The 72089-nt window shown below is 36.4% G+C and overlaps 1 pseudogene; it reads left to right on the top strand.

Moving 5' to 3' along the window:
• Positions 1-34446: 34446 nt before the first annotated feature.
• On the top strand, positions 34447-48422 carry LOC103289692 (nuclear transcription factor Y subunit alpha-like; annotated as a pseudogene).
• Positions 48423-72089: the final 23667 nt, after the last annotated feature.

Genomic DNA, 72089 nt, shown 5'->3' with positions numbered 1-72089 from the left:
ACTTATATCTGTATAATAAAGAAATAGCTATACAATTAGATGCCTCTTTGCTGGTATAGGTCTACATGAAATAAGAGTAGGTCAATATGAATAAAAATAGAGAATAGGTTTGTATAAATAAGACATGGAACATTTCTTTGGTCCTAGAACTTATGTTTGTTTTTCTTTCGTTTTTTATAATCCACTGCATAAGAACATCCTAAATAATTTAATGATGTTCTTTTTGAATTATTTTACTATATAAATAGATGAGTACAACTAAGACTATGCTCATGTCTATACATTTATATGTTCTTTTAGATAAATAAGGTACTATTTTAAGTGATATCATAATTACTTCTAGTGAGTTCTTACTATTTTTTAATATACTAGCAGCTCAATTTTGATACTAAAATAATTAAAACTCAAGGAATACATTTTACCCACAATTCCAAATGCACAGCTTGCCTGTATATTAGTCAATATCATATACTGTTAGCATTTATAATCATTTGTCGTTATAAAATACAAATGAATGAACTCTTTTGAAAGGATTTTAAAACAGTGTTCATTAATGAGAAAGAGTAGAGAAAAGAATTATTGACATTAGGTGAAATATATAATTCAGGTGTTTCATTTGTTGTCATTAAACAAATAGATAATGTTTTTATATATTTTACATTCACAAAACTACTATATAAAGTGTGATAAAGAAATTCATTAATAACTTCTTCCCACATAATTATTAAAGGTGACTACTCTAAGCTTTTAAAAATATTACTTATTTTAGTATAATGCATTCATTATCTGATACATTGATACAAATACAGTTTTACCTGTTTCAAGAATTTTCTGGACTCCCCATTTTATTTCTCATGCAATTTAAGCTTCTTTGATTTATCTTTAAGTGTGAATATAGATTATTCCTTTAGTTATAATTTTTAAATGAGTTTGTCTTGTGCTCAAGGTGTGAGATTACAAGAAACAAAACAGAAAAGAGTGTATGAAGAAATATACAATATATAACAAAAAATTGTTACTCTAGAATATCAAGCAAAATTTCCAGACACTGGGAGCTATGTCGTCATTGAGTATATGACACAAAAATGCCCTGGGACAAATTATTGTAATGCAAGCTATATATAATTAATTATTTGCTATCAAATAGATGGGGACAACTTCTTTTTTTTGTATTATATAATAACATCCTAATTGCAATATTTTGAAAATATATATATTTAATAATTGCATCCAAAGTAATACTAATTCTTGCTATATGTGGAAACACACTGGATGACACAGAAGTATATTGGCCTATATAGAACAACTTTCATAATTGTGTTTTTAAACAAGGCTTTCAACTTGTGTGCAAACTAGAGACGTGGAGAGTGCTAGTACACTTTATAAATTTGCTGTTTTATTTTATTCAGCCCTAATGATTTTCATTATCTCCTTAGTTGATAGAATCCATTTCCAAAACCAATAATCTCTTGAAATCCACTGAGCCACAAATTACTCATTAGAGACAATTTTCAAAGATCATTACCTTTACCATAGATTTTCACTTTTCATCTCCTGCCTACTCGCTTGTAATGCTCCTCACACTAAGGGGAGAGGGGATTAGGTAGTTACAAAGAATGGTTCCAATATAATACAGACCAATGACGTGTTTAGCATTAGAATCACTGCATTTTATCAAAAGTTAATATTTCATCGTTTAACCTTATTTTATATTTTCAGATCTAATATATTATTATTAAAATAAAAATGGTTCATAATAATATTGTTCTGATAGTTTCTGAGGTATTTTATGATTGTATTATAATTATAGGAGAGGGGCCAATATGTATGAATATTTGATGAACTTCCTTTTAGAGGAGAACAGTAATAGTAAAATAATTATTTAACATGTTTAACTTAGAGCATTTCTAATATAAGAACATGGTTTTACAAGTATAAAGCTTTTGTACTTATAGTAAAATAAATATATCATTTTTTAAGAAATCATGTCTATTGATGTGACTCATTGAGAGAAAAGCAAAAATTCCATCTTAACATGAACTTAATCACTTTGAATTAAATGAATATTGCCCTCAAAATCGCTGTGTACATATTCAAATGATCAAAATGAATGTAGAAATGATTGGAAGATCAATAAAATCTGAGTAATTTTGTCAAATGAATATTGCCACTAAGAAAAATTCCATGCCACTTAATGATGTCTTTGTTTTTTAAAACATTGCTATAGAGAGATTTTACAACCTGTTTTAGGAAATCTTGGTTTGAATATTGATGGTGTTATTTATTAACCTTGTAATCTGACAAATTATTTAGCTTCTCTCTTCCTCCTTTTTTTTTTCCAGTTTCAAAACAGTCACAAAGCTCTGAGTACAGTACCTGGCACATGGACATCTAATAGATGTTTGATTTTTTGCTTCCTGAACAACTAAGCCTACATTTTCTGTTTTGGGCATTTTCTCTGTTATGATTGTTAACTGGCAGCAAATGCCTCCTCTAACACAGGGGTTGACAGTGTTATTTGTTTACTTCTCAAGTCTCTGTGTCAAACAGGACACAAGCATGTGACCCAGGCTCCTGCAATCAGAGACATCATGCCAACGTGGGCTCAGCAGCATGAACAGATAAAGGTCAGAAACAAGAAGTGCTGTTTTGTTAGTTAATAGAAGGAACTGGAACAAAGGTCAGATCCATTACCAAAATAATTTTGGGGTATTTTCATGGGAAAGTCTGGTGTTAGGCAATATGTTTGTACTGGTCATTAAAATAAGGTTTGGGGCACTTTTCTTACTGCTTAGCATCTGACCTAGTTCCCAGCTTTTCTGATGATTCTGTGAAATGCCCACTATCCTCTTAATAAACCCCCTTTCTGCTTCACCCAGAAATACCTGCCTTTAATGCTTACAAATACGAGCATCCTCTGCTGCAGAAAGTGGTCACTGAATGTTAATTACTATTTTCTTATAAAGTGGAGCAAGTAGTTCACAGGATTTATTCAATAGACAAGCAAAATATTTAACTTGTAAAGGAGTGGGATGCACTAGATGACCTTAACTTTACAATCTAAAGTAATTCTTGTGATTCTGTCATATCACACTAGAGGCCCAGTGCACAAAATTCATGCCCTTGGAGGCGGGGTCCCTCAGCGTGGACTGCACCATCTTGCAATCTGGGAGCCCTCAGGGGATGTCCAACTGATGGCTTAGGGGAGCGGGCCTAAGCCATCAATGGGACATACTTAGCGCTGCAGCGGAGGTGGGAGAGGCTCCCACCACCGCGGCTGCAATAGCCAGCCATGAGCCTGGCTTCTGGCTGAGCGGCGCTTCCTCTGTGGGAGCACACTGACCACCAGGGGACAGCTCCTGCATTGAGCATCTGTCCCCTGGTAGTCAGTGCATGTCATAGCGACCGATCATTCTACTCTTCAGTCAATTTGCATATTAGCCTTTTATTGTATAGGACAGTGATGGGCAACCTTTTGAGCTTGGTGTGTCAAACTTCGCCAAAAAACTGAGCATAACTCGGGTAGTGTGTCACTTTGAGGAAAAAACATTATTTCGCAAATGTTTCATCCTCAGGAGCAGCAAATGTTTCATCCTCAGCGGCCGCGTGTCATCAGAAATGGCTACGCGTGTCAGTGCTGACACGCGTGTCATAGGTTCACCATCACTGGACTATAGGATAATGTGTTATTATGGGCAAGGCCTCTAATTCAATTTTTTTTAGGTAGTTAAAGGGAGGGGCAGAATTTTCACTTGAGCCTGAAACTAAAATTGCCCTTAGCTCAAAAATCTGCATACCACTGAGACACATGCTGATGAGGCTCATTCTGAACCCCCACACTGTTCTATTGTGTATAAGCATTGGGAACCATCTTATCTCTTTAGTGAAAGGAACCTTTTGTATGTTACAATGACTAACTTTATCTCATGAGTTGTGTTTTGGCTTCAGGCCTGTATCCAGTATTCATACAGCAACTTCTGCTCTTCTGTTCAATATTTACCTGGCATATATTTTATTTTATTTTTTCTAAATCTTTTTTATGTATTAGATAGGGATAGCCCATGGACACAGACAATAGTCTGGCGAAGGCCTGGAAGGGGCAGGTGCAGGGTGGAGGGGATCAATGGGGGAAAAAAAAAAACTAAAACAAAGAGACAGCTGTAATACTTTCAACAATAAGATACATTTTAAATAAAGGAAAATATCTTAGTTGAAAAGAGTTTTATGTGAAATAATATAAGTAATTGCTCTACACTGTACTTTATATTCTCAACTCCTCTCAAAGAGATATTAATTGACCCTATGTTCACTTAATATTAATTAATCCGGTGCCAGGCGACCTGGCAGGTGTCAGCGGCTTGACCGTCTGAGCCCCAGGAGCGGGGAGACGGCTCTGACGTCACCGTGCAGAGGATTTGATGGCATCTGCAGAGGCTTCAGAGCTTGCTGCTATTTTGTTTTATTTTTATCTCCTTTTCCCTTTAAACCTCTCCAGGTTGCGTTAGTTCGAGAGAGGAGCAGCCTTTGCAGCCTCCTGGGCAGAGAGCAGGCCTTCCATCTGGGTCCCATGCAGCCACAGAGTCCTGTTTGGAAACACGTGTGGGTCTTGCAGGATTTGCTCTATTACCGATAAAGAGGGTTTTAGATTCTGGCCCCTAAATGTGTTTCCTGCTTATTCACGAGGGAGGAGGCCGAGCAGCCACAGGCACAGCCGCAGTTCTTCACTCCTTCACAGGCCTCTGTCCAGGGCCGGCGATGCAGGCGCTTCACACATGGAGGGGCAGGGTGGGGCAGCCCTGCTCTTCCCCGACCTTCTGTCTCAGCCCCTCTTCCCGCTCCGGGTCTGTAGGGTCTGTAGTGTCTTCCTTTTGAGGCGGATTCAGGCCTCTGGGGGACATGATGTCTATCACACGCTGTTTTCCGTGTGGGTGGTCAGCACGGGGTGCTCCTGAATCAGGCTTCCTTCGGCATTGAGGGGGGGGGGGGGGGACAGCATGAAGGTGCAAACACAACCTGTGGGGACTCCTCGCTGAGCGCCTTCTGTGTACCTTCTGTGTACCTTCTGTGTACCTGGTGGGCATCTCCCCTCAGAAGGGGTGCTCCCTGTGTCTGCGACCAGGTGGTGGGGGGGCTATGGGGGAGGTGCAGATCAGGCTGGTTGGCTGCCATGTCAGCGGGTGGGGCAGAGTACCTGGGACCCCGGATTTCCTCTGGGGTTTGCAGAATCGCCCCCTCCCTTTGTTCTCTCACTCTCAGGGCTGTTGGCAGACGGCAGGACGGATGGATCTGGATCAGACTTACTGCCAGACTCCAGGGAGTTTTCCTGACCCCTCTTCGTCCCCCGCTCACCTGAAGCCCCTAAAATAGTTGGGGTGCCCAGTGCTCAGAGGTTCCTGTGAGCTCGTGGAGGCGGGCCCTTGGTCATCGGTTTTTATTGTTTTACTACATTTCTTCCACGTGCAGTGATCACACTTCCCCTGGAGCCGGGCGGACTCAAGTGACCTTGTGGAGCATCTAGGGAGGGGAAGCAGCCGCAGTGCCCGAGGCCAAGTTCCAGGAGGCCGGCAGCGCTGGTCCGTGGGTGCCTGGCCTGTCCTCTTGAGATTGAACCTGGAGGCCTACTAAGGGAGCCAGTCCCCAGTTCTGCCCCGCCTCCGCCACCGATTGATTGGAGTCTGAGGGCCGGGAGGAGGGACCAAGAGGTCTGCCTTTCAGCCACTTGCCAGTCACTACTCTTCAGTCACCGCTGCCACTGATTGATCAGCTCCCGCTCCCTCAGCTCCCTAGCCTGGCGTTAGGTCAAGCCTTTGGTAGTTGTGGATGTTACAACCCTGGCTCTTTATTATATAAACTAGAGGCCCAATGCAAGAAGATTCGTGCAAGAATGTGCCTTCACTCTGGCCTGGAGCTGCCTTTCCGCCTTCCCACGCTGCCCAGAGGCCTGGAGCATCTGGGGCTGTGCGGAATGCCTGCGTCATTGCCTCCAACCGCTTGGCACCCTAATATGCATATTAACCCACCATTTTGATTTGGGTTAATTTGCATACTCACTCCTGATTGGCTGGTGGGTGTTGCGAAGGTATGGTCAATTTGCATCTTACTCTTTTATTAGTGTAGATAGGCCTGATGGATTTTGGAATATTGCTGTTAGCATAGAAGAGTATATATATATATATATATATATATATATATATACTCTATATATATACTCTTCTATGGTAACAGCAATATTATATATGAGGATCTAGTGCTCCCTTTATCTTACATATGGATTAGATATTTAAAAGCTCCCAATTCTAGGAATGATTAGATTAGAATCTAAGAAATATATACTAATCATACCTAGAATTGGGAGCTTTTAAATATCTTATCCATATGCAAGATAAAGGGGGCACTAGATCCTCATAGAAACACAGAAAGAAGCAGAAGGACAAAATATACTTAATTCTGAACTTTGAAAAATAAATGTGACATACAAAGGTTCAGGAATGTGTGTTAATGATACCTTGTACTTTGCTGCTATATTTTCTTTCAAAATAGAAACAATAACATTCAAAAACATTCAATAAATGACTATCCTAATTATTTTATGTCATGCTTACTTACATTAGATAAAACAGAGTTTTTTTATGCCATTTCCCTACATAGTCCTTGTGCTAATTAATCCGGCCATACAAAGCCGTAAAATGAACACTAAAAAGACATAAAAAATAATTGACCTCCTGAAGGCAACTTTCTTGGCTTTTCCTGGTAGGATATGGATTCATTAAAGTACTCGCCATTACTTGTGTTCATTAAAGGAAGAAACAATCTATTTTGTCCCCCACAAACCAAACAAACTTTCTAACCTCTTCTTAGTTCCATGATGAAATTATTTTTTTAATTGGCCTGACCCTGACTTCCTCAGGCTTTTCAAAGAAAAAAGTAGGTAGATCCATGTGCAGTGAAATTAAGTGGGCCTGGCACAATCTCCTGAAGTGGCCCTGGTAACTATGGATCCAGAACATACAAAATATTCAGAGTTCAAGTGAATATGAATTATATGTGACTGCTGAACTGCTAGAGGCCACAGCTAATCATTGAGGTTCTAAAGAATATTAATATATGTTTTATACATTTTGGCTAATGACAAAAACTTTTCTATTAGTGGCAAAATTTGTAAAGTGTCACAGTATAGAATATTTGTAAAAATATACAGGTAATAAAATGACTAGCATAGGCTTAATATATAATTGTCATTATATAAGGGGTGATGATTAAAATGAAAACACTAATATAGTAATTAAAGAACTTAAAGGAAGAAACACAAATAGATGATAAAAATATGTTCAAATGTTTAAGCATTAAAAGACATATGCATATTTACATTGTAACATATTGTTTTTTTCCATATATGCAAACTTGAAAAAACAAACCAACCGATATTTAGTGCGGAAAAGCTGCAGTGGAAGAATGAGTCTTATATACTGCTAGGCACGATATAAAACTTTCAGCTGGAAAGCAAGCACCAGAAGCCTTTAAACATATATATTCCCTTTGACAGTGTGATTCTGCTGCAAGAATCTTCCCTAATTGAATAATCAAAACTTTTGGCCCCAGCCCAGCCTGCATAACTCAGTGCTTGAGCATTGACCTATGAACCAGGAGGTCACAGTTCAATTCCTAGTTGGGGCATATACCCAGATATGGGCTTGATCCCCAGTGTGGGGTGTGCAAAAGGCAGCCAGTCGATGATTCCCTCTCATCATTGATGTTTCTATCTCTCTCTCTCTTTCCCTTCCTCTCTGAAATAAATAAAATATATATTAAAAAAAAAAACACAACTTTTGGCAGCCTTCTTATGACATTGCTTTAGGCTTCTGACTTCAATTCTTGACCCAATTAAAATTAATCTCAAGACTCCTGACCCTATGCAATGTTCTGTCCTGACTTTTGTGACATATTTCTGATGGGCTATGGTATCTGGCTTCTGGGAGGATTTGCTCGCGTTTCTTCTCCTTAGGGCCTAGGGATGGTAATAGCATGCTACTATCAGCCTGAGTTACTGTAGTATCACTGCAGTTCTTCTAAAACTACACCTTCGTAAATATAAAAATTATAATTAGCTCTCTCACATTATCTAATTTTGAGTGTGCCACTCTTTTCCTGTTAGAGTCTTTATAGAAGTATGCATGCACATGTACAAATAGTATATGATATATTCATCATTTTGAATTATTTTCTCTTCTTTCTCTATATTTGGTTCAAATCTTATGTAAATGTGTCTTCCTTTATCATCTTACATTATATATCATCTAAAATTGAATTTATGCATGTAAATTGTATATGTCTATGATTTTTCTCATACAGTTTTAAACAACTGTAAACACATTTAAGTAATATGCATTAAAATAACTTTTTCTTGTATCAATATTTTTAATCTAATTATAGCCATGTCATTTTTATACTTATACATTAAGGACAGACTCCTGCTAAATTATATTTCTGTAGTCATACCGTAGCTATCACTATTCCTTTTAGATACTGCTTAATTTGAAGAACATTGATCTCCGAGGACATGTGCTCCCTTTCAGTTTATCCTGTACAGTTGCTGTGGTTGCCATTTTTTTTTTTTTCTGGGAGTTTTCATATTGCATCTCTGAGGCTATGTGAGCTACATTTAGAAACTTGTCGTTTATGTCCCAAAAAAGGAAGAGTTTTCATAGTTTGTTCTGTCTGATGATATAGAGGAAAAACTAGACCAATTTGTATAAAATTTGAAAAAAATCTTCCAATAGGGAAAATTCTCTGCAATAAGAAGTAACTAGAAATAGTTGTTTAAACCTTTCAAGCTTTCCTTATGTGAGGGTTAAAAATGTATGTTTTTTGATTCATGAGGTCTTTTCAGGCATCTACAAATATGTAGATTTTTGTTTTATATTTTAGAGTTCAATTATGCATAATAAAAATTACATATTGCATTAAGTAGTCTCTAAATACGACCTTAAACTATTATTTAATTTTATTAATTCATTCAATATCTTATTATCTGGGAAAAACTTTGACCTAGGTAATCAGCATATATTTATTGAACACCTAATATGTGTTAAGCATATATTTGCTCAATAAAAACATTTACTCAACCTTATAGGGAGTTTTACAAAACCTTGAATATATTCATTTAATCTTCAAACATGTATTTATACAGGCACTAAAAGACAAAGAAAGACATTCTTTACAACTTCTCTATCATTAATAAATTAAATGTATTATTATTTTTCATTAATCTACTTTGTTTGTTTTATCTATGTTCCCCGATACAACATATCTTGGGAAATTTTCTATGGTAATTTCCTTTGTATAAAGAACTCTTGTCATAGTTCCCATCCTATACATAGGACTTGTTTCATTATCTTCTTACTTAATGCTCTAGCAGTTCTAATCTATTTCAGGGTATGAAATGTGCTGCCACTATGCCTTTCCCAAGCCAGAAAGGGTGACGCCTAAAGAAAGATTTCCTAAACAAATACACATAAAAAATACATTCTTAAACATTGCTTGAAATTTTAGGCTTTTAAGGGTCTTATGAATAATAGAAAACTTTAAAAGTAATTAAATGTTTTTAGTATTCCTTCTCCAAAAAAGGATATCTCTATCTTTACTTTATGCCATATTATCAACATACACCAGGGCAAAACCCTTCAAATCATTCACTTAATCATTAATCAGTGAACAGAATGAGAGGACATTGGAGATTTTATTTTAAAAATAAGAGTTCATAGCCCATGGACACAGACAATAGACAAGTGAAGGCCTGGGATGGGGTGAGAGATGGGGATGGGAGACATCTGTAATACTCTCACAACAATAAAATAAATTAAAAAAAATAAATATAAGATTTAAGCTGAAATATTGGAAGTAAACAAATCCTGGTAAGGTGTGGACATGCATGACATCCTTCTTTAGCCGGCCAGCACATTCAGCTGGAAACTGAAGGGGTGAGCTTTAATGATTCCTGAAATAGGCACTGAGAGCAGCTTGGCATGGAGATTTTAAAACCTGGTTGGTTGCTTGTTGGCCTTGGCTAAGTGTAATTGGCCCATCTCCAGCTAGGGCACTGGCATCTGACTAGCAGCTCACATGAGAGGGAACCCAGCAGCCAGTGGGCAGCCTGATGAGTTGTGAGGCAGGTTCCCATGAGCTTGTGAGGATCTGCATGCAGCCCTGAGTATCCCTGTGTCTCAGGGAGTTTGACATTAAGTAGCAATTAAAAAAAAAAAAAAAAACATATCATGACAGGTAGACAGAAAGACTGTGGAAGAAAGGATGTTTTCTCTCTCTTTTTTAAACTTGATTTAGTGTGTGTGGGAGAGAAACATAGGTATGTTGTTACATTTATTTATGCATTTATTGGTTGATTCTTTCATGTGCCCTGACTGGGATGAACCTGCAACCTTGGCAAATGGGGAAGACACTCTGACTAACTGCGCTACCCAGCCAAGGCCGTGATGTTCTGTACGGTCAGTACCTCCAGCAGCACTTTTTTCCTTCTTTTGTAACAAAGGTCCCACATTGGAATGATGCAGCATGGTTGACTCTAACTGGCTTGTATTTCCACTGACTAAAGAGGCAAGGAAACATGAGTTTTATTCGATTTCTTCTTTATATTCTCACTGTTTCGTTTGCTAGTTTGTTTGCTCAATGTTTGATTCGTTTTAGTTTTGTTGCCATACACATATCACATAACAGAGAATGAGAATGAGAAACTATAAGCATTTTAAGTCATTCCCATGAGGGTACAGGGAGAGGGGATTCTCCATCACCCTTGAAAAATAAAGTGGCCAAAATGCCAAAGTTCTCGGTGCTGAGAGAAGAAATGTAAGTGATTACCAGGAAGAAAATAAATCGCACATGTCAAGAAAGTCTAGTCAAATATCCCCAGTGGGTGTCTCTAAAGAACTCACAAGCTCCAAAAAAGCAGCTTGCTCTTATTATATGTCAAGCTCAAAGTGCGCCTGTCACCTTGGCGACTACGAAGACCCGAAGTAAGAAAACCTAAGCACGTTGATGCCAGGAAAGGAGGACCTTGTTGCACCTTACTTCTCCTGCTTTGCCATCTCCATGCAACTTTAGAGTCACAAGAAGCAGTCTTCTTACTGGGGAAAGAGAAATAGGGAACCTTGACAGGTGAGGAGAGAAGATTGGCCCAGTTACCTTCCTTCCAAAAGGGCTGGAGCTAGATAAGGCAAAGAGGATGCAACTTGAAGCTTGGAAACTGGTCATTGCATGCACTGGAAGCTTGAAGATTGGTCAGTGTTGCCGTGTATATTAATTGCATGGCGATGATTTTGTGATTGATGATGATGAGAGCGCCTTTTATTATTGAGAGGAACTGAGAGCATTGTGAGATTTGGCCTTGATTTTGTCATAGTAGCAACTGTTTGAGAGTAGATTCACTAGGGCAGGCATAGTAAAGGTAAAGTAGTATGCCATGACTCTTAGTTTAACTCACTATGACATGCATATATGGACTTACCAATTAGTCACTGTATGTCAGAACAAAAATGTTATTGAAGCAATATAAATTTGGGTAAATAATTGATATTATTTTAATTTCTGCAGTTTACTTACTTCTAATAGGTATAAGATATTTAAAAGTGAACCTAAATAACATATGCACAGAAATTAATGGTCTGTGAATTCAATATAAGCATAATTTTTATAACTTATTTGCAATACATGATAAACAATGAACTGCTTTTTTTAAGGTTCTGAAACATTTGGTAAAAATATTGATTTATAACTTCCATATATGTGTATAAAAGAATCCATTTATCACTTATCCAGAGTGATTTTTAAATTTCTCTGGCTATGTTTGAACTATTTCTCCCATGAGAACTTACTCTAAGAAGATGCAAATAGGAGAGCATTTATTTTTTCCTGTACTCAGAATCTTTAGCCCCGCGTAAGGAATTTCCAAAATGTACCTGGCAGTGAATACCACTGCTGTCATTGACACTTTTCTGCATTTTCTCAGAATCTGTAAATACATCTCTGAGTGGGATTTTAGAAATAATTGCTCCGTCTGAATAAATATACCCTGGAGCTGTTTAAATATCTAAATATTTTGGACAAATACATTTGCACAAAAATTGTATATTCACAATCTGTATCCTAACCTGCAAGGGATTTGGTTATTCCTCTACCCTGGCATCAACTTTCCAGAAAATAAAAACATTACACTTTAAAAGAAACTTTAGTTGCTCTATAGATTGTGAACAGAATATGATTGAACTTATGATGCTTCTCAGTTTAAAAATCAATAACTGAATATGATGGTGTTACATATTTGATTAAATAAAAAGAAATATAATATTTACTGAAAAATAAAATATTCAGAAGACATTGACCATATGCTCAAGTAGTAGATATTGGAGTGAATGTGATAGACATTAACATTTTAAGTAAAGTGTAATAAGATAAGTACTACATAACTGTCAGGAGCAAATTCTTTGGGGAATATGAGGGAAATATCATTGGAAGTATAAGAAATATAGGAAGAAAAAATTATGTTTCATAGAAGAGAAAATATTTGGCTAACCTTAAAAGGGTAGAGATTCTTTATCTTTAATTAAGGCAAAAATGCACTGGAAAAAGTAAGTAAATAAATAACTCAATAAATAATAATAAATATGCAATCAATAAGCAATTAAATGGGCAACTTGATTTTAATTAGAACATTTTTGATAACATCAAGTGTGTGCATAAATATTTGAATGTGTGGAAAACTAGAATAGAAATCTAGTTTCCAGATTTCACCAAAATATCGTAAGCTTTTCTCAGGCTAAGAGTTTTCTATTTAATCATATGGGATAATCAGGTAAGCTTTTCTTTGTCAACAGGCAACTGAAAGCATTATGAACAAATGATTGCAGAGGTAAAAGAGCAGATGACAATTCTAGTAGGTGAATACCAAAAAAGCCTAGATAAAAAACTGCTGTGAAATAATATTTTAAGACTAGAGGCCCGGTGCATGAAATTCATGCACTCAGGGGTCCCTCAATCCGGCCTGCAACCTCTCCCAGTCCGGGAGCCCTCAGGGGATGTCCTTAGTGCTGCCGCGGAGGTGGGAGAGGCTCCTGCCACCACCACTGTGCTCACCAGCCATGAGCCCGGCTTCTACCCCTGTGGGAGCACACTGACCACCGAGGGGCAGCTCCTGTTTTGAGCGTCTGCCCCCTGGTGGTCATTGCATGTCATGGCGACCAGTCGTTCCGCCATTTGGTCGATTTGCATATTACCCTTTTATTATATAGAATTAAGAAGGGGTGGATTTGAGAAATATTTGTTCAATAATGTCTAGGTTGCATCCAAAATTCAGTTGTTGAGATGGAGATGAAGTTTGTTGAATTGGAGGATGTCCTTTATAGGAAATAGATTGAAGAAGACCTAGCAGTGGCAATATTCAAAGATGAAGGAGTGACACAGTTTCAGTTCTGTATGACTACTTTACCACTTTTTCCCCTGACAGCAAAGGGCCTAGAATCACACATCTACTTTTTTATTCTTTTTTCCCTCTTTCTACTCCTGTCAGAATATTTTCCCGTATATCTGAATATATTTTTCAGTTTCTATTGAAAAACTTTCAGTTTCTATTTATTTTCTTCATTTCCAATTGAAGTTTATTTGTATTCTTTATATCCACTGTGAGTCAATAAATAGAATCTAGTTTCAGGGTACTCTCATTTCACCTAGCAAGTATCTCTTTCAGTAAGACTATAAAAATGCCTACCTCTTATCTTTAAAACTTTGCATGCATTACATTTACATAAATGGTTCTTTGCTAAGTCAACAACTCTTCAAAATTCCTAAAGCTTACCTTGGCTTCTTCAATTACTGAATCTCCTAACTCCTAAGGGAAAAAGAAAACACCAAATAAACAAAACAAAACAAAACAAAAAAAAAAAAAAACCCAAGGATTCTACAATTATACTACCAGCCTTATATGTCATTGAAAGCATTTCAAATTCGGATATTTTATTTTGAAATAAACTTTTTTTTGGTCACATTTCTTCCTACTGGTAATCTTAGATTGGTATCTCCATCTACCATGAGTAAAATGCTATTACTTGCTAGTACATCATTAATGTCTGCTACACATTTTCTCTGCTGTTTTTCTCTATTTTTCTTGAAATTATTAAAATTGGAAAAATATTGGCCTTCCACTTAACACAAGAGAACAGAGATATATATTTTGATATATATTTGAACAGAGATATACATTAAACTCAGGGGTATTATATTATTTTTGGTCTGCTTATGGAAAGGGCCAATGAAAGAATACCCAACTGAATATGGAGCAAATCAGAGTATACATGGAAATATGACATGACCCATTTGTGAATGTATTTGGTAAAAATGGTGTAATGTAGCCACTTACTAACATTAGAGTGCCAATAGTCCAGTGTTGTTAAATTATTGAATTCAGATATTCAGAATAGAGATAATCAAGGTGGTGTGGATCATAAGACATTTCTTATGTCCCTGCAAGTTCCTTAGAAGCCATTTTCATTTTGGCCAGAATGTTTGTAGGTAGTGGGAGTATACATGAACAATTTACTATACTTTATTTCCTCTGTAAGCGATAAGTAGAATTCAGAAAAAGATAATAGTCTGAATACCAGAGTTACAATAATTAACTTTAAAATAGTAAATTATTTACTAGCATTCATCTTCAACTCCTTAAAATGTTAGATTGTAGAAATTAATATAAACTTATTTTACTGTATTTAAAATTGCTTTCAGATAAATTGCTTCATTTTACCCTCAGAATAACTATGAGCTAATTTCACATGTTTTCATTCTCTCTTTAACCACTTGATTTGGTTCATATGGTTAATCTGCAATTCTTATCACCTAATTCAATAATAATAATGAAAGGAATTTTAGGGATAAAATAGGCAGCTTTAGGAAATCTTAGGAATAAGGAGGGTCCATGGTGGATGAATGTATAAGTGAGGTCTTGGAGCTGCCAGAAGGCATACATTCACAGAGAATAGAAAGGTGCCACAGGATAAGGGGAGGGGAAGACATTCATTCACAGAGGATAAAGAAAAGTCACAGAGTATCGGGAAGAAGAAAACATACTTTTACAGAGAAATGTTGACAAATGCTGGAAAAAGGGAAACATGTTCACAGGAGATAGGGAAATGTTACAAGAAAAAGGGGAGAGATAGAGGGGTGCACCACGTGGGTTTTGGGCTTTGAAGCTGATAGTCTGCAAAAGACTGACCAATTAGAAAAGCACAGAGTCATAAAATGGGGAAGGGGTCCAATTAGAAGGGAGCATGAAGAGACAAAGAACTACAGCCTTTATAAACCTTAGAATAAAGGAGCTTGGTGCCCCTCCCTATGTGGGAGTTTGTATTTGCTTCCAAAAAATGCCCACCCTTTTACTAACAATACCTTTTAGATCTTGAATTTTATTCTTCAAACTTCATGAGGCAAGAACCCACAAGGGGGACATCTGCTCCCTGCACCCTATGTTTCATATAGTTACTTAGAAAATACCTCAATAGCCTCACTTAATTTTGGAAACATAAATTTTGGCTGTGGTAGCTCCGGTGCTTCCTGGGAAACACAGTATATCATGCATTTTTGAAACATGGTTAGCTTCTAGTATAAAAGATATCACATTCAGATAAAAAGGTGTCCCGCTGTTATTGTCATAAGTAGCTAGTTATTAATATTAATAATAGTAAGAGAGCAAAGGGGAGGTCAGACATGATAAACATGGTCATCTGGGCAGCTTCACCAGGAAGCTACAGCCTCACACTCCCCAAGGAACCGCCATCCATTTCCTGTAGAGCACTTGGGGAAGGGATTGAGCAAAGGGGGATGTGTGCATGCACAGTGAAGTTGTGATGATAGAGGGAAGGTGTTTGCCTGTAGGTCTAATCTGGGAAAATGATCACTGGCTAGCGGGGTGGACCCCATGTAAGCCTGCAAAAATTTTGGAAGCTAATTAGTTATTTTGAATAAGCTTCTTGTTCCTCCCAAACCTGAGAATACAGAATCCCAGGTGTACAAAGAAGCCTGCCCTTTTGTGGTCCCTTGCTTTGTGACCTGCCCTTGCCCTGTGTGCTCATCTATTCTCTCTTCATATCCATGTGGCCTTAAGCAGCTGCATAGAGCAGAAGCTACGGGCAATGGCCTTGATTGTGGCCTGCTGAAGACAAGATTGGACTTCATCCATGGCATGATGAACAGAGATGGAACCTTGGGGGGGGGACCCCTTCATTTTAAATCATCAATAAAGCTATCCACGAAACCCCACCTTTCCATGGGGGCTTCCAGAAATTATTTTCCCTGCAGCACACCAAAAACTCAACTTCTACCAATAACACAGCCTTCCTAGAAAAGCTTCCAACAGAGATAAATAATCTTACAGTACTTTAGCATAGCATCTATATATATATATATATATAGAGAGAGAGAGAGAGCCTAAGAGATCGAATGACCGAACCACCGGTCGAGCAGTTGCTATGATGCGCACTGACCACCGGGGGGAAGACGCTCAATGCAGGAGCTGCCCCCTGGTGGTCAGTGCGCTCCCACAGCCAACCTCCCACAGTCTCCCCCCACACCCCTCCAGCCGGCCCTGATCGGCCCCAATCACTGGCCAGGTCAAGGACTCCACCCGTGCATGAATTCATGCATCAGGCCTCTAGTTTATTATATTATTTTGTAGTTGCTTATTTACTTTTCTATCACTAACAAATGGTGTTGAATTCCTAAAAGGAAAAATTATCTCTTTTAAATCTTCATTGTGCCTAGTAAAATTTACGGTGCCTTTTTGATCCTAAACAAATTTTGTATACGCATGATTGGAACTCTTCTCTTCGCCTCATGTTCACCAAGGGATTTTTACCATCATGGAAATTTCAATTAATTCACAGATCTTGAGATTTCTTCCTAAAGCAATTAAACCCTGGAAAGAAGAGAGTAAAATAGAATTAACATGCTATAAAAGCACTGGTAAAAACCTGCAAAGCTCTATTAATTCTTCCATCTTTTCTTTACTGCCAAAGCCCCAAATTGTCCTGTTTAGGGATGAGTGCCTTCATTAACAAAGACTATACTATATTTACAAGCCCTCGTTATCTGATCTGACATAATGTTCTTGGAGTGTGCTTATTATTATTGTTTCCTGACTCTCACAGATAAAATGTGCCATCAATTCTTCTTTGCTTATAGTAATTTATATCTATCTTTATTCTGAATATTTCATGGCTTGTATTTGGATCATATTCTGTAACATTTGCATGTAATCCAATTCTTCCTGGTTCAGAATATCACACTCTATTTAGAACCAACTTAATTTTTTTACAACTTTTTACAATGATATACTAGAGACATTTTTCAGCCCTCTGTTTTCTCAATTTTAAAATGCATTTCTGATGACTTGTGATTTACAGTTCAGAGCTTAAAAGGTCTGTGAATGCATTAGTAAATAGGATATTTGTATTTCCAAAATTTCTTGATTTATTTTAAATTTCTCTTACATTTAGAGAAAACATCATATGTCATCAAGGGAAAATCTGTCAAATATATTTCAGAAATTATATTTTAGCCACAAGCACTGCCAATTTTGGATATGTTTATATTATTAAAATTATTATAGGCAAAATATAAAAATATTACTTTATAAAGAAGAATATAAGGACAATGGAAGTGGTATCAGATCAGTGATTAACAGGTTTTTAGGATGAGAGAGGCTAAATAGGTGAAGAGCAGAGGTTTTTTTAAAGTGGTCAAAATATTCTATATGCTATCGTATTGATGGATACATGCCATTATGCACATTGACCTTTTCTGCATAAAGAGTGAAACTTCTTGTATGCAAACTGAAAACATTGTTTAGGAAACTGAGGGATAGCAGAATAGGATGCAGCATATGACAAAACAATCTAGCTGTATTAAAATAAATGAAACAAACTCACTACATGGGATGGGGAAAAGATGCAACCTGTGACATTGGAAATGGGTATTGTCTGTAAAAATAAAGTCAATTAGAACTGTACATAAGAACTCTACTCTAATGGGTAAAGTTGTTTCCCATGGGAATTTGGTTAACAAATCTGAAACAACTGTACATGTATACCAGAATTGAACAGTTAAGTAAATGAGTAGCAGGTGGTGAGAGCTAAGTTTTTCACTGTTGAAGTGGGATGTTACACACAAGCTAGGAGAGGAGTCTAGAATGATCCATATGGTAATAGATTAAAATTGGAGACCTTAACATAAATTCATATTTAGCTTAATAGAGATGCTGATGGTTACATATAGGTATATTCATTGATATGTGTATATACAGATTTGCTGTACAATGAGGGGACAGCAGTTAACAAAGAAGACTACTATTCTTGCCATCTTGAGTTTATTTCTATCTAACTTAGTAATCCCATGTGATAAATTAAGAATGAATTAAAAATTAAGAATACAAGTTTCAATTTAAAATAAGTTGAATATGTTATCATTTTTACAAGAACTTAAAAGAGGTGAGAGAATAAAACAGGTGAACCACATGGGATGTTGAATCTCCCCACTTCTAGGTTTACAGATGTGTCAGAATGGCTGACTTAGCTCCTGCACGCATCAGAAAAATGGGAGCAAGAGAAAACTGCCAGGGCGTGAAATGAAAGCTACAGGATGCATCTGAATAAAGGTGCACACATATGTGACATATGACACATTTTTGGACCAATTTTATATTGTCAACATTTACCCTCTAAGAACTATTTATTTGTTGACTAAGTAAGTATGTGGATCAATTAAACATACTCTAAAGAATGAAGAAGGGTTAATAAGAGAATTTAATGATAAATGAAATCAATGATTCATAGTGAATACGTGAAAGATGAATAAAAGCTAAATGTAAGCAAAAGTATTACATGACGTAAGGAAGGTTTAGCCCACAGAATGCATACAATCAATTTTTATATACTTTTTAGAGGTAGATTTTAAGCTTCTTAGAAATCACTATAATGATTGGGAGATCTCTTGGTAAATACGATTTTTTTCTGTTACTAAGTCCAGAAAGATTTTTCCTACATCAGTTTTCATAAACTGTGCATTGCTTATTTTAGTTTAGCTTATCTTAATGATCAAAGTAGTAATTTACAGGAGTGCCTTATAATTTAAAAAAAAATAGTGCATGCAATGTTATCAACTATTAGCTCAAAAGATATACTCTTGAATTTTCACAATATAAAATTTTACTTTGTCATTTTGAATTAGTATTTTCCTCCCAAATTTAATGTAAATAAGTAGGTTTGGTGAATCTTAAAGTTAGGATTGCAAAGTGAAGACAGTAGAATCCCAATATTTGAAACAGCCATTTAAAAGGAGGATGTCATCAATGTTTCATGAACTTTTGAAAATTATTCTTCCAAATTAAAGTTAATAAATGAATTGTTTGATGTTATATTTTCTTATTTTGCACTTTATTCACAAAAACAAATAAATAGAAATATTTTTCGAATACTGCCCATTCCGGCAACCATATGACCATAGTAAAAAGATTATCCCATTCAAAATTCAGAATTTACAGAGTGTGGAAGAGGGAGCAAGAATAGGAAAAAAATTCTGCTAGGTGGATTTTGATCAGGATTATCTTGTATTAAATAATTATTCGTAATCCACTGGATATCCTGGGATACCTGAAAAGAAAGCAATCCTGGGATTCCTGCACAGAATGAACTGCAAATGAAGGAGCACACTGAGAACCATCTCAGCCTTTTGTCTTTCTATGTTCCATTTTATCTTCCTCACTCAAGACACTGGGGCTGTAGTCATACCCGCTCTCTCATCACTCCTATGAACACTATTAAGGGTGAACTAGAGAAATAGAGTTGGAATGAATGTGCAAATAATTTTATTTCAAAAATTCAGGATTATCTCACAAAATCCTCTTTTATTACTTCTAATATTAACTAGCAAAAATATGTTATAGAAAACAAAAATGTTTACCCAAGGATGTTAGTATTTAAAAGTATATCATGCAATTAATACATGTCAGCATCAATAAATTGACCTTTTAAGGAAAAAATATATATAGTCTAGTGGTCACTGTGTTCCTTTATATTTACTATTTTTAAAAAATTATGTATAATAGTTAACATGGAAACTTGATTCATTATATTCAATTTTATTGACAAGGTAGGCATTTGGGGGAAAACATTGGAACTTTGCTTTCTCCCCCTTTCTAAACGACGTATGTTTATTTGATAACTAATTTATCATCTAATTCCTGGTGTTAACATTAATTACTTAAATTGAACTTCAAATAAATGAAATTAGATGTTTTTATAGTAAGTATCATATTGAATTAAAATATTATATTCACTATTGACAAAATCCCATTCAGAGTAGAATTCACCATCTAAATCAGATCCTAACACATAGAAGAACAATTTAAGTAATATAGGAAAGCTTATAAGAGATGTTTCCAGCTGAGATATTTCAAGTGCGCCTGGTACAGAAGCTGGAATCTGATTTAATCACAAATCTATAATATATTGGTTCACATTTTATAGTATATAAAATAATTTGGGGGTAGTGCTTATTTTATTTATTTATTTATTTATTTATTTATTTATTTATTTATTTATTTTTAAGTCCTCACCCTTAGACATTTTTCCATTGATTTAAAAAAAGTGTTTAATGTTGAAAGTATTACATATGTCCCCCTTTCTTCCCCATTGACCTCTTCTAGCCCACCCCGCACCCTTGCCCTAGGCCTTCACCACACTATTGTCTGTGTCCATGGGTCATGCATATACGCATACAAGTTCTTTGGTTGATCTGTTCCCACCCATGCCTTTCCTCTGGGATTCCATAGTCTTTTCCATGCTTTTATGTCTCTTAATCTATTTTGTTCATCAGTTTATTTGGTTCATTAGATTCCACATACGAGTGAAATCATGTGATACCTGTCTTTCTCTGACTGGCTTATTTCACTTAGCATGATGCTTCCCAGTGCCTCCATGCTGTTTAAATAGTCAAGGGTAGTGACCAAACTTTAGGTAACTGAAAACTTGGAATAAATATAAGAAGACTAAAGATATGAGCCCTAGTCCTAACTTCTAGGAATAAATTTTAAATTACTAGAAATCACCACCTGATTTAAAGAAATAGTTATTTTCTAAGAAAATTTTGCTTTGCTCCAAAACTATCAGTCTACTTTATATTTATCTTATTATTGGCTGCCACAGGAAACATAGAGCACACCTATCTGCAATAGATACTTCAGGCATAATTGGATGCAGGCCAAAGAAAAAATCTGTTTGCACCCCATCCGGGAACAGCTAGAGGACCATTTATTGCTGAGGATCCTTCTTTATGCAGTGTCAATGGTCAGTACATAAATGGACAAGAGCAACACACTCAAAAATGAGCTGTATGTTGTCTCCAAAGTCCAAAGAGATTCATCTTATACTACTTTTTTATTACTTCATTCATTTTGCAGGGAATAAACTAACATGCCCCTAACCTTGCAAAACAGACATTTCAGTAGCATGGGGAGACCTTCAAATTTTCATTAGTGATGTGGGTCAATATTTTGAAAATCTTCAAGTATTAATTATGTATAGAATGGGGAGTGTTGATAAAGTCCCAAGCAAAGTTATTATAATTTTGAATGAAGGTACTCCTCTATTCCTGCCATGGGAATGCAAACTGCTTCTGTTTTTTTCAAGTTATATTCATAGAGACAAATAATTTATAAAATTATTGTTTTTTCAACAGATATTAGGGTTGTGTTGATTTGTTCCATCAAAGAGTCTTTATATGAAACATCAACTGCAATTGGAATTGCTGCCTAATTCAATTTACAACAATCCACTATAATTTTTCAATATACATCTGCCTTACTCAAAATCAAAATGTGTAATTAAGTGAGAGTGTAACAGAGATCTCTTACCGTGGCTTCTTTTATACAGTAAGACACCAGTATGTGCTGCTATTCCTGCAGGTCTTTGGTTTATTGCTTTGATAGTAAAATTATATCCAAAATTTCCCCTGGCATTTCTAATCAAAATCCCTTACCAGCAAAAATTTAATGATTTAGCACATAAGGTTGAGGAAATCCTCAACAATGTAAAGTACAATGTACACAAAAATTTATTATTTCAATTAAAGAGCCATAGAAAATTTATTCACTTTTTCAACATCTTTATAATAAAATTTCAGGTGAATGGAACAGAAAATATGGAAGGAGATACATTAATAAAAATTATTAAAAAAAATTCTAGTCAGATAATAGTCATAAATATTTTACTTGAAAAGGCCAACAGATTGCCAAGCAGGTTAAAAGCATAGTAAGGGGGATATGTTTTCTAAAATATCACAATATGTAACATAAAAGAAGACTTAAAAATCATCCAGCAAGAGAAAGTGGTTTGGTTACAAAAGAGCAAATATTAGATGTCCATTAAACTTACATTTGTATTATTGTAAAACAGAAGATAATTAAGCTTCTTAAATTTCCAAAAAATTATTTCGGATCTCAAATTTTATATCTAGTTCAAATATAAATCTGGTGTAAGTGAATCTGGTATAAGAGAGAGATACATAATTTTTTAGATACTCCATTATTCACACATTCTTCTGATTAAAAAAAGAACAATAACAACACAATTTGGAACTTTCCTGCAATCACTATGGCTTAAGATATTGCATATCTCAAATTTTTAAAAAATGTTTCACATGCAGATATAAACTTTAAAAAAGTCGTCCACCATATTGCTGTTCGTGTTTTTATTTTACTTTATTGTTGTTCCTCTTTTTCCAGTTGCCTTAAGATAAGTTATAATACTGTTGAGATTCCATTTTGAATCCTATTAATTTCATGCCATAAGTAGTGGTAGGTCTGAGTATTAATACTATGTATTCTTAACTTCTCACAGTTTTCCTTTACATAATAGAATATCACTTCATATATCATGTAAGAAGCTTGCCACAGTATAACTTATTTGACTCCTACCCATCTTTTGTAATAAATGCTATCATATAATTTATTTATAAAATTATAAATTCTACATTGCAGTGTTATTATTTTCCTCTATCAACTATCATTTAAATATTTTTTTATATTTAAAGAATACTTTAAATGCTTACTTGCTTCATTGTTTTTCATTCCTTCTAAAGATCTATTTCTTTAGAAGTGTAACTACCCTGCAAAACTTTGCAGGTAAAAATATAGTTTCTCTATGAAGTTTTCCTTAATTGGTACAAGTACTATTAAGATTCACAGGCAGATCTACTCATAATAACTAAATTGTGTTTCTTCCGAAATGTACTTCTTTTGTGTCTTGTATCCAGACTCACTTTTCTTGGTTCCAGTAACAAATTTAACCAGGTAGTGAAGATAATTTTTTAATTTATTGACTTATTCTTATTGAGTATTTCTAACTGTTTTGTTTCTCAGCCAAGTCTGATTCCATTTTGTAAATGAAAGTAATTTTGTTTTCTTTTTAGTGGCAACATTGGGAGACTGGTTTTGCTTATGTTTTCTGACCAAATGGGCGTTTTCAGGTGACAGACAACACTGGTGGTATCTTTCTATTTATCCCTTGTGTTTTCTCCTGTTGAGGATTCAGTTATCTCTTGATTTTTAGGAAAAAAAATTCTAACCATTCTCTTTGACAATAGATCATGATAATATGATTTTGAAAATAGACAACAAACCTGTAATGCAAGGATGACAAACTGCTCATATTACATATTAAATCATTAATTATGGATTATCTGATTATTGGATACAAATCTTAAGGTTTGTATTGTTTGCACATTCTGTGAATTGGGATCACTAAAAAGAAAAGGTCACTTGAATAGAAATCAGTTCTTGCTTCAAGGAACACCTTAAGGAGATTTTTCATCTCTGCCTGATCATTCATACCAAAACTGATGCAGCTGATTGTTGAATTTTGTTTGAAATACAGCAAATTGTTTGTGTTTTTATTTGACCAGTGGCTAAAATTAAAAAATTAAGGCTACTGGTTCTCTATGTTTCTTTGTGGTGAATTTGTGTACAACTAATTTTTAAAGCTTTTTTCCTCTCCAAAAGAAAATATTTAGCTTTTCCAACAGTTTGCTTCCAATTGTAGTCCTTTTAATGCTATTACTGGCTTTTTAAAAAGCTTTTGAAGATTAATTGGTCATGTAAATCTTTCCTTTGTGTACAATTATAGCGTTATCTAATTGGAACAGATCTATTATAAAAGGTGTGAAATGTATACAAAGTTTTAAAGATTGACAATATTATTGCATGATTTAGAGAACAGAAAGCTCTAACTCTTAAAAAAAAAGGCTTTTCTTGTGAGAAAATTGTATAAATGAGTCTGAATTAATGTCAGAATCAAATGCACATGATATGAAAGAGTTCTGGCTTGTGAAGTGCTCATTCCCTGCCTTAGATATCAGAAGGGTTCCAATTGCATGTTTTTTCCTCATTTCTTTTGGGGAAAGAAACACACAACACAAGAAAGCCCCACGGAAATGCATAATATCTAGGCAAGATGCTTTCAATAATTCTGTGTCTCCAAAACAATGTTAACCTTTATTTTGATCCGTAATCTCTAGACTAATGCTTTAGCAAACAACACAAAAGAAACAGGGATATATATCCTTTGACCATGAGCCTCTTATCCTGAATTCCCTGGCATTTTAACTAATATGGTGCCATATATATGATTACACTTCTTCCCCTCACCTTATATAATCTCCATCACAAACATGTTTTCAGTAATGCACTATGATATCAAAGAAATCCTGAGATTGAGGGGAGAATTCAGTGTGGCCCAGGAAGAACTTGGCTGCAGAACTCCATGGCTGTCTTCTGGGAGGTTATTTTTCAAATATTTCTTACAAAGTGGAGTATACCAGTATAAGAGGAATTATTGGGCTTTGAAGATCAGTGGGTCTTTTTGTAACATGAACCAAAGGCTGTCACAGAATTAACCTATGCAGGAAATAATTTAATATTGGCAAACAGAGCTCATTTCATTTGTAGTATATCCCACATTCTAGAATTTTCAGATTGAAAACTCACTGTAGAGTTCTGCATGTTCCTCTGGCCTCAATCTTTCATTAAAATTGGGAGCTAAATTCAGAAGCTTGAGCAGTCATAGATTTGATTCATTTGATAAGACCATTGGTGGTGTTTTATTTTTTTATCTGGCAATATATAATGGCTGTCTTTCTTTTTTTATGGTATTAGCAGTCACTGATGCTCAGATGTAGGTCCTTTAATTCATTAACCATAGAGATTGACAAATTTGATAACATCCTTCCTGTTAGATTTGGACACTAGGGATTTTTTTTGCTACTGGGTTAGTAATTAAAAGTTCTTAATTTTTATCCCTAAATCTCAAAAAAATCATACAGTAAGAATTTTGTAAAGAAATAAAATTTTGATAAATAAGTTTTACACATTTGAACATCAATTCAACATAGAACCTGAATACCTCTACTTTTAATAGAGTTCCTGATTACATTTATTTAATTATATTTTACATTAATTGAGAGAAAAAGTGGGCTACATAGTAATGTCTTATACTGTGTTCTTATTAAATAGTAATTTCTTAAATAATTTTTAGCAACTCTCTCATAACTCAGAGATATTTATGAGTTTTATTTATTCTAAACTATACTCATTTGTTGAGGTAGGAGTAGATAACAGTTTTAAAAGTTATATATTTAATGCTAAGCCTGTTTGCTGGATTTAGAAAATAAATGCTTTTTCAATAATATAAATATGGTCAAAAGTTGTAATTCATTCAAATACTATAGAAATGACAAAGGTATTGATTCATTTTAATCAATGTAGTGGTTAAGGATAGAATAATAGCCATGATGTTTTATTGTGTACATAATTTGGTTTAAAAAGTGTTTTTAAGGAGGTTCCAGTCAAGTTAGTGGTGTAAGTAAATGCAGTACTCGAATCGTCCCACAATCACATCAAAATTACAACTAAAATACAGAATAATCATCATTCCAAAACTGCCTGAAATCTAGCTGACCAGAATTCCTACAACTAAGGATATAAAGAAGATACATGGAGACTGGTAGTGATGGAAGAGGCACAGAAAATGCTGGCCCCACACCCACCTGTGGCAGATAAAATTGGGTTGGATGTGTAGATACCCCTTCAGTAGCGAGGGGTCCTAACCCCACACAGAAACCCCAGCCTGCAGTGCCTGTAAGAGAAGTCCCCATAACTTCTGGCTGTAAAGACCAGTGCGGATTATGGCTGAGTGAGATGGAGGCTACTGGCATCCCAGGCATTCTTAAAGGGTCCACACATGTGTGTACTCTGACTCAGTTGCTCTAAACTAGAGCACTGGAGCACCAGCTCAAAAGGCACGAGGGACATATGAGGAGGAACTGAATATTTTAGCATCAGGGCCACTTGGAGGAGCAGCTTTCTCTCAGACAGAAGTGCTGGCAGAGGCCTTTGTTTTTTGTCTGGATCCTCCCTGCATGGAGCTAGTAGGCAGGCAGCATATTTGAGTCTCCATCAACCTAGCTAAAACAGTTTGCCCAGCCCGGGTCATTCCCTGTGATACTGTCCTATTTAATTTCCTGGCAAACCCAAGCCATTTCCAGTGACTTTTTCACACAAATGGCCTGTCTTGGCTAATGCTCTGGGCTTTCCTAAAATCTCTCAAACAAGCAGCATCTGGCCTTGGCCTGCCTTGTATCTCTAACTAAAAGGGCCTAAGTCTGGCATTAGCAATAGCTGGCCTTGGTTTGCAGCTTGGCCTTGCCTGACAACTTCCAAGCCCAGCACAAGTAAAAGCCATCTGCAAATCACTTTGTAGCTCATGCTAGGTGCCCCCAGGCATGACACAGGTGGCAGCTAACCTTGATTTACACATCCCTGGAGACTCCAGAATCAGCACATTTGGTGGACAGCCTCAGACCACATGAAAGCATCATCTAGCCACCTTCATAAACAACATCTACAAGGGATAGACTCAGCAGGCACCAGGGGCCCACTGAAGTAAGTCTTGCTCTGTGGGCTCAGCTCTTGCACAGAAGGTCCTCTGTGGCAGTTTCAGGAAATCTTGCAGTCCATCAGCGTGGGTATAAATCTTTCCCACTGATGTGTCAACAGCAATCAAGGATCAACAATAGAAAGGTGCACAAAGCCCACATGGTGGGCACATCTGGAGTGCCCAGTCAGCTGATTTGGGAGGCTGTGCCATTGAACTTTATAAGACAACTGCTACATAAGGACACTCTACCAAGCCTGAGAGACATAGTATCTCTAGCTAATACATAGAAACAAACACAGGGAGGCAGCCAAAATGAGGAAACAAAGAGACATGTCTCAATTAAAGACTAGAACAAAACTCCAGAAAAAGAACTAAACAAAATGGAGACAAGCAATCTATCAGATGCAGAGTTCAAAGCACTGGCTATAATAATGCTCAATGAACTTAGGGGAAGGGTAAATGAACTTAGTGAGAACTTCAACAAAGAGATAAAAAAAATATATATATATATATATAAATGGAGCCTAGGGGGTGGCGGGTGTGAGGTAGAGGAGATCAATGAGAAAAAAAGGGGGGGGGATCTGTAATACTTTCAACAATAAACATGAATTTTTTAAAAATGGACATAGAAAACATTTACAAAGCCAGTCACAAATGAAAAATACATTAACTAAAATGAAGAATACACTACAGGGTCAACAGTGAAGTAGATGAAGCATAGGATCAAATCAGAGGTTTGAAAGATAAGGAACCAGGAAGCACCCAATCAGAACAACAACAAATACACACACAAAAAGAATCCCCCAAAAGAGAGTTTTATGAGGAGCCTCTGTGACAACTTCCAGCATACCACATTTGCATCCTGGGGTTGCCAAAAGGAGAAGAGAGAGAGCAAGGAATTGAAAACCTATTTGAAAAAAGAATGATGGAAAGCCTTCCTAAACTGGTGAAGGAAATAGACATACAAGTCCAGAAAGTACAGGAAGACCCAAATAAGATGAACCCAAAGACACATAATAATTAAAATGCCAAAGGCTAAAGGCAAAAAGTTGATATTAAAAGCAGCAAAATACAGTTAGTTACCTACAAGGGAGCTCCCATAAGACTTCAGCTGATTTCTCAATAGAAACATTTCAGACCAGAAAGGGGCTAGATGAAAAAGTTGAAGGGATTAAGAAGTACAAGTTGGTAGTTACAGAATAGTAACAGGCATATAAAGTACAGCATAAGAAATATAGTCAATAATATTCTAATAACTAGGAATGGTTTCAGATGGGTATAAGATTTATTGGGATGATTACTTAATAAGTTATATAATGTGTAATCACTGGGTTGTGCACCTGAAACTAATATAATATTGTATCTCAACTGTAATTTAATTTTTTTTTTATTATGTAAAGTTGAAAAAATTAGAGACTAACCTACATAAACATTTTAAACAAAATAAATAAAAACTGGTATTCATATTTACTTGGATTTAAATTGATAACATCAATATAGTTGTGTCAAATTTACCTTTTAGTTCACTCAATTTTGTGAGTTTTTTTAATTAAAACTCAAAATCACTTGTATTAAAGAAGAGAAATTTTAATATAGTCATGCAGTTGTTATGAAAAAATATTCTGCAAATATTGAAAGACCAAGAGGATTAAGAAATTTTAAGTGAGATAAAAATAATAAATAAAAATAAAAAAGGTGCATTAAGACACAATGAAAATGGAAAGTTCAGGAAAATTGTTACATTATGAACAGAAGAGAGTAATCTTGAGCATGTAAAAAAAAATTGTAATTTTGGTGACAGTGAAAAATTAGAGGTAGATATACATAATTTATGGGAATTTCATTATGGATGGGTTGTAATGACTGCAAAGTCATTGTCTAGCTCTTCATAACATAAATATGGTAAGAAAGGCAATGGGAGCAGAATAGATACCTTGACATGTAGGAAGTGGCAAATGTATATACTTCTTTAAAAAGCAAATTGTCAAAATGTAAATGAATGCAGCAAACAAGCAAAATGTTGATAAGGGAATTAAGTGGTATCTCTTAAAGAATCTAAATTGTGGGTATATAAACCAGAAAATGAAAGAGTAAATGGAAGGAAGACCAGAAAAATGGTGACAAATTGTAGTCAGCCCAATAACAGGCATTTTAGCAAACCCTTGAGTGATGATCATTAGACATAGAAGGTGGGATAATAACTACCATATTTTCCAGCGTATAAGATGACTTTTTAACCCAGGAAAATCTTCTATACGCCCAGTCGTCTTATACGCAGGAAAATACGGTACTTTACTTTGTACTTCTCTCTCTCTCTCTCTCTCTCTCTCTCTCTCTCTCTCTCTCTCTCTCTTTATTTTCCCCTACTTATACAAAAATACATTCATGTTAAAAAATGCTGGTATGCAGTGACCCTGTAAATGGTGAAATTGCTGTGACTTGCTTCAAAATAGATTGGCTACAACTCAGTGGTAATTTAATAAATGGTTTTAAAAAACATTGTGTAGTTTCAAGAAGTGTCCACTCTGCTTCCCAAAAGAAACTTATCTTTTCAAACATACATAAAGCCTATAAATGCTTTTATGGATAATACTATTAGGAAATTGTTTTTCAACTGACATGATTTTCAAGGTTTAGTACACATTTTAAATAACTTAAATACCAGGTCTATACATATTTTCTTACTAAAAAACTGCTATCTACATACCTTAAATTCCCATGATTTTGTTTTCTTATTATATCTTAAGCTGAATAAATTTTTCTTTAAATTCTACTAAATAGCTAAAATCAAATGACAAAAATGCTTGGAATATTTTTAATTCTAACGAAACTGATTATAGGATTTAATGGTTTATGTCAAGCTTATGTCTCAAAAAGAGACCATAATAGTGATAGCTAATGTATATTTGCTTTGTGCTATTCAAGTAGTTTTATTTTTTCAACAGCTTTATCTATAATAATAAAAGCATAATATGCTAATTAGACCAGACAGCCGAATGATCTTCAGACGTCATTCCGGACATCCTTTTGGGCTAAGCCATGATGGCGGGGGCCAAGGCAGAGGTGGTTATGGGTGATCAGGCAGGCAGGTGAGTAGTTAGAAATGATCAGGCAGGCAGGTAGAGTGGTTAGGGGCGATCAGGCAGGCAGGCAGAGGTGGTTAGGGATGATCAGGCAGGCAGGCAGGCAAGCGGTTAGGAGCCAGTGGTCCAGGATTGTGAGAGGGTGCAAGGCCAGACTGAGGGATTCCCCCCTCCTCATGCACAAATTTCATTCACCAGGCCTCTAGTTGAGATATAATTCACACACCATAAAATTCACTCATTTGAAGTGTGCAATACTATGGTTTTTAACATATTCATAGATATGTGCAACTGCCACTAAGTCAATTATAGAATATTTTTATCACCAAATAAGAAAATCCATAGCATTTAGCTACCATATCTCTATTCTTCCATTCCCTGACATTCTAAGAAACTACTAATTTACTTTCTTCTGTATAGCTTTGCCTATACTGGATATTTTATATAAATTAAACCATATAATATGTGGGTTTTTCGTGACTAGTTTCTGTTACTTAGTATAATGTTTTTAAGATTCAATCATATTATAATATGCTCCACACTTCGTTTCTTTTTATAATCAAATAATATTTCATGAATAAATAAAATACAACATTTTATTTATTCATCCACATCCATTTACTGATTGACATTGGAACTGTTTCCACATTTTGGTTATTATTTACAACTAGAGGCCTGGTGCATGGATTCTTTCACATTGAAAGGTAATTAATTAGAAGGTGGCTTGTGTTAGAAAGTGTTAATAAAAATTAACAACCTTTTGTGTGGAAAGTTTTATTTCTTTTGAGTATACACCTAGAAGTGGAGTTGATGGGTCGGGTCATATGGCAACTCAATATTCAATTTTTTCAGGAACTGTCAGAAAGTTAACCAAAGTGTCTGTACCATTTTACATTCCCACCAGACTATTGATTTGTATCCTGCTATAGTCATTTCCAGTGTTATTGTGGCTCTACAATCTCATCAGCTCTTATTTTCATCTGGCTCTTTGATTTTAGCCATTTAAGTAGGTGTTTACTAATTCATTTCACTTTTGTTTTGAATTCCTTTGGTGATAAAATACTTTGAGTGTCTTTCCATTGGCTTAATATCTATTTGTATATCTTCTCTGGAGAAACCTTTATCAGATTCTTTGGCCATTTTTTAATTGGATTATTGGTCTTTTTATCAATAAGTTGTAAGTGTTCTTCATATAGTATAAGTAAAAAAATCTTTATGAAATATATATTTGAAAATATATTCTTCCATTAAATGGGTTATTTTACTTCCTTAATTATGAAGTTTTAATTCAATTTTTAAAACTTTTGAAGTTCAATTTTTTAAATGATTTTTTTCTTTTATTTCCCATACTTTTGATGTATATCTAAGAATCTATTTGAAAAACTGAGGTCATGCATGTTTTCTTCTGATTTTTTATAATTTTATCTCACATGGAAGTCTATGATCCATTTGAGTTATTTTTATATATAAAAAATGAGTTATTTTTATATATAAAAAATGAAGTTCAACTTCATTTTTTGTGTGTGGGTTATTTATTTGTTCAAACATCATTTGTTAAAAAAATGATTAACTATTCTTTCCCTGATAGCACCCCTATTCAATGGCACCCAGTAGATTATGGCCACATTGTCTATTACTGGATTCTCAGTTTTATTCTATTGATCTATATATCTACCCTTACACCGTACCATACCACCTTAATTATTTTTGTTTTTTAGTAAGTTCTCAAATCAGGAGGTTTTAATTTGGTCTTCTTTTTGAAGACTGTTTTGGTAATTCTGGGTTACTTACAAATTTATATGAATATTAAATTGTAAGTTTCTATAAAGAAGTCAGCTGGAATGCTGATAGAGTTTGAATCTGTGGCTCAGTTTGTCAAGTATAGCCATCTTAACAACATTAAATCTTCTGATAAATGATCATGATGTTTCCCACTAATTTAGATTTTCAATTTTGTTCAGTGTTTTATAATGTTAACAGTGTGTTTTACATTTATATTCTTAAGTACTTTATCTGTGATACTATTATAAATGGAATTGTTCTCTTAATTTTATTTTTAGGACATTCATTGCAATATTTGTACATACAATTTATTTACATTTACATTATACTGAACTTATATATTAGTTCTAATATACTAGAGGCCTGATGCAGGAAATTTGTGCAAGTAAAGGCGTTTCTTCCCCTGGCTGCCATCACCAGCTTCCCTCTGGCTGCTGGCACCTGGGACCTGGGCTTCTCTCCAGCCACCAGCACTGGGACCAGGGCTTCCCTCACAGAAGGAGGCCCCTCCCACCCACTGCAGCCCGCCAGTTGGTGGCCTGGGCCTTTCTCTTTGGGACAATCATGAAGCCCCCTGATTGATTGTCCCACTGGCCGATAGCCTGGGCCTCCCTCTGCAGGGCGATCATGGGACAATGGCCAGGCCCCCAACCAATCGCATCACACCCGCCTTGGCTGGCCTGGCACCAGTGGTGTCAGCATGGTCCCGGATGGTCGTCCGGATGGTCATTCCGCTGTTCAGCCATTTGGTCAATATGCATATTATTCTTTTATTATATAGGATAGTTCTAATATATTAGTTCTAATATATCTTGCTGAACGTATTTATTAGTTCTAATAGTTTAAAATTTTCCATACAAGATTATGTCATCTGCAAGTAAAGCCAGCTTTACCTTTTTTAATTTTTCTCAACCTACTTTGTATATATATTTTTCTTGATTTTTTTCCCTTGGTAGAGCTTCCAGCAAATGCTGAGTAGAAGCTATATGAGCAGACATCCTTGCCTTGTTCCTAATATTAGCAGGGAAGCATATACTGTTGCACCATTAACATGATATTAGTTATGTGTATTTTGTAGATGTCCTTTATGGAGTTGAGGAAATTCTCTTTTATTCCCAGTTTGCTGAATGTTTTTAGTAAAAGGCGAAAGATTTATGCCATCTGAAGAGAAACCAGAGTATTTGCTGAATGTTTTTATTTGAAGTTGAATTAAATTTTGTCATATGCTTTTTCTGCATCTATTGAGATCATGTGTTTTTTCGTTTTTGTTCTATTGATATGGTATATTCAATTACTTTGTTTTGTATGTTGACCAAACTTGTATTCCTGGAAGAAATTCTACTTGATTATAGTGTATATTTATTTATATATTGCTAGATTGTATTTGATAGTATTTTTTGAGTATTTTTGCATCCGTATTCATAAGAGTTATTTGTGTGCAGTTTTTGTGTGTGTGATGTGCTTATTGGGTTTTTGTATCAGGGTGATACTGGCCTCATACAATGACTTGGGAAATGTCCCCTACTATTATAATTTGTTGAAGAGTTGGTTAAGAACTGGTATTAATTATAGTTTAAATGTTTGGTATAATTCAATGGTGATGATAGTAGGACTGGGCTTTCCTATGTGGGTTTATCACTTAATAATTGTTATAGGCTTATTCAGATTGGCTATTTCTAATTGAGTCCATTTCAATTGTTTTAATCTTTTTAGAAGTGTGTCCATTTCATCTGTTACCTAAGTTTTTACATATAATTATTAATGCTATTGCTTTATACCTTTTTTCATTTCTGCAAAGTCAGTAGTAATGACCTTTTTTTTCATTAATATTTCCAATAATTTACATCTGATCTCTTTTTTCTTGAATAGTTAAAAGTCTTTTGATTTCTTAAATTTTTTTTTCAAAGAACCATTTTTTTAAAAAAAATTATCTACTACTTTTCTAATACCTAGTTCAGGTATTTCCACAATATTCTTTATTATTCACAGATATAGCCTCAGCAACAGGTAGGTGTTGCCAGCATGACAATTGCTGACATTCTACATGTCTTGGCGGGGCGAGGGTGGGGGGTGGGGAGGGGGATAATTCTTTGAGTAGCCAGAGGAGAGAGAGAACTACATATTTTTGGGTGCACCAATGTGTTCGGGTATTTCTGTCTCACTTAGTGGGGAGGAAGGAGTGGGCAGGTCTCTGTTCAAATAACATGGACTCTTTCTGTTCCTATCAAATTGAAGTAGATTTTATTGAATAAATATTTCTGAGGCTTTTGGACTCAGATTGGAATTACACCTCCAGCTTCCCTGAGTTTCCAACTTGTAGATGGTATGTGGTGGTACTTCTCAGCCTTCACAGTCATGTGACCCAATTTTTAAAAATAAACATATGTATTTATTATCTATTGGTTCTGTTTCTTTGGGGAAACCCAGTATACCCTGGCACTGTGGATTCATAACTTTGATATTAATCATTATACCATTCAACCCCATGCTTCAAGTTTCAAAAAATGGTCCCTCTTCCATTACTATATTGAAGAAGGGCTAAAATGACATTGCAGCACATTGCAAAAGCCACAGAGTTTTGCAATCAGATATACCTGAAAATACCTCTTATATTTGTCAGTATTATGTGTGAACAGGTAAACAACTATAATTATGTAATTGCAAAATGAGAAAAATAATTTTCTCTCAAGATTCTATTAAAACACAAACTTGTATATCATTTTTAATGTGACTTTATTCTCCCAGGAATTTAGTGTTTGTTGATGTAGCTCCATACTAAATACTAAATAGATCTTTCTGACAAAATGTGTCAGAAGATTTATGATTTAAAGATATAGTTGGCAGGAAGGATTTTGTCGTATATTGACATCCACAAGAGTACTTTATTAAGTGTCAGTTTATAGAAACTAGGCAAACCATGTTTTCCCTTTCTATTTGCTGCTTATAGGCTGTTAACAGCTTCACTCCATTTATATATATTTTGGGTACAATAGTTGTGACCTCTGATTTCAATAAATAATATACAAGTTATTGTATCAATCATGTTTCAAACCACAGTGGATAATAAAATCCACTTTTAAATCTCAATTTTGTAATGTAGGACGTGTCCTTAGAAGATAAAGAGGCAAAATTAACTAAACAGTAGACAACATAAAATGATATAATTCTAAGAAAATCTGTTTTGGTGTGGGATTGCCACATATATCACTCTATTATCTATTTTTTTTTCTTTTCTATACTAGCACATTCACTATCTAGGATTTATTGTCTTATGAGTTAACAAGAGTGTGGTTGCATATAAATTTTAGTATCTCTGATAAATATGGAAAAAGAGGTAATTATCTTGTATGTAAGATAATATGGCTAATCTTTCTATTTAAGCATGATTACACACACATAATTTTCCTGGCAATATAGAAAGTGAAATGATGGTGTACTTTCATTTAAAAACTGTCAGTTTTCTACATTGTTAAGTACTAATCTATCTATATACTTTCAAAGCATTCATCATTTATTATCAAGAGAGGTGGTTTTTTTACTACAACTGAATTAAATTGAGGGGAATGAAGCAAAACTTTTTTGATTCAGTTACATCAATTAATTTATGCAATGCACTGTGGTTGAGGAGGTACATATTTCAAGAAAAAATCAATTGAAATACCACTTTATTTCTACAATTATAATTTTTCTCCAAACATACCATGTTGATATTGTATATGTGACATGAGTAATGCAAAGACAAAGTGTTTGCTTTTTAAATGCATAAAAAAGCAGAATCCAATATGATGAATGTGGAGCTCTCTAGAGGATGGGACAGGTACTAGATGAAAAATTGATTAAAATGTTTTTAAAACTTTTGCCACTTAAAAAATACTACTTCATTTTCCTGGTAAAAATAGTCTAGTGTCTGGAATCATAGTCCTAGTTCTTTGCTGATTAGATTCACTGATTAAGTTTCTCTAACTGATTAGATTGCTTGGCTAAATGTAGGTCAAAGTCACACTAGCAGAACTTTTAGCATTTAACTATAATTCTAATGCAATTAGACTACAGGCTTTCTTTACTTGAAAAACTTGACATTGTCAGCTATAGCTATGGTTTCAAAATAGTGATTAATTCTAGATACTGACATTCCTATAGCAAGATATTTCAAACAAACAGATTTCATATTTACCAATGCTCCCCAGATCAGCATAGTTCAACAGGCATAAACTTCATTTTGAAGAAGTTTGCTAAGTTTCTAGTATATATTTATTTTCCATTTTTTTATTATTTGGAGTATTTTACTCTGGTCTATGAATTAATTGTTTCTTCCATAAATAATTTTTCAACTTGAAATTGTTTAATAATAGATCTAGTAGAGTATTAATTACTGGGTGAGATTTGGTATTACAACCTTCACTACAATAAATTACTGGCTCTCTTTTGTTGTAATTTTAGTACAAAACTATAAAAGGTGATTATTTTTTATGGGAACAACTGAACTACCTTTTTATGATAGAGAGAAATTGAGAATACATTTCTAAAAAAGTGTTAGAATATTTTTTTCAAAATATTTTTAGTGTCTGTTATACATCAGGTATGAATTAGAAAATAGAAAAGCACACAGTAGATTCTCAATTACATTAGTCAAAAATAAATGCAAATTAAAAACACAATGACATGTCAATACATATTTACTGAAATGGGAAAATAAACCAACAGAAACACTAAGAGGTAAAACAACCCCAACAATATCAGGTATTAGCTAGGATGAAAAACTCTGGAGCTGTTATATAGATGGTGGCAATGGAAAATGGTATAGTCATTTTGAAAAGCATATGCTTACATAATGTTCCAGTAATCCCACTTCACGGTTTTTAGATTTTACCCCGTGAAATGAAAACATGTTTACATGAAACCCAGCAATGAATGTTCATAATGGATTTATTTGTACTCATCTAAAACTGTCAACAATATAAATGCCATCCAACTGGTGAGTCAATATATAAGATTTAATGTCTATATATTAGACAATAAACAAAATGAAAATACAGAGGATGACAAAAATAGGCTTACAGTTGTGAGTACACAAAACACAATTTATTTTTGTACTACATATTTTTCCATATGAACAACTGTAAACCTGTTTTTGCCCAGCCCTGTATATTAAATAAAATAAGCTTATTAAAAATACAGCCCTAACCAGTTTGGTCAGTGGATAGAGAGTTGGTCCCAGGTTCGATTCCAGTCAAGGCCATGTACCTTGATTGCAGGCAGATCCCTAGTAGCGGGTGTGCAAGAGGCAGCTGATCGATGTTTCTCTCTCATCAATGTTTCTAACTCTCTATCCCTGACCCTTCCTCTCTGTAGAAAATCAATAAAATAATTTTTTAAAAAAAAATACAAACCATGGGTAATTCACAAATATATTATGCTATTTTAATATATCCAGACTCTAAAGTGTATCCTATCTAATAAAGAGGAAATATGTAAATTGACCATCACACCATCACAAAGATGGTGGCGCCCATAGCCACAAGATGGCTGTGCCCAGTCCCCTCAGCCCCTCTGGAGCCCCCCAGTCAAACCCACCCTCAGCCCCCCAGCCTCCCAGGGCCAGCCCAAGGCACAGGCAAGCCTCGGATGGAAGCTTTCCAGCCAATGCCTGAGCCACAGGCAAGCCTCAGATGGTGGCTGCCCAGCCACCCAGGGCCGCCCAAGGCTCAGGTAACCAGGGCCAGCTGAGGCTTGCGCTGCAGGCAATGGCAGCAGCAGAGATGTGATGGGGGCATCATTGCCTTCCCCTGATCACCAGGTCACCTCCCGCACTTGAGGGCTTGCAGATTGTGAGAGGGGCCAGACTGGGCTGAGGGACCCCCCCGCCTTCAGTGCATGAATTTTCATGCACCGGGCCTCTAGCATATAATATAACTCCATTGATTATCACATTGTGGAGAATGAAAAGCTATAGGAATAGGAAACATCAGTGTTGTCAGAGGCAGGGGGGTGGGGAGGTTGAGGAGTAGGATGGCTGCAACATGGCATAGGAGTTTTGGAGTGCCTGAACTGTTTTATATCTTGACTAGAGGCCCGATGCACAAAATTTGTATAAGAGACTCGGCCTTCGCAGCTGGGGTGGCTTGCGTTGGCCCTAGCAGCCCTGGCTTCATCTGGAAGGCAGTCTGGAAGGACATTTGGAAGGTCGTTCAGCTGTTCAGTCTAATTAGCATATTATGCTTTTATTATTATAGATTGTGGTAGTGGGCATATAACTGTGAATGCATTTCAATACTTGTAGAACTGTACACTAAAAATGGTGAATGTTGTTATATGTAAATTATATCTAAAAATGACAATTTTTAAGAAAAACAAAAAAACAAAACCTGATATGTTACTTGCATGGTTGCTATACTTCTATAATTGAAGATTAAACAGCATTCAAAAGAATTGGGTCAGTCCTAGAAATATAATACTCAGTCAAAGAAGTAAATCCTTAAAAGTACACATAGCCAAAACTGGTTTGGCTCAGTGGATAGAGCGTCGGTCTGCGGACTCAAGGGTCCCAGGTTCTATTCTGGTCAAGGGCATGTACCTTGGTTGCGGGCACATCCCCAGTAGAGGGTGTGCAAGAGGCAGCTGATCGATGTTTCTCTCTCATCGATGTTTCTAACTCTCTATCCCTCTCTCTTCCTCTCTGTAAAAAATCAATAAAATATATTTTAAAAAGTACACATAACATGATAGCCACTTTGTACACATAACATGATAGTCAACTGAAAGTAAGCAGTATATTTTTATTTTAAGAACTCCTATAGTTGTCACTTATGTGCATTCAATGGTGTGTATGTTTATATGAGTGTGTTTATAAAGTAAAAGAATGGTCTAGATAAGATCCAGAATAGTTGTTTCTTCTGTGTGGTCACAAGATAATAGGATGTGCAAGTTTCATTTTTAATTTGAATGGTGTGTATGTGGATGTTTCATTATGATAAACAGTATCTCACCTATCTTCTATGAATGACATATTGCATAATACAATTTAAAAATAATAAAATAATAAATTCCATTGATAGTAGGTGCTTTAAATATATTTTCCAAAAAAATAGAATAAGAGAAAAGATTAGCATTTAAATTAGACTTTATAATTTAGTATTTTAATCATTGACAAAATATTTAGTTGATTTCAATAAACTAAACTTTATTTGGTTAAAAGATAAGTTTTAAACAAATCTACCTTTATAGACTTCTTAAGAAGAAAAAATAAATAATTTAATGTTAGAGTAACTGAAGTTTCATTAATTAACAAGTACAGTAATTCATTGTCTGTATAGTATATTAAGAAATTGATTTCAACTTTGGGAGAACATTGGAAATAATACTAATAAATTAATTCTCTTTAAATGCATTTTCTGAATTTTCCATATTTTTCTGTTATTATAGTATATTAAAAATCATGTTAACCAAAATACATTCTAATATATAAAACCCTAGGTCGTAATGACCAGTAATGACCAAGGCTCGACCAACCGGAAGTCAGCAACCCAGGAATGACTGCTTCCGCTGCAGGCATGGTGCCCCAGCACTGACTGCTGAGGGGGCTGTGAATCAGGGCCAGAGAGAGGCCTGAAGAGAAAAGAAGGGACTGATCCATTGTCTCTGTGGCAGCTTTTGATCAGCAGTTGCCTCTCTTTTTCTCTCCCAGTCTGGCCAGCAACCACACCTCCATTTCTCTCCAGGCCTCCAACCAGGGCTGCTGATCAGCCCCGTCTTTCTGATCAGGCCCTGTTGATAGGCCCAGAGATGCTGACTGGCATAGAAACTGACCAATCAGAACCAAATCTAGGTCAACTGTGAGGAGCCAATGGCTGCCTAGGAGGCAGAGCTTTAGACGCTGACTGGAATAGAAACTGACCAATCAGAACCAAATCTGGGTGAAGTGTGAGGAGCCAATGGCTGCCTAGGAGGCAGAACTTTTGAAGCTGACTGGCATAAAAATCTACCAATCAGAACCAAATTGGCCAGCAGAGGAGGGCAATTGGGGGCGAGATCAGGCCAGAAGGACAGGGCAGTTGCGGGAGAGATCAGGCCTGCAGGGGAGAGCAGTTAGGGACGATCAGGCAGGCAGCATGTGAGCAGTTAGAAGCCAGTGGTCCCACATTGTGAGAGGGATGTCTGATTGCCATTTTAGGCCCAATCCCACGGACCTAAACTGGCAGTCTGACATCCCCCAATGGTCCCCAATTGGAGAGAGTACAGGCTGGGCTGAGGGAACCCCCCCTCCGTGCACAAATTTCATGCACTGGGCCACTAGTGAGATCATATCTTCACAATATGTTTGTCAATATTAAGTTCTTTCTTTATTTTAGAAAAGGAAATAAATTTAGGCAGAAAATAACTATAAATATCCAATAATTCCTAGGGAGATATGCACATATTTTTAATTACATTATAAGATGGATATTTTTAGTTATTTTTCCAATCCCAATATTCTATCTGGTTTAACATATTTTTCCTTCTATATCTTTTGTATAACTCATCAAGATTATGACCCAATAAACTAGAAGACACACTACCATAGTGCTCATGGTAGGAACTGTAGTTTTCTAAAAAATGAGCTCATAAATTTAATTCTTAACATCTTTGAAAATTTGTGAATCTTCCTCTGTGCTTTTGTCTTCTATTACTTGATATGAAATACTTTTAATGTAGATTTTTTTATCCTGTTAAGAAAATACTTTGTACACTCGATCATATTTTTCTTTCATTAGAAGATGAGTCAATTAATTAATTAATTAATTAAGACAAAAATGTAGATTCTTTGCATATTGATTTTGTTTGTTCCGCCCTTTCATTTGTTATTATGACAAAAATTAAATATTTTCAGTACTATTGGAAATAAAGTATTGCCTCAAGTAATTTTACAAATCAAATGAAAATTCTTTAGGTATTTACTATGAAGTATTTAGATAAATATCTCTATTCTCTGATGAAATTTTACCTGCTTAATTATTTTCTATATCATGAATCTTTCTTTCTTTCTTTTTTTTAGTTGCCAAATTAGAAGCCTCACAACTCCATCACTTTTAAAATTTAAAAAAGACAGATTCAAACTATTGGTTGCATTATTTTGAGTATTATTCCTACACACAAGGGAAAGAAGCATTTTTATGATTCTTAGATGTCCACAGTGCCATTACCAATTAAAATAGTGACTAAAGGTCATAAATGTCTTTCTGTAATTATTGATATCTTTGTAATTCCTGTGTATGACATTCAACCGAAAAATCTAGGTACTTCTGACTAATTAAAAAAGTTTTTTAATATATGTTGAAGGAAAAGAACATAAGATGCTGATATGTAGCATATTATCTGAATTGGTTGAAGATGTGGTCTTTGCCATAATGCTAATTAAAAGGTCAAAATATTGAAACTAAAATTATTGCATCTACTTTATGTATGTTTGCTTTGTGTGTGTATGTGTTTGTGTGTGTGTGTGTGTGTGTGTGTGTGTGTGTGTGTGTGTGTGTTTAATTAGAAAATTGGGATTTGAGATTGAGATTGCTGGCTCACTTCAGTCATGTTCATACCTACCCCAAAACAAATCTGAAATATATATAGTAATTTTGGAATTTGTTCTAGATCTCAAGGTATAAGATTTGTCAAGGCTTATTTATATTGAAAGATTTTCTACCACCAAGCGTTCACAGGATGAGTTGGGATAAGAGGCATTTCAAAATAGAAGACAATGTTCTCAGCAGCAATTTGTTTCTTTAGTTTGCATTTAAATCCCATTTTCCAAGATAGACTTAGATGAGATCATAGGTATTTGTTCTCAGGGAAGTGAGAGTTAGAAGAGGCAACTTTGAAAGTTAATGTAATTAAATAATTTTAAAGAATACTTTGAAATCCACAGACTCTGGGTAAGACTTGATGTAGATTTCTTAACTAATATGGTATAAAAAATGTACAAGAATAAAATATAATATTTACAAATTTTATGAACTTAATTTATATGTAACTTTATAACCATAGTCAGTTTGGCTTTAATATACTCATCTGGATTTTAATATATGAAAACTGCTTGGAAAAAATAACCCACTATTTCATGTTTGTCTAAGAGAAATAAGTATTATCTTTATTTGTAGCAATGTTAATTTACCAAAGCAACAAAAGAGTATGTATATTAAATATAGCATAAGATTTTATTACTGAGAATCTATCATTGAAGTTGGGAGTAGTTCTACTTAAAAAAAAATGACTGTTTTGTATGAAGGAGAATACTTTCTTGTATACCAGATAAACTCTAGAACCTGGTTTGTCACTCTTATAGAAGACGGTAGGCCCAATGCACAAAATTCGTGCGTGGGTACAGTCCCTAGGCCTGGCCTTCAATCAGGGCCATCTTCCTTGGCTGCCCACAGCTGGCCCCGCCCCTACCACCACCCACCCCTGGTTCCCCATTTGCCATCGGGCCATCAGAGCCTGAAAGCCCAGGGGAGGGACGGAGAAGTTGGCTGTTACCGAATGCTCACCGGCCCTCCCCTTGCCATGGTTCGCCCTCTGTGTGTGGGGCAACCAGCTGGACGGGGGCCTTGGCCTGGTGGTGCCTGTGTCCCCCGCCACCCACCCCTGGTTCCCCTTTCACCATCGAGTGATGGGAGCCCACCTGCCGGGGAAAAGAACCAAGAGGTGGTCAGGGCCCCTATAGGGACTGGTCAAGCAGTGGTTCTGGTCATTCTGCCATTAGGGTCAATTTGCATATTACCCTTTTATTATATAGGATGTGTAAGTCATCATGCTTGAATCTACTTACAAACTTAACACACTAAAATGGCTTCATTCCTTTATCCAAATAAGATGCATTTATTAAATATACATATTAAATCACTAGTGAAGCACTGTATCACTGAAAATAATGCCTTTTATTATGCTGATTAAAACTTTTTTATAGAAGCCCAGAGATCAATGACCTGGGGAAAATTCTAGCTTCATAATAAGAGGTTTTGGTGTATAATAATAAGAGGTGTCTATCTAGGGAGTTATGCCAATCAGCACTTCCAATCTAAACTGATGAAATTCCAGCTGGTTGCAAACACTTCCCCTAACTTTTCATTTTTTTCTCTTAAGCCAAAGTTGTACAGCAATAAATTGTGGTAAAAGGCAGAGTCGTGATAATGTTACATTTAGTTCAAAATCATTTGGTCACTTTAGGTGGAATGTTTTTATTTAAGTTCAGCTTTGGGCTTTTGACATTTCATTAACTTATTTTTCTTTTCAAAACTCCACAATATAAATATCCCCTAATAGGTAATGTTCCAGTGCTTTTTCTATTCTAAATATGCTGAACCTTCATGTTTCTTTATTTTGAACTATACATAGTAATATAATTTATTCTTAATTTGATTATCTGAATAATCAATCAACATATTTCCAGTCTGTTTTGTATCTACTTTTTAGTCATAAAGTGTTATTTTTATACTAGAGGCCTGGTGCACTGATTTGTGCACTGATGGTGTCCTTCAGCCTGGCCTGTGCCCTCTCGCAACTGGAGACCCCTCAGGGGATGTCAGACTGTGGGTTTCAGAAACCAGCAGTCCGACATCCCCCAAGGGATATAGTAGTGCGCAAAACGGCAGGTGGCCAGGTAGGAGCCTGAGCCTGGGACAGGCACTGTGCCACTCCCACTTATCCTGGCCCTGGTGTGCCTGCCGCTGCCGCCACTGTCACTCCGTTGTGCTGCTGCAGAGACGGGAGCAGCTTGCACTGCCGCATCTGTTCTCGCCAGCCATAAGCCCAGAGTCTGGTGCCTGTTGGTCAGCCGAGCAGTGCTCCCGCTGTGGGAATGCACTTATCACCAAGGGGCAGCTCCTGCATTGAGCATATGTCCCTGGTGGTCAGTGAGCATCACAGTGACCAGTCGACTGGTCGTTCGGTCGTTTGGTCGCTTAAGCTTTTATACATATAGATTCCTCAGAATAAATATGAATTTAGAACTCATGTGATGAACTGATAAAATATTAGAAATTATGACCAGAGTAGTAGGCAGATGATTTAGAGATTCTTTACTCCCATTATGGAATGTACAATATGGTAACAAACACCAGGCACATAACACCAATTAATTTTTGAAAAATAAAAATTATGAAGATACATTTTCTAATTTATGTTCTTTTAAATTTTAAAAACATCTTCTCTAATTAGGATTTCCCCATTCATTACTAAGAAACTAAACAGAAACGAGACACAAGGTATAACAACTTTGGGAATGAAAGTAGCATATAACCAGAATATCAGACAAGGCAAAAGAGATTAGAATTATAGGAATACTTATATGCTATATATGTCATTAAAATTATGTATCAAAAAATTTATATGTACCATTTGTTAAAAGCATAAATATAAAATGTATGGTACCAGATCACTTTCTCTCCCTGATATTATTCAAGATACTTATTTTCTAAAACAAGAAGAACTTAAAAAACATTTTACCCTAAATATTTTAATAATATAATTTTTTTCCGTTTCTATATGGCAGAGCATTGAAAATTCAAATATTAAGACTATATATACCCTAAATGGTTTGGCTCAGTGGAAAGAGCGTCGGCCTGCAGATTGAAGGGTCCCAGGTTTGATTCCGGTCAAGGGCATGTACCTTGGTTGTGGGCACATCCCGAATAGGTAGTGTGCAGGAGGCAGCTGAATAGGTGTTTCTCTCTCATTGATGTTTCTAACTCTATCTCTCTTGTCCCTTCGTCTCTGTAAAAAATCAATAAAATATATTTTAAAATATATATACAGAATGGTACATTCTGATATGCCTTTTGTTGAATTTCTTTTTTTCTTTATTAGTTTGTTTTTCAATTTAACCAAGACTTTCAGTTACTTTAGTTACTCTGGGAAGTATCCTCACATTATAAAACCCACATACGATTTAGAATGATTGACAGGTTCCAATGATGAGGGATCAAAACTCTACCAGATGGGGGCATATATGTCAAAATTGATGCACAAAAGATATCCACAGAATTCTTTTATATATGTCTTACTAGGCATATATTTTGCTTCAATGCCTAATTTGCATGAATTTGGGAAAATGTTGCATATACCAGAAAGAGTAAATAATGAAGTAAAACTGAAAGAGTAAAATGCATTGACTGCAGAAAGCACAGTTGGTGATAGGAAGATGTGCTGCACTGAAAGTGAATAAAACAACAGAGGATTCTTTCAATATTTCTTGGTAGATAGCATGATCAATAATAGAAGACTTTTACCACTAAGGAATAATGGAAGGAATTAAATAATCGCAGCATGAAATATGAATAGAAATAATAATTTTTTTTCTGGGGTTACCATGAAGTTGTAGATAAAATGCCAGAATTAAAAACAAGCCTTTATAAGAACCAAATGAATATTTTCTTTAAAATAGACACATGCAGTTAAGACAAATGCCAGTGGACACAGTGAGAGCTTCTGGATCACCGGATACGTTAATAAATGTCAAGTGTATTGGTATTAAAAGTTATGGATGCTGAATAGTTGTGAGTTAATAAAAGTAAAAGCACCGTACTTAATTGGCATGATTATTTACAAAATATTTCCTGTAATCTCTGTGGTAATTACATGGTAGAGCTGCATAGATGATGCAAAGGTTAGTGAAAAATTCTTTGTCACATTTTTTTCTCATTTAGAGTTTACTTTTCTCTCTCTCTTATTTTTTAGGTTTGTATTACAACATTTATTAAAATAAGACCATGGATTAATAGAAACAACAAAGAACCAAAAAATTATAATGCAAGCTATATAAAACCCCAAAAGTATCTAATCTATTCATTCGTTAGCTAAAAAAAACTTCTGTATCAATACTTCTCTATTTTTAATATTGAACCCCCAAGTACTTTATAACGCAATCAAGTCTGGCAGGTTGTCAAGCTTGCATGTAGGGATGGCTTCAGGCTGGGTGGACTGTTCAGTCACCAGGGTTTGCACTTGCAAAGGTTCCCACTTGGTTCAATGCTCTATTGTGGTTGACTTGAAATTCTTAAAATTTTTGAACAAGAGGCCCAACTTTTCATTTTTCACTAGGTACTGCAAATTATGTAGCTAGTCCTGCATGCCTCCCTTTAAAGTTGAAAATCTATTTCACTCGATTCTTCCACCTCTCCTCAGAGGCACATCTCAGTGAAGTTCCTTTGCCAGTCTAACTGTCTTTAGGATCAATTGCTATCACTCTCTCATTTCCTCTGCATGGAAAATTTCTGAGGGGTAGTCTAAATTGTCTAGAGATGTGACATCATATGATTATTATTGTTGCCCAGGGATCCTCCTTATTGTTTTTCTCAAGTATTTTATTGCTACCGCTTAATTTGGGGCACTTAGGGCAACATAGGTCTGTGAGGAAATGATGGACGTAATGCTTTTACAATTATTATGGGGCATTTTTTTTGGGAGAAACCTAGGAGGCAATTCGTGAAATGACCTGGAGTTTAGGAGACTGGTTTCAGATGTGAGTCATCAGCCTTTGTGTTTTTTATGAAGGCTGTGATGTCAGCTTTAAGAATGAGTGGGCAGAGTAAAAAGTTCAAGGCCAGATACCTGGAAAATGCTGACTTAAGACTGCAATGAGAAGCCCATACTAAACAAAAACAGCATACAGAAAGGTTGAGAGAAAGAAGAAAAAAAACTTGAGGCAGAATACAGTAACAACATTTAGGAGATTTCAACTCCTTTATATGTATTTTATGCTATTGTCACATTGGACTATTTTCCACTATTTGAAAGACACTTAACCTATCTGTTTATCATAAATTACCCATTTTTCTTATGAAAATCGTGTTCACATTAAAGATCTTCCTCAAATATTACTCTTTCTGTGCTCTCTTCTCTGGTTGTCAGACAGGGTTGTTACTTTGATAATATCCCTAAAACTTTCCTTCTACATCTCTTTTATTCCCTAGTTTGTCCTTGTCATAGTTTTCTGTACTTTTCTCATTTTTCCTACTGCATTATAGATGTTTTATGGATAATTCTTGCCTAAATACCCCTGTATCTCCATCAGAAAGTAATATAGTTCACTGTGCATATCCATGAATATATGTTGAATAAAAATTAAATTGTTAGAGTTGAGCTGTGCTTAGCCAGGTGAGCAGAACAGCTGGAGGGCCTGGCCCAGAGCTCCAGGCACTCCAATCCCAGGACTTCAGAGGGCCAGGCCCATGCAGGGATGCTGCCATTGGAGCAGGCACATTGGGGTTCTTGACCTTTGCAGCATGCTTTCAGACCCAGGCCCGGAGTTAGTCTTCCTGCCACAAATTCCCTTGCATTCTGGAGTGTGCTTCATAGTCTTCTAGGATCTCCAGGGTGAAGCTGTCTGTGGATGGGATTCTAAGGGTTGGACCATGGGGCAGAATGCAACAAAGAGCAATATTACAATTCAGCAGCTTGTTAGAAAGATACATATTGTTAGCAGATCCAGGGGCATCCATTAGCAGTACAAGTCAGTGTTAATCACTGTCCTGTTAATCACATTGACTGGTCAGCCTATCACTGTCCAAACTGACCCTTGTGACAAGGTCAAATCAACGGGCAAATATCTGTAACTGGGACATGGAAATTGTAGCAGATAGAGTCGGACCCTTAAGGGTAGGTCCAGATTTGGGTGGGAAAAAGACAGACTCTGCAGGTACAGAGCCAACAGGATCACACTCAGCAGACCCAGGAGCCGCCAGTTGTCACTGCCAGCTAGACACAAACACAGCAGAAGATCTCCGTCCAGGAGAAGCAAGTAGCACAGATTGCTGAAGGACTGACTATGTCCTATCAGCCAGTTAATGCAGATGGCATCACTCTCTAGCGAGGCATGGCCACCATCAGCAGCCAGTTTGGCAGGAGCACAGACTGATCAGACAGGAGCCAATCGCCACACACCCAGCAGTGGGAAAGGGTCTGTCATTGTAACTCTACCAGTGGATGTAATCAGTTCAGCAGGGATGGTCATGACAGTGCCGGGAGCTGGCTCGGTGTCTGCTCTCCAAGCAATCCCTCCAACCGGGACAGAGAGGCTTGAAGAAGAGCCACTTGATGCAAATGCCAAACAGTACCAGTGTCTTTGTAAAAGTAGCAAGCCTGGGACAAACTACAGGCAGAAGGGAAATCAAAGGAAAGAAGAAACACCTGCATGAGCTGTGCCCCAGCACAGAAGTGTGGAGAAAGGGGCCCTTTTTCTCTCCCAAGGAATAGTTCCCAAACGCAGGAGCCACACCAAATAAAAAAAGCAATGACATGGATTCTGTGTTCTCACGCCAGACCATGTGACGAAGATGATCAAGGTTGTACTCCTTGCCACTGTTTGCACTGCTCTGGGAAAGCACTCCACTCTTTTGAAGGGATGGATAATCACATTCTGCTCTTCTGTGCACGGCAGAGACCACTAGTTTTTCATACGAGTCTTGGTGTTATAATTGTAGCAATGTCTGACAAATTGAAATTGCAAGCCTTTTTCTCTCCCCTCCAGGCCAGACCTATTTCCGACTGTGTATAACATTGACATTTCATAGATTAGGATGAATCAAGGGTAGTCATGCCAGCCCAGCCATGCACAAGCACCGGGATGCCAGCCATCCGGCTCAGCAAGGGAGAGCAAACTTCTCACTGTAAACTGCAATCAGGGCAGCCACAGCCCACTCCTTCCCACAGGAATTGATTAAACAGTACTATCCATCTCTCTGCTGAGGTAGCTCATCGTCACCGAGTGGGCATTTTATATTCGGAGGTGGCTTCCAGGAAAAGAAATTCAAACTTCTGACTTGGAAACAAGTTATCTGAGATTTAAATATATACACACATATAATGTTCGGCTTAAAACAATGATTTTAAAGAATGCTCTGAGAAACAGCAGTTCAGAGTACATTAAAAGTTGTTAACTTGCCCTAACTGGTTTGGCTCAGCGGATAGAGCATTGGCCTGCGGACTGAAGGGTCCCAGGTTCGATTCCGGTCAAGGGCATGTACCTTGGTTGCAGGTACATCCCTAGTAGGAGGTGTGCAGGAGGCAGCTGATCGATGTTTTTCTCACATCGATGTTTCTAACTCTCTATCCCTCTCCCTTCCTCTCTGTAAAAAATCAATAAAATCTATTTAAAAAAAAGAGTTGTTAACTTATGGCAGACAAGGAGTCCTGTGGTCATTTTGATGACTGTGTTGAAATGAAACAGATTTATTTACAGGAGGATTTATCAGATTCTTCAATATTCTTAAGTTTTGTGAATATCTAAGAGAGAGATAGTGTTCAGTACTTGCTAATCCTTTGACCATAAAATAAATTTGTTTCAAGTAGCTAATAGAACCAACTTTTCTGTGAAATACATTTTGAGAAATATCAAGTTAAGATTTATATTTTTACCTTATGGAATTAAATCTTTAAAGCTACCTTGCTCATATAAACATGACATAAATGACATTTTTATTATTAGTGAAATGCTTTGATAAAAAATAACTGTTTTATTTGATCTGATTTTTCTGTATTACTAATGTTTTCATTTTATGCATAATATGTCCTTGCAATGTTGTGGCTACTGGTTGCTGGCGTTTCATAGTTGTATCTCTGAAATGACAACTTACAATATTCTAAGAATTCTCATGTTTCTTTTTGTCTTCCTAAATCTTACTCTTCACATTTTATGATATTTTATAGATGTTTATTTTTTTATTTAATTTTTTTTCACTCTATCAGTTCACCCTCTTCTTACATCTATATACATTAACCCAAGAAAACAGGAATTCACCAAGGACACTCTCACTGTGGATATCTGCAATTCTTAAATATAATTCCAGGGAATCCTATATAATAAGGAGCTAATATGCAAATGGTCATTTCGCCATGACGCTGTAACGACTCATCAGCTGGGACCTGAGGCTGTGTGGCGCCGAGTCGGGGCGGGGCACCTAAGGCCTCGCCCCCTGCCCCAGCACCAGGACCTGAGGCTGTATCCCCCGCCCAGGCGGCTTGACGGGGTTGGGGCCAGTTGGGTCTTGGTGTCTCCTAATGGGAGTGGGGTCAGCCGGACACTTCTATTATAGAGAAATAGCAATATTAAATAGCAATATTAATTAATATTGCAAGTAGCAATATTAAAATATTTCTTCTAATTAATTCCCTTTTAATGTGCATGAATTTTGTGCACCCGGCCACTAGTATGTAAATAAATCCTACCATCACCTGCAAACTGCATTCTGTCTTCTTCCTAATTTTCACTGTATCAGAGAGGGCTTTCCTGGCTGCCTGAGGCCAAATAAAGTCATTCATCATTTGTTTCTTCCTATCTCTTATGATCTACCTGTGGGGAAAGGCAAGCCTATGAAAGTGTTCTCAAATATACGTATTTACTTAAGCACATTCATGGGGCTGTGACTTTTATCAATAAAGGATGAGTCTTCAGGCCTGAAATAAAGAAGGAAGCTCTATACATTGATAAAAACAAAACAAAACAAAAATTTGATGTAGTCCAATGTGTCTTTTTTGTTTGTTTGTTTTTTGTCTACCTTTTTTTCTTCTCTCTCTTTCTCTCTTCTCTTCATCCCCCTATTTCTCTAGTAATCACCATATCATTGTCTGTGTCTATAAATTCTGTTTTGATTTGCATTTTTTGCTTAATCCCTTTAACTTTTACACCCAGCCCTACAAACCTTCTCCCCTGATAGTTGTAAGTCTGTTCTCTATGAGTCTGTTTCTAGTTTGTTAGTTTATTCTGTTTATTAGATTGCACACATGAGTGAAATAATAAGGTAATTGTCTTTGCTTTTGTTCCCTGTGCTTTTGGTATTATGTATAAGAAGTCATTGCCAAAACCAGTGTCATGAAGCTTTCCCCCTATGATTTCCCTAAAAGTTTTTCAGTCTCAGATGTTGTGTTTGTCTTTAAGTTATTTTGTGTATTTGTACACTTTTGTGTGTGGTGCAAATTAAGGATGAAATTTTATACTTTGCATGTGGATATCCTGTTTTCTCAACACTATTTTTTGAAGAGTGTATTCCTTCTTCATTGGGCATTCTTGGCACCCTTGTTGATATTGACTATAAATGTGGATTTATTTCTGAACTCTCATTTCTATTCCATTGGTTTATATGTTTGTGTTTATGAGAGTGCCATACTGTTGTGATTACTGTAGATTTATGACATATTTGGAAATCAGTCAATGTGATGCCTTCAGTTGTATTCTTCTTTGTCAAGTTTGTTTGGCTACCTGGGGTCATTTTTGGTTTTATGTAAATTTCAGGGCTTTTTCTTTTTTCCTAACTCTGTAAAAAAAATGCCATTGAATGGAAGAAAATATTTGTAAACCATATGTCCGATAAGAAATTCATTCTAAAATATATAAGGAACTCTTACAATTTAACAGAAAAAAACAACACATTATTAAAAAATGGACAAAGGACTTGAATATACAGTTTTCTTAGAAAATATACAATGGCCAACAGGTGTTCAACATCATTAATAATCATGGAAATGAAAATAAAATTAGATATCACCTCACATTTGTCAGGATGTCTATAATCAAAAAGAAAAAAAAAGGTAAGTATTGGCAAGGTTATGAGAAAGATAAGGTTTGTATATACTGTTGGTATAAATATAAATTGGTTTAACTACTATGAAAAGCAAAATGGAGGTTCCTCAAAACTTACAAATATAACTATGATGTGATTCAGTAATCCCACTCTTAGGTATATGTCCAAAGGAAATTAAATCAGTATTTTTAAGAGATATTTAAACCTTCATGTTCACTGCAGTATTATTTACAACTAGAGGCCCGGTGCACGAAATTCTTGCACGGGGTGGGGTGTTCCTCAGCCCAGCCTGCACCCTCTTCAATCTGGGACCACTCGAGGGATGTCCGACTGCTCGTTTAGGCCCGATCCTACTGGGCCTAAACTGGCAGTCGGACATCCCTCTCACAATCCAGGACTGCTGGCTCCCAACTGCTCGCCTGACTGCCTTCCTGATTGCCCCTAACTGCTTCTGCCTGCCAGCCTGATTGATGCCTAACCACTCCCCTGCCAGCCGGATTGATGCCTAACTGCTCCCCTGCCAGACTGTTTCCCCCTAACTGCCCTCCCCTGCAGGCCTGGTCACCCCTAACTGCTCTCCCCTGCAGGCCTGGGTCCCTCCCAACTGCCCTTCCCTGCAGGCCCGGTCACCCCCAACTTCCCTCCTCTGCTGGCCTGGTCAACCTAACTGCCCTCCCCTGCAGGCTTGATCGCACCCAACAACCCTCCCTCTCATGCCTGGTCTCTCCCAACTGCCCTACCCTGATGGCCATCTTCTGGTGGTCATCTTGTGTCCACAAGGGGGAAGCCATCTTTGTCCACATAGAGGCAGCCATCTTGTTTGTTGGAGTGATAGTCAATATGCATGTTACTCTTTTATTAGATAGTATAGAGGCCTGGTGCAAGGGTGGGGGCCAGATGGTTTGCCCTGAAGGGTGTCCCTGATCAGGGTGGGGTTCCCTTGGGGGAGGCTGGGGCGAGGGTCCTGTGGTGGTTTGCAGGCTGGCCACACCCTCTCCTGAGACCCAAGCAGAGGCCCTGGTATCTGGGATTTATTTATCTTCTATAATTGAAACTTTGTAGCCTGGAGCGGAGTCAAGCCTCCTGCTCACTCCATGGCTGCAGCCATTTTTGTTGGGATTTATTTATCTAATATAATTGAAAGTTTGTAGCCTTGAGTGGAGCCAAGCCTTCTGCTCGCTTTGTGGCTGCCACCATTTTTGTTGGGATTTATTTATCTTCTATAATTGAAACTTTGTAGCCTTGAGTGGAGGCCTGGGCCCGCCAGGGTGTGTGGAAAGCTTGGCTTCCTCCATTGCCTGGGAAACCCAAGCCTCCTGCTCACTCCGTGGCCACAGCCATCTTAGTTGTGGTTAATTTGCATACTCGCTCATGATTGGCTGGTGGTCGTGGCTTGTGAGTGTAGCGGAGTGATGGTTAATTTGCATATTGCTCTTTTATTAGATAAGCTAGCCAAGTTATGGAAACAACCTAAATGTTTGTTGACAGATGAAAGAATAAAGAAAATATTATTTATACATACAACGAAATATTATTTAGCCCTAAAAAAGGGAAATCTTGTTATAGGTGATAATCTGAATAAACATTGAGGAAATTATGTTAAATGAAATAAGCTACTCACAGAAGGACAAATACTACATGTATCACACACAGAGGAATAGAAAATGGGCATTCTCAGCCGAAACCAGTTTGGCTCAGTGGATAGAGCGTTGGCCTGCGGACTGAAGGGTCCCAGGTTCGATTCTGGTCAGGGGCATGTACCTTGGTTGCGGGCAAATTCCCAGTAGGGGGTGTGCAAGAGGCAGCTGATTGATGTCTCTCTATCATCGATGTTTCTAACTCTCTATCCCTCTCTCTTCCTCTCTGTAAAAAATCAATAAAATATATATTAAAAAAAAAAAAGAAAATGGGCATTCTCATTGAAGCAGAGATTACTGGAGGAAGGGGAGTGGGGAATTGCTACTCATTGGGTATAAAGTTTCAGTTATGCAAGATGATTAAAGTCCAGATATCTGCTATAAAATAAATAATAAATCATTAAATAACTCTTGTTGCCTCACCTGTGAACTGACAGTTGAAGATAGAAAAAAATGTTAAGTTCATTCCCCTCTTTTAAGGCCAATGTTAAATGCTGAGATTTTTGAATGGGGTCCAGTGAATTCCAAATTATCATAAATCTTTCCAATCTAGTAAATAACATTTCTTTCCATTAAATAACCACAAAGGATATGTAGAAAGAAAGTAGGGTTTTTGCATTCTAACTTCCTCTTTCCAGCAGAATGTGGAAAAAGCCTATTTTCCTGTGAGTAATTGAAAAGCAAAAACCAAAGATGGAGTTTTTAGTGGTATAGAATGCTATAAAGAGATCAAGATATATAGGTGTGAAAAGTATACATTTGGTTCATTAACAATGCAGTTTCATAGTATAAATGAGAGAAGTAAAATTTTATTCGAAGAATAGAAGTTGAGGAATGAATAGATTGGGAGGCAGCAGAAGGAACAAATTCTTTCAAGAAATTTGGTTGTAAGAAAAATTAAGTTTTAATCACAATGTCCAAGACATGGAAAAAATCAGTGTCCTTTGATAGATGACTGGATAAAGATGTTGTGCATATACACAATGGAATACTGCTCAGCCAAAAAAATAAACAAATAAATAAATAAAATAAAACGCTGCCATTTGCAACAACATGGGTGGATTTGAGAATAACATGTTAAGTGAAATAAGTTAGACACAAAAAGTCAAGAACCATATGATTTCACTCATATGTGGGATTCAAAGCTAAAAGCAACAATTGAACAAAAAAGACAAATAAAACAAACAAAATCTAATAGACACAGAAAACAGTATGGTAGTTATCAGAGTGAAGGGGGTTGGTTGGGTGTGGAAACAAAGTGTAAAGGTGGTCAAATATATGAAGACGAAAGAACATTTGACTTTGAGTGGTAAACACACAATACGAAATGTAAGTGATGAATCATAGAGTTGTACACTACATAAAATTTTTAACCAATGTCACTTCAATAAATTTAAGCTTACAAAAGGAAAAATTTGGGGGGCAGATTTTTATTTTATTTTAAAAATCATCTTTTTTACTAATAAAATGGACTAGTACTTCTTTCCTAAATAAGAAATGTTTAACTAGTCAATGGCACATGTGGACAATCACAGCCTTCCTTATAGAGGCAGTTGGCTGTTTCAGCAAGTAGACAAAAGCCTGATGACATAGAGTTTGGCACACTCAGCTCCTTCGTCCAAATTCAAGAGCCAGCTAACTCATTCCCCCTCTCCTGGGAAAGAGTGAGTGGAGATGGCAGTGTGAAGCCGGAAGTGGTGTTCAACTTCTCTCTCCTCCACAGAAACAGAGGGAATAAGATGTGTATCTTCCTGACATTCTGTGGCAGGATGAAAACTCAGATTTCCTGCTGAGGGGATGTAGTGGACTGATGACTCTGGCTGTTTCCCTTCTGAATTCACCACAGTGTTTGTGAGAGGCCTTGCTTCCCACAGCTGATCCCATTGGCAGGGTGAGGTACTAATTCAGGCCCATTCCTGTAGGAGGCGGGACTTCTCCAATGGGCAACTTTGACTTCAGGAAACCCCTCAGCTTGGCCAAACACTTTCTTAGAACTGCTCTGTAGACTCCACCCAATGCTCCTCCCTTACCCCTCTCCTTTCACTGGTAGTAGATTTGTACCAAACATGAAGTTTCTCCCCACCTTTTCTTTCAGTTTCTTTTTGTTAAGGGGCAGTTTTTTAACTACCTTGAGTAGTTAACCATTGATTTGATCAGCCTAAACTGGAGACAGAAGGCTTATCAAATTTCCAATTTTATCTTAATATTGCAGTGCCATATTAAGATAAAGTTAATCTTAGCTGTAATAATAACAATCCCAAAATATTAGTGGCCAAACAATATGAAAGTCTATTTCTCATTATTATAGAAATTGTTGAATTTGGCAGGCTGACCGAGGAGTCTGTCCCTCAGGCTGTAATTTATCATGGCCATCAGAAAGGATATCATGGATCATTTACTTGAATTAAGTGTGAATCAAAGTTTGAAATTACTTCTCAAACTTTTCTATATTTAAAAATAGGTTGTAATTATTGAAATAAACTACTAGTGCCTCCATAATTCTGAATATTTAAAGGGATTAAGAAGCACCATTTACTGAATAAAAAAAGTCCGATACCAAAATCACAGTTGTCTATCAATAAATTGATTAAATCACTGCTATGTAATTAAAAAAGAAAATATATCATTGCCCATTACTAATAATTCATTTAAAGTGTCCCAGAAATCTTTTTCTAATATTTACTTTTCTAAAAAAAAAATAAAATCATTTATTTTCTAAATCATGCTACCATTTCAATAGAAGAAAGTTTTTCTCAAACAATATGTTGTTTTACCTTAGATAAAATAAATTAAAATTTATTTTATTTCACTTTGCTATCAAGTGAAAATTTCTGTTGAAACTACTTGATAAACATTGGAATGCATGTTCTTTTCTTTTCCTTATACTTCCAGTCAACTATAAAGTTGGAAGCAATATTTAATGAGAACATTATCCACTAAGCCATTTGGGCTTACATGGGGTACCTTTGTATCAGCTTTCAACTTTTAGCTCATTTTCTGGCCATCTCATCTCCCATGGGCTATAACTTCTAGTCCATTATGAAGATTGCTTCTGCCCTTGCTGATCTTATACTCATTTATGTTATCCATGATTCAGTTTGGCTTAATTTTGCTAGCAAAATCTTGCAAGGAAAATTTTATAACTGGGGCCCAAATATATATGCTTTGAGGAAGGATTACAATCCATTTGTAAATAAATGAATTACGAATATTAAGAGATTGACCTACATAAGAAAAATTAAAAGTCTGAAACTGCTGGCCTGAATAAAATATTTGAAAGTTGAGAGCCCATTAAGTAATCAATGTATTCATTCTTCACACTTCATCAATGTGAGAGTCAGAACAATTGATTTAACCTGGGAAAAATGTTCATAGGTATCCGGAAAATTTTCTTCAATTAATTATGCCTTTGAAAATGAAAATTACTAAAACTCCTGGGGTTGAAGAGGCTCTACCAGAATGAAATCTTGATAAACAATGGCCAAGGAGAAAGGAAGAATAAGTAACCAGAAAATACAAATAGGTCAAATAGCAGTTTGGACAACATTTGGATTATTATTTAATTATTGTTTGATGACAAGAGGCCAGTGTGCCAATCTCATTAAAGATAATAGAGCAATGCATTTGAATCAGTATTGTTTTTGTCCTGGATTCAACTGATTTCATTAATATGTCACACAGTACAATCGGATATCATTTAACTAATGAAGTATAAGAGACTCTTAGAACAAACACATTAGCATGACAGCACAGCATGTCAGGAAACACTCAAAGAAAATATGTGAGCATACTTTTGTCTTTTGTAAATGACAAAGAAAATCAGCTACTTTAGTCTTTTTTTTTTCTTTTTTCTTATCAAACAAGTACATATGAGACTCCTATATGTTCCACATTTTAAGAACTGTCCTAAGGAAGAGCTAAAACCAGTGATACAATGAGAATCATCTTCAAACTGGGACAGTAGAACAAATATAGTTAAAGAGGAATTAAGGCAGAAAGAGAGTAGTTAATGAAAGAATAGCTATCTGAGCTAAAATATTTCAAATGTTATGCCTAGATTTGTTAAATGTCAGTGTGTTAAAAGCATTGGCAAATGCAAATGCAATCCTCAAGCTTCTATCCATATTCTTTAGTGGGATGAGGCATGATGTGTACATTAAAGAGAAATAGTTTATTTGTGAGTTATAAAAATACTCATTAGAAAATTTAATGAAATGACCTATCATTACCATTATTTCCTTAAAGGAGTGCTTTCATTTTTTGAAAGCTATAAAAGGCATAACTTCATTATGTCTTAAAATAAGTATATTTATATTGATGAAAATTTAGCACTTATTGCTCTTTTACAAATTTTTTTCACACATAAGAAAATATTACTGTTTTGCATTTGGAAACTAGTTATATACAGTGATTTATAAACTCATTTGAGACGCTACTTTGCATAGCATTTTAAAAAAGCACTTTTCTTCTTTAAAAATATTTTTTTACTTATTTCAAAAAGGAAGGAAGAAGGAGAGATAGATAGAAACATCAATGATGAGAATGAATCATTTATTTATGCATCCTGCATACCCCACACTGGGGATCAAGCCTACAACCCAACATGTACCCTGACCGGGAATTGAACTATGACCTCCTAGTTCATAGGTCGATGCTCAACCAACTGAATCACACCAGGTTGGGCTGTATTTTTAAATTTTATAAAATTACCTTTGTTCTTCTTGCATCTTATTTTTTCAGGGCACAAGTATGGTGTGGCTGAAACAAAGTGAAATTGTAACTATTGGAGTAGTATAAACTTATTTGTGTTAGGAGAGAGAGAGCATACATCAGTACACATTATTTAAACTTTACTTTTTTTAACTTTTTGCTGACTCTGTGATTCACTGCCAGACATCTCTGACCTGTTCTATTTGTCTTAAACTTTAACTTAACCAGAGAGTCTATCAGAAACAGCAGAGTATATTTGAGCTCTTTCACTTCCCTTAGAAATCATCTGTGAAAAATCTTAGGATGTCTTCCCAACTCCTATTTTCATAAACATTGCTCTATAATTCATTTGAACAGATTATTGCTACTCTGTTGATAGTGTGGACAAAAAACTGAGGTTGGATTAAATGTTCTTAGGTAATTACTCCAAAATGCAAGAGCGCGCGCGCGCACACACACACACACACACACACACACACACACACACACACACAAACCACAGGCACTAGATTCATTTATAAAGACTATCCTAGTCTATCTTAAGTGTCCTAGAACACTAACATTAGCCTAAAGCTGGACAAAATCACCTGACACAATGAATATACTGTGTATTAGCAGTTATTTACTCTAATGATTATGCAACTGACTGGGAGCTATGGCTTGCTGCTACTGCCTAGCATCATGAGATAGTGTCTTAGAGCATAGTGTTAGCATAGGAAAAGGACACATTTCAAGATTCAAAGTATGGTTTCTACTGAATGCATTTGCTTTTGCACAATTGTAAATTCAAAAAAGTATAGGTCAGGGACCATCTATATTTACATTAATGCCTCAAGTTAGAAACAACTATAGAGAAATCCACTTGGATTTCTGGTGTAGACCCTGATGATTTATGGGATTTGTGGCACTGGTTTGGTATGGTGTTTTAGTGGACATTGTTGAGACTCATCCTTCTGCTTTTGATTACAATGATAGAGACTTAAATTAATTCTGAATGAGACAAGTTGAATGAATTTTTGTGACAGTCAATGTTCATCAGATTAATCAGAGGCACCAACAAAATGGCACACTCAGAAAAATTCACCAGAAGCCAGGAAAGAAATTTGAGGTGAATATTGATAGGATAAAATTTGTTATAAGTTTTCATGTTTCTGCCTGACTTATGAGAAGAGTAACTGATTGTCTTTGCTCCAGGGTATCTTCTCAAAGATGTTTGTATCACAAACAACTTTGGAAGATGGAGATCATGAGCAACTCTTTTCAGAACACAGAATAGTTTTGATTACAGCCTTGGAAAATAGGAGAGATAGCATCTTCTTCTGCAGGAAATGGCATGCATGTTCACTGAACATTATTAAAAAGTTAGGATCATTAAGCTCAAGGTTTCTCTTCTGTAATAAAATCATCTCTTTGTTCAGGTTTCATCTGTCTCTCTCCATGTAACATTGTAGAAATTGTTACTTGTGGAATTTACACAAATTCTGGTACTATGGATACTGCTTTTGCTGTGAATAATAGACTTGCTTTGTCCTTGAGCCAGAAATCTTAATTCTTCTACAGGAACAATAAATTGGTGGCAGGCTAATTTGTAAACTAGAAAGTATTATAAAAACTTAGACCCCTTTCATTCTTGACCAACATGTACAACATATTGAATTGAAATATCCTATATCATAAAAGCCTAATATGCTAAGTGTCCAGTCGTCCAGTCATCCATTCAATCAATCAAAGCATAATATGCTAACGATATGCCAAGGCAACTCAACCACTCGCTATGATGTGCACTGACCACCAGGGGGCAGATGCTCAATGCAGGAGCTGCCTGCTAGTGGTCAGTGCACTCCCACAGGGTTAGTGCCGCTCAGCCAGAAGCTAAGCTCACGGCTGGCGAGTGCAGCAGTGGTGGTGGAAGCCTCTCCCGCCTCTGCGGCAGCACTAAGGATGTCCAATTGTCGGCAGTCGGACATCCCCTATGGGCTCCCGGACTGTGAGAGGGCGCAGGCCAGGCTGAGGGACCCCCGCCCCAAGTGCACGATTTCATGCACTGGGCCTCTTGTATAATATAACTAAATATAAAATATTGAACATATTCTGTAAGGAAATACCATAGTGTATCTTCATATCCTTAAAAAAGTTCCTAAACAGGACATACAAAATTGACTATTAAAATAACAAAATTGATAACTGCAATTCAATTAGTGCTAAGGGCTTAATTTCATTAGAAAAATGCAGGATGGGCTTAATGGAAATTTCATGATTAGTATTGCCAGAGGTAGATGAAAGAAACTCAAAGTAATTATTTCAGATTATGTCATAGAAATTGAAAGAAACAGAACAGAAGTGATATTATCTTCAGAAAAGGCAAAAACAATATTTCTTAGGGGTAACCAACACCAAATTATATACCAAATTTTCCACAAATTAATCTCAATCAATTATGGAACCAAAATTACATTATGTTTTAATTACTTTAGTATAACTTGAAATCATCTGGTTCTTATCCCTCTAAATATTTCCATTTGTAATTTTAAGAACAGAGACATTTGCTTACATTATCGTATAGTAATTACTGAAATAAACACATTAACATTCACCTAAAATGATGATCTATTCTGCAGACATTTTTTAAAACATTTCCCAGTTATCTCAATAATGTCCTCATGGTGTTATGAGACCATGAGACCTCAGTTCTTGACTTCATGAGGGAAAGATTTCAATCAAGAGACAAAGTATAGCAAAGTAAGACTTCATTGGCTTCAGAAAAAATATACTTAGGACAGTGAATCAAGGAAGGGCATAGAAGAAGCAACAGGAGAGCCTAGGCGGGGCTGCTTTGGCTCACTGGGAAGTCTGAGAAAAGGGGTCCTTGGAGACAGGTTCAGTGGATTAGCCTGGGACCAGCTGCCATTGCCTATTGCTTCCCTGTTTGTAAGTCTCATGGGGTCCCTTAGACAGAAGAAAGTGAAAGAGAATGGCATGGGCATGCTCCCCTGGGGAGAGCACACACTGAGTCCTTCATCCTGAGTGTATGTATCTCTCTCTTGCAGGTGGAAATTGCAGGGGATGTCTTAGGGGAGGGTCTCAATAGAATATTCACCAGCTCTCTGTGTGCTCTTTCAGGGTCGTGATCTCCATTGATTGGTTGACCCCAGGGCAACTACAGTCTTTCATTGTCTGTATTGACCATGCTTTTTTTTTTTTTTAATAATTCTGTCCATTATTTTATAAAATATCTGCCATTTCTTCATGATTATATTAAAGTGATGCATTTTTGGCATTACATGACAGAAGTGATGTTGTGTTATTTCTAGTGTATTATATTAGAAGCCCTTTGATAATGGTTTGTCTCAATATTGGATGTTAACTTTGATTATGTGATTAATGCAGTTTATGCCAGTTTTCTAAGATTAATTTTTCTCTCTATGTCACTACTTTGGAGTGATACTTGGTGAATATGTATATGTGACTACTCATCAAACTTTTGCTCACTTCACTTTATATATCCACTGATGATTCATATGTAATTTTTCTAAATAGTCATCTTTCAACTCAAACATTTCTTCTACATTTATAAATTGACATTAATTATAAAAAGTTTTTTCTTCAAATATTCAAGCTTATATTTTAAAAAGCTTTCTCATATTTATATTGTGGCTTCACATTATCTTTGACACCTTTCATAATATGCTGGTTTACTAAGATTGTGGATGAAAGGGGGCCACATGTTAACCTGACTAACTCAGGGAAGGCCTGCATGACTGCCTTGCAAAGTCAGAGACCTAAACTAACTATGAAGGATGGTCTGAAATGAAAACTTGTTTAATTAAAAGCAGTTTATGGCGGTTTGTCATGTCCTAGACCAGTATATTCTCTGACAAAGGTCAATCTTTACCTTAACTGACTCTGTCTTTTTCCATCAATAATAACATATCAATGGAATGACAAAGTAATTTTCCCTTTCCCAGACCCTCAAAGCACAGGCACTGCTCTGCAGAGACTACAAATCCCCCAATGTTTTTTTTTTCAATTTTTTTATTAAGGTATTATATGTGTACATATCTTACCATTGCCACCCCCCACCCCACTCCCATATATGCCCTCACCCCCCAGAGTTTTGCATCCATTGGTTATGCTTATATGCATGCATACAAGTCCTTTGATTGATCTCTTATCTCCCCCACCTCTCCCTAACCTTCCCCCTGTAATTTGACAGTCTGTTTGATGCTTTACTCTCTCTATACCTATCTTTTTGTTCAAGTTTATAATGTTCTTTATTATCCATAAATGAGTGAGATCATGTGATATTTTTCTTTCATTGACTGGCTTATTTCACTTAACATAATGTTCTCCAATTCCATCCAGGTTGCTGCAAATGATGAGAATTCCTTCTTTTTTATGGCAGCATAGTATTCCATTGTGTAGATGTACCACAGTTTTCTGATCCAGTGATCTGCTGACGGGCACGTAGGCTGTTTCCAAATCTTAGCTATGGTGAATTGTGCTGCTATGAACATAGGGGTGCATATATCTTTTCTGATTGGTGTTTCTAGTTTCTTCGGATATATTCCCAAGAGTGGGATTACTGGGTCAAATGGGAGTTCCATTTTCAGTTTTTTGAGGAAACTCCATACTGTTCTCCACAGTGGCTGCACCAGTCTGCATTCCCACCAGCAGTGCACGAGGGTTCCTTTTTCTCCGCATCCTCGCCAGCACTTGTTGTTTGTTGATTTGTTGATGATAGCCATTCTGTCAGGTGTGAGATGGTACCGCATTGTTGTTTTGATTTGCATCTCTCAGATAATTAGTGACGTTGAGCATGTTTTCATGTGTCTCTTGGCCTTCCTTCTGTCTTCTTTTGAAAAGATTCTATTTAGGTCTGTTGCCCATTTTTTTATTGGATCATTTATCTTTCTTTTATTAAGTTGAATAAGCTGCCTGTAGATGTTGGAGATTAAACCTTTATCAGTGATGCCATTTGCAAATATGTTCTCCCATGCAATAGGCCTTCTTGTTGTTTTGTTGATGGTTTCTTTTGCTGTGAAAAAGCTTTTTATTTTGATGTAGTCCCATTTGTTAATTTTCTCTTTAGCTTCCATTGCCCTAGGGGCAGTGTCAGTGAAGAATTTCTTTTGGCATATGTCTGAGATTTTGCTGCCTGTGGATTGCTCTAGTATTTTTATGGTTTCCCGTCTTATGTTTAAGTCCTGTATCCATTTTGAGTTTATTTTTGTGTATGGCGTAAGTTGGTGATCAAGCTTCATTTTTTTGCATGTATCTGTCCAATTTTCCCAACACCATTTATTGAAGAGACTGTCTTGACTCCATTGTATGTTCATGCCTCCTTTGCCAAATATTAATTGAGCATAGTGGTTTGGGTCAATATCTGGATTCTCTATTCTGTTCCATTGATCTATATGTCTGTTCTTGTGCCAGTACCAGGCTGTTTTGAGAACAGTGGCTTTGTAATACAGCTTGAAATCTGGTATTGAGATCCCTCCTACTTTATTCTTCTTTCTCAGGATTGCTGTGGCTATTCGGGGTCTTTTTTTATTCCAGATGAATTTTTGGAGAGTTCTTTCAAGGTCTGTGAAATATGCCATTGGTATTTTATTTATTTATTTATTTATTTATTTTTAAATATATTTTATTGATTTTTTACAGAGAGGAAGAAAGAGGGATAGAGAGTTAGAAACATCGATGAGAGTGAAACATCGATCAGCTGCCTCCTGCACAACCCCTACTGGGGATGTGCCCGCAACCAACGTACATGCCCTTGACCGGAATCGAACCTGGGATCTTTCAGTCCCCAGTCCGACGCTCTATCCACTGAGCCAAACCGGTTTCGGCTGCCATTGGTATTTTAATGGGGAGTGCATTGAATCTATAGATTGCTTTGGGTAGTATTATCTGTGCCCATGGGTTATACATATATGCATACACGTTCTTTGATTGATCTCTTCCGCCCACCCACCCAGCCCCTCCTTCCCTCTCAGAGAGAAGTTATGTCTCTTTCCATCACCATTTAACCCTTTTTATTGTCTCTTGCCTATCTCCACCCCCATTTCCCTCTGGTAATGACCATACTGTTGTTTGTCATTATTTAATCCCTTCACCTTTTTACCCAGCCCCCTTGCCTTTGTTATATTTATTAAGACAATATTTATTCTTAAAATATAAGATGATCTCTCTAAATTAAATATAACAAAGTTTTAAGTATTAATATTGATAAAATTACCTTAAACATGTAATATATTCTGATGTAATATGTTACAGTATACTTGTTTTCATTTTTTAAAGAAGTCTAACAAAGATAACAATATTTAATTCAATTAGTTATTTAATATATGATCTACTTTAAATATAAAAAGTAAACACACTTCAAGATTTATAGTATAATTTATTTCTCTGTGGTTTTTTTATTATATGAATATATATCACAACAAATAAAAAATAAGTCCCATATATCTATAGCAGCTAAAACCAACAACATAATGCTAGCTGGTTTGGCTTAGTGAATAGAGTATTGGCCCAAAGTCTGAAGGGTCCCAGCTTCATTTCCAGGCAAGAGCATTTACCTCTGCTGCAGATTCCATTTGGGCCCCGATTGGGTGCAGGAGGCAACCAATCAATGTGTCTCTCTCACACTGATGTTTCTTTCTCTCTGTCTCTCCCCTTCCCTCCTACTCTCTCTAAAAATGAATGGAAAAATATCCTTGGGTAAGGATTAACAAAAATAAAACCAGCAATATATTTTTAGTTAATGTGCTCTTTCACTCAATTTAGATCAATAATAGTATTATATTCTATAATATTTTAATTTAGTTTATATTCGAATACACATAAAACATAGTCCTCTGAGTGTTATTTATACTTTCAGATATAAAAAAGACAATATGAATTAATGTCAGTCAATGTACTTACTATGAAAAGAAAAATGACTATAATAAGGTAATAGAATTAATAATATAACCCGGATGAATATTTGCATTTATTTTCACTTGCCAAATTGAATGTGGGCAATTAACATCATAGACTCTAAACTGAAGAAGAAGGATATGATTTCTACCTCCCAATTTACTCATCTATAGAATGAGCAAGTAAGAATAATTTTAAAGAAGGTATTCAGTGTCTCCAGCATACACAGGGTGTGGCAAAAGTAGGTTTATTGTAGTCAGTATGCAGAACACAGTGTTTATTCTTGTATTGTTGTTTACTAATTATTGTATTATTTTCCATATGAACAACTATTTTTGACTCACCCTGTGTTTAATAAAATCTATTAAAATTATTCTCAATATCATGATAATGCTTGAAACCCTCCACATTGAATCAGTGTTGCAAAAGTCTGTATCTCTGTCAATATAACATGATACTTGATACAGATAATATGAGAGCCACACTGAGAGAAAGCAGAATAGACAGAGCTATGGATTGCAACTTGGAATAAATTTCAGACTTTCTCTGCTTCTAAATTTAGTTGTCATTTGAGCAAGTTATGTAATTTTGCCTCTAGTTCTCCATCTGTAAAATATTATATAGCAATGTAAGTTAGAATAATGATATTGAAATATATAGCTTTGAAATTGTTAATTCCAAAAATCCATTTTTACCTGAAGGGGAGACAAAAGCTCATTAAGTATATTTTGATGTCTACCCTTGATATAAGGCAGAGATCAAAGTGAGGTCTTCTAAGCTAGTATTTATCAAAGTAGAACTCTGACTTCTAAGCAATTGTTCTCCGTAAGATATGCATTCAGCCAGAAAAGGAACAGTCCCATTTGTCTTTTCCTTTAACTTTTTCATGGTCACTATTTTGTAACATTTCACCCTCTGGAGAAATAACTGCCTGCTTTCTGTTAGTCTCATTAATACTCCCTTCAGTGAACTCCTGGCTGAGGCCTTAGGTGCTTTTCTTCAAATGGAGTCTGGCAACATTGATAAAGACAACTGATTAGGCTAGGGTGGTTAGATTTTTAACCATCTGCTTTCACAGCAAAGTGGAACAGCAAGCCTGAAGGCAAGGTACTAATAACAAATTCCTGTTTTGAAGAGTGCAAAACTAGATGAGTAAGATCATTGTCTATTCTTTATGTTATTAAGCCAGGCCTATTTTTTGAAGCATAGTCACTAAATTATGCAGCTACACTGGCTGGGCATATTTCATACTTTTAAAATATTCATAATTAATGGTGTGGAATGGAAATGAAAGTATATAATAATTTCATACTTCTAGGAAGAAATCACAGAAACTTTTGTGTATACAGGAGATTTTGTGTTTTTGTGAAAATCTCTATCTGTAAAATTGGCACATAAAATTATATATCCTATCTAATAAAAGAGTAGTATGCAAATTGACCATCACTCCAAGACACAAGATGGCCGCCCCCATGTGGTCAAAGATGGCTTTCCCCATGGGGACACAAGATGGCTGCCACAAGATGGCTTGCAGGGGAGGGCAGTTGTGGGCAGTTAGGGGTGACCAGGCCAGCAGAGGAGGGCAGTTGGGGGAGACCAGGCCTGCAGGGGAGGGCAGTTGGGGGGGACCAGGACTGCAGGGGAGGGCAGTTAGGGGGGGACCCAGACCTGCGGCAGAGGGCAGTTAGGGGGACCAGGCCTGCAGGGGAGGGCAGTTGTGGGGGGGACCAGGCCTGCAGGGGAGGACAGTTGGGGTGGGGGACCCAGACCTGCAGGGAAGGGCAGTTAGGGGGACCGGGCCTACAGGGAAGGGCAGTTGGGGTGACCAGGCCTGCAAGGGAAGGCAGTTGGAGAGGGCAGGCCTGCAGGGGAGGCATTTATGGGTGACCAGGCCAGCAGGAGAGGGCAGTTAGGGGTGACCAAGCTGGCAGGGGAGGGCAGTTAGGGGCAATCGGGCCGGCTGGGGAGCAGTTAGGCGATCAGGCTGGCAGGGGAGTGGTTAGGCGGTGATCAGACTGGCAGGCAGAAGTAGTTAGGGGCAATCAGGCAGAGGCAGGTGAGCGGTTAGGAGCCAGCAGTCCTGGATTGTGAGAGGGATGTCCAACTACCTGCCAAAATGGGCAGTAAGACATCCCTCAAGGGGTCCCAGATTGGAGAGGGTGCAGGCTGGACTAAGGGATGCCCCCCCACATGAATTTCGTGCTCCAGGCCTCTAATATATATATATATATATATATATATATATATATATATATATATATGAGAAGCCATCATTTTTATTTGATCACTTTCATTTAGTCAGTGTACCTGAAGGTATTTAGCCAAATCAAAGCTAAATTTTATATAAAAGGTATGTTTTCTTGATAGAGCTCAATAATAACATCTTCTATTACTATTCCATTGAAAGGTCAAAATATAACTCATTTATAAAGATTTTTAAGCAATTTAAATTTCAAACCAAGATATGAAGTTATTTTAACAAAAGTGGCATTATTTCCAACCATTCCTTAAAATACAAATATATCCAGGGGAGCAACAACTTATACTGAGCTGCTGGAAAAATATGTTAAATTTATTGTTATACTTTACAATTAATATGCATATATAAGATATTGGCTCTTATGACCTCAAGTAAATAAACTCTGACATTTTAGAATGAGAAAATGTTTTATTTCTATATTGTGACGTATTTCACTAGCCATCAAAAGCATGTTTGCTAGCTGTTTCTGCTTTATAAACTGGAACGGAACTTCTATGTCAGATGACCTATTATTTAGCTGATTCATGGATGTGTTTTATAATTTAAAAGTCAACTCTCTCCATTAAACTTATTAACATGAAGCAATATGCCTTTAATCAAAATGTTTGTGTTTTAACTTTATTACTATTGTGTCATGAATGCAAAAGGAAGAAAACAAAATGTTGTCACCCCAAAATATGCCACTTTGGCATGAGATTTAGTTTAAACTCAAAGCAATTAAAACCCAGAAGACTCAAAGAAAGCTTTTCCTTTCCCCTCAACCACCTAAATTTACAATGAAAAGAGCTATTACCAGAGGTACGGTTTTACCTCAGAGATTTAGCTACACAACAGTAACCTTCCTTTTCCAAATATCCTGACTTCCTTCCTGTGAGTGACAGGAAGGAGTGTGTGTGTGTGTGTGTGTGTGTGTGTGTGTGTGTGTGTGAAAGAGAGAGAGAGAGAGACCACCCCAAAGATTCCAGACTCTTTTATTCTAAAGCACAAAACTTGGCTTTCCCCACATTTACCGCGTGTCTAAATACAAACTATTATGTACGTCAAGCAACATGTATTAGGGAAGGAGAATGCAGCTTAAAGCAAAGGTGTCAGAAGTGAGTAACGCCTCTCGTCCCCCCAGCTGAAGCTCCTCAGAGTGCTGCCTTTTGAATCCACATTTATCTCTTGGCGCCTGGGAGGTTAGGGAGCGCAGCATTATCCTGGGAAGGGAAGGTCACCGGGACTGCACCCGTGGTATTCTCCCCAAGTTTCATTTCCTCACCCACCCGGGTCGCTTTCCACCCAACCACTGATCCAGTTAGTGGGGTCAGAGGTCTGCACCTGGATGCCTCAGACAGAGAGCGCACTGGGGGCCGGTGGTCCAGCTCTGAGTCCCCTGCGTCCATGCCCCACCCCCTGCCATCTTCCAGCCTGTGGGCAGTGGCTCCAGATATTCCGCTTGCTGTGCGCCAGACTCAATCCAACTGGGTGCAGGGAGAGATTGGGCAGGTCAGTTGCAGGCAGCTCCGCGGCTAGCACCTTTGAATTGCACGCCACTGGGGGGGAAAGAAAAAGCCTCCCCAGAAAGAGGTTTTTCAAAAGCCTTCAGGAAACCACGACTGTTAAACAGCCATCCGGGACCACTTGGGGGATGTCCAACTGTCAGTTAGGCCTAAACTGCTGCTGCCACTTGGTAGTGCTGCCACAGAGTCAGGAGAGGCTCCGGGAGCATGCATGCATGCTAGCCATGAGCCTGGCTTCTGGCTGAGTGGCACTCCCTCTGTGGGAGCGCATTGACCACCAGGGGGCAACTTCTGTGTTGAGCATCTGCCCCCTGGTGGTCAGTGCATATCATAGCAACTGGTCAACCTGTCATTCTGGTCATTCTGGTCAATCCGCCATAAAGGTCACTGGGCTCTTACCTATAATAATAAAAGCCTAATATGCTAATTAGACCAGACATCCTTCCTGGTGTCCTTCCTTCACAGTGGGCAGGGTCCCGAGGCAGAGGCTAGCAGCTGCTATGGCAGGTGGGGGCTGAGGCACAGGCAGCTGCCACAGCAGACAGGGGCCAAGTCCCTTGCATGAATTTTGTATATCGGGCCTCTAGTATATATAGATTTAATTGAAAAATGTCTCTTCATGTGAAAATAGAATTGCAGGAGAATTTTTAAATGCAGGTATTTGAAATATATAGATTCTACAACATGGTTATTAGAGTACATTCATTTCTTAGCATATTGTTTATAAGTAATGATAGAGAAAATTAATTTCGCCTACAGTAAAAGGAAGTATGAATTAAAATTGAATAAAATAATTTTTGAAAAAAAAGACTAATGACTTATTAAATCATAACAGCTATTGTTATGTTTTGCACAAAGGATATTGTATTATCATCATAATTTCTCTTTGGACTTTTTAAATAGGTTTCCATCTAAAAATTCAATGCATTTCAGTTAATAATCTCATGTAAAAGAATAAAATAACCATGTAGTTTTTAATTACAGGGGGTGGTTTTGAGAATCAGGCTCACATAGCTAAAAAAATTAAAAATAATAATTCAGGTAATTTAAAAAATACAACATGCTATTATAATTATATTGCACAACTATGTTCTCCAAATACCTGATATTAGGACATAATTTATATATAATTGAAATAATTTTACTAACCATAATGGCCATTAAATCAAATTGAAGATATATGGATTGATTAATAACTCTTTATGAAATTTCATGAGCTACTTTTTTATAAAGACTATATGAGAAAAAATACTTTGTTACATCATTTTTAAAAATAATATAGATACAAAGGATTATCGTTTAAATTTAGTCTTAGTTTAGATTAATATAATTTTCAAAAATTATAAATTTTAAGAAAATAATTTAATAGATATTTATTAATATTAAAATATTTCTATAGGCAATTTAAGCAATGAAATACAAGGTATACTTTTATACTAGAGCAATTCATTAGAATATAGCATGTATTGTGCTAAATTAAATTTACTCTATTTTCTGTGGTATTTTGGGCTAAGAATAAGTTAAGAAATGCATGTGTAAATTCAACAGAAGCTATACGTGGGGGTACTAGGTAATACTTCTCTAATAATACCTACTTTTTATTAATGTATTACCAACAGCTGTTTAATAGAAAAAGAATTCTCCATATTATTCCTCCCATTTTGAGGGGTGGGGGGGAATCCATTCTAAATACTGAATCCCTTGAAAAATTTTACTGTCTTTCAATTCATTTACCAATTACATTTTTAAAGGTGCTTCCTTTTCTGTTTAGGAGTGAATAAAATATTCTACCTTTACCCTTATGTGCTAAACAACAACAAAAATGACAAAATATATTTTTAAAAAATAACTGTGGCTTCTGAGAAAAAGGAAAAATATGAGATGAGAGATACTATTTATTATTCCCTAGGGTTTTGGCTAGACTAAATTTCAATATTCTTGCTCTCAGAGTCCAGAAATATCGCTCAGTTGAGCAGACAGATATTGAAGTATGGAAAGGCAAAATGGCTAGAAAATATCAAAGTAGAGTATATAATGGTAGAAACTTACACAAAAGAATAACTGATGACACTGCAATAGGGATCTAACTGAGTCTTTAACTAGACAACATTCTACATATTTGTAGGGTGAAAACAGATGGCATTGGGAAAGAACAACATTCAAATAAGGAACAATTACCAGAAGGTTTCTAGGTATGAGCAATTCCCATATCTCACACAGTATAAGAATTTAATGGAGTTTCCTCTATCTAAAGGAGAATTCTCACTGAATACATGACGCATGCGGCATACACTTCAGAAGGAATCACATTACTAATGATGCTAAATTAGTCCTAGAAGAAAGCCTACCACCAAAGGAGCAAACTAATGCTCAGGAATATAACTGCTTTCCAGAAACTATCAACCACTTTTTAAACGAATAGCACAAAAGTCAGCTCTTCTATGTGCAAATCACAGCACTCAGACTCCAATAAAATATTACTAGACATATTAAACAGACAAATGGGACCCAGAATTAGAAGATATATCACTCATTTGAAAGTGACCTAAAAATGGCAAAGAAGATGGAATTCACAGAAAATGACATTAAAAGAATAGTCTAAGAATGTATCATATACTGAGGGTTGAATATAATGTGGCGAGAAAGGAATAATATTAAAAAAGACCCAAAATGGAACTAATACAGATGTAAAATACAATATCTGAAAAATTTTAACTCGAAGGGCTATAAAACAAGATAAAAACGACAGGAGGAAGAAAATCAGTGAATTTAAAAGTGTAGCAAAAAGATATTTTCAAAAGAATATATTAGAAACAAAAATAGGGTGTAACACATGGTGCCATATCACATGATCTAACATTTAGACACACAAAACACACACAAAAACTCACATACAGTATATTCCAAAAGGAGAAGTGGGGCAACAGAACAAGTATTTAAATAAATAACTTCTGAACTTTTTCCAAATTTGTAAAAACTATAAACTTAGAGATTTCAAAAACTAAAACATTTCGAACAACATAAATATAAAGAAAACCATTTCAAGGTACATTACAATCAAATTGGCGGAGGACAGTGTTTAGGAAAAAATCTTGAAAACAATAAATTATAAAAGGCAAATTACATAAAGTAGAAAAAAAGATAAGACTGACAACAGACTTCTGGTCAGACATAGTTAAGGTAGAAGATAATGTATCAATACCTTTAAAGAGAGAGAAACCAAGATGGCAGCAAAGGTAAACTCTTAATCTGCTGCCTCGCACAACAATTTCAAAACTACAACTAAAAGACAAAACGTCTATCACCCAGAACCACAGGAAAGCTGGCTGAGTGGAAGTTCTACAACTAGAAGGAAAGAGAAAAGAACACAAGCGTTGAAAAGCTGAGGTACGGAGGCATGGGATTCTGGCTGGTGGCGGGCGACTGGGCGTGCTGCTTTTTTTCAACCCGAAGGGAAATAAGCTCCCGATTACTCTGAAATCCAGTTTCTGGGGAGATGCAGGGGACCCAGACGCCTACGGGGAGAAGCTGGACTGTCGGCCATCGGGTCGGAATGTGAGGGTGACTTCCTGGCAGAGACGCGCCCAGTAATCATTGTTTACTGTGCTGGAGCGCAGGACG

The sequence above is a fragment of the Eptesicus fuscus genome, chromosome 8, assembly GCF_027574615.1.
Source record: "Eptesicus fuscus isolate TK198812 chromosome 8, DD_ASM_mEF_20220401, whole genome shotgun sequence".
Lineage (NCBI taxonomy): Eukaryota > Metazoa > Chordata > Mammalia > Chiroptera > Vespertilionidae > Eptesicus > Eptesicus fuscus.
The sequence above is the reverse complement of the archived record's forward strand: the minus strand, read 5'-3'. Positions and strand labels throughout refer to the sequence as shown.